The 72,089-nt window shown below is 35.8% G+C and overlaps 1 protein-coding gene and 4 pseudogenes across 1 annotated transcript; 2 read left to right on the top strand and 3 right to left on the bottom strand.

Moving 5' to 3' along the window:
* Positions 1 to 928: 928 nt before the first annotated feature.
* On the bottom strand, positions 929 to 1,855 carry LOC125112796 (olfactory receptor 4A47-like). Its single transcript, XM_047755216.1, has one exon. The coding sequence runs from the start codon at positions 1,853 to 1,855 to the stop codon at positions 929 to 931; it is 927 nt and encodes a 308-aa protein (XP_047611172.1).
* A 13,110-nt stretch (positions 1,856 to 14,965) lies between these two features.
* On the bottom strand, positions 14,966 to 16,970 carry LOC125112952 (olfactory receptor 4A47-like; annotated as a pseudogene).
* Positions 16,971 to 22,223: 5,253 nt separating this feature from the next.
* LOC125112951 (olfactory receptor 4A15-like) lies at positions 22,224 to 22,979 on the top strand (annotated as a pseudogene).
* A 23,937-nt stretch (positions 22,980 to 46,916) lies between these two features.
* LOC125112398 (prothymosin alpha-like) lies at positions 46,917 to 47,241 on the bottom strand (annotated as a pseudogene).
* Positions 47,242 to 47,282: 41 nt separating this feature from the next.
* Positions 47,283 to 62,372, top strand: LOC125112950 (olfactory receptor 4C6-like; annotated as a pseudogene).
* Positions 62,373 to 72,089: the final 9,717 nt, after the last annotated feature.

The raw sequence follows: 72,089 nt of genomic DNA, 5'->3' as shown, positions 1-72,089 counted from the left end.
TACTTATACCAATTGACTAAACAATTCCACTTCTAGGTACTCAAACTTAGAAAATTTCAAAAAGATTTACTTGCAGAATTTTTTTCTCATAGAAAATGACTGAGGACAACATGAAGATGACTGGATACACCAATTTTAATATGTCTTTGTAGAAGAGCTAAACAGATGATGGGACAGAAAAAGTTAGATCTATGTAGACCAGCATGTAAAGATTTTCAGGAGGCTGAAGAGTAAAATGCAAAAAATAGACAGGGTCATAAAGGCAAACACATATATGCAAGTGTACTTATTTTTGCAAAAATGATTACTTGAAGAATTTTAGCAACAGACTAGAGTGACTGACTCTGAAATAAGTGGGAGACTCTGGTAGGGGATAGGTAAGAGGTTTATTTTACAATATTGCATTTTGCATAAATTCAATTTTAACTGCCCTATTACCCATTATGCTTTCAACACATTATTTAAAAAATTAAATATAATAGCCACAATATAAAATCTAATGCAAATGGAACTGAACAAAAATTATTACGTGTATAATATTAAATATTTTAAAAATTATGATAGAGTGAAAGAAGCTAAAATAATAGAATATGCCTAAAATAAAACAGAATTAGAAAGTATTAAAAGGAAATAAGTAATTAAGCAAAAATGAGTGTGACTGTACAAAAATTTAATAAATTATATATTATTTATTGACTTCCTGTTTAAATGAATTTCATTTTTCTAGATGCAGTGATAAACAAAACACTATAAACTTTAAAAATGGAAACCATTAGTAGCATAAACCCATAGCTTTTTTTAGGTTATAATCATCACAAATCCTGTAGTGAAAAGAAAAGTTTGCATCAAAGTTGTGAAAATTTTTACATTCTAAGAAGACCGACCCTGTTTCTAAATTATTCTGTTTTTATTTGTATAGTGCACTTATTTACCACTTAATATAATGTGATTTTCTCCAGAGCTTCTTCATAGCATTAGTCAACTCAGAATTTCTTAGACTGTAAATTAATGGGTTCAGCATGGGGGATATGACTGTATAAAATATGCTCAATGATTTGTCAATGGGGAAGGTCTTAGCAGGTCTTGCATTTATGAAAATACAGGGAACAAAGAAGCAGACAACCACAGTGATGTGGGAACCACAGGTCTGGATGGCTTTCTGTCTCCCTGCCTGACTCAGGTTCTTTAGAGAGTGCAAGATGACTCCATAGGAGATGAGTAAGAGCAGAAACAAAATAATGCACATCAATCCTCCATTAGCCACCACTAAGATGCCAGTGACATAGGTATCAGTGCAGACAAGTTTCAATAAGGGGAACATGTCACAAATAAAGTGATCAATGACATTGGGGCCACAGAATGGGAGCCCATAAATAGTGCTCAGTTGAATAATTGAATGCAGAAAACCTCCAATACAGGACAGCACAAGTAGCACAACACATACTCTTTGCCTCATGATAACCAAATAATGCAAGGGCTTGCAGATGGCCACATAGCGGTCATAGGCCATCACCAACAGAAGGGAGATCTCTGACCCAGCAAAAAAGTGCTCAGTAAAGAGCTGGGTCATGCAAGATTCAAAGGATATGGTATTGTCCCTGAATAACAAGTCTAAAATCAATCTAGGGGTAATAGATGAAGAGTAAATTAGATCAATAAATGATAAGCTAGCAAGAAAAAAGTACATAGGTGAGTTCAGGGTCTTACTGACAGTTATAGTCACAATAATCAGCAGGTTGCCCACCACAGTCAAAATATAAAAGAGCAAGAATATAAAAAAAAGGACTTTTTGCTCCTTTGGATTCTGCGTGAGGCCCAGGAGGATAAAGAAAGTCACATTGTTCCTTGGTTCCATCTAGTCTGTACGGAAGCTCACTTCACCTATTAGAAGAAGTTTACCTACAAACAGTGGAACGAATTTTTTAATATGTTTTAAGTTTCACCTTTTACTTATTCATTCAATTATAAGAATATGCATGAAATATCTTCTAATGTCAATATGTCATAGACATTGTGATTACCAAGATGAATAAGCATAGTACCTCTGTTCTCAGTGATATGATACAAGACAAGGGATCAGACAATTCCAGGCCCATGTAGTAAGTGTGCTGTGAGAATATTCATGCGATACTAGATTCACAGTGTAGTAACATATCAATCAAAATGGAATCAAAGAAAATGTTCCAAGGAAGCTTTTTTGTGGAGTTTTAAAGGAAAGTGATAATCAAGAGAGATGAGAAGGTAATTCCATGAAAAGTTGCACCATGGTATAAAGTCAAAAAGTGTAATAATGAAGACACATATGAGCAAATTCCATATTCAGTGTGAGTGCAATGAAACTATGAATAGAACATTACTGTTGTGGATTGTCTGAAACCACAATGAGACTTCTTTCCTAGGGTCTTGTATTGGATATACCTCCCTTTCCCAAACAATACATGCTGAAGCACTTTCACTTTCTACCTCAGCCCCTGTCTTTCCATTTATTTTCATTCTTACCGAGGCAACATTTCCAACTCAATATCAATTTAGTATATATAAAAACAAAATTTAAATTTTCCACAATAAAAAGGGAGTTCCACATCTCAGTCAGACAAAAAGGAAAGAAAATCACAAATTTTTCTTCACTCCTAATTGTTCTCACATTAGTTATTGATGTCTTTATGGCAACCTCTTGCCTTTTATTTATTTATTTATTTATGTATTTGTTTATTTTATTACTGAATGAATTTATTACATTTATAGTTATACAATCATCATCACAATCCAATTTTATACTTTCAATATATATCCCAAATTTGACCACCCCCCTGGTCCTACATTTCCATCCTGGCCCAAGGCAATAGCCTCCTGCCATGTCTCTCTACTTTTATTCTGGGCTCCAACAATGTGCCCTCCTGAAGCAGCCCAGACGATTTTCAGAATGTTTTACATTCTCTGATTTATCACTAGACTTCTCAAAATTCCTACAGCAGATTCCAACTATACACACATGATTTAATATATGACCTTGATATTTACACTAACAAGAAATTAAATCCCCATTTCATAGTTGAAGAAAATTAATGCACAGAATATCTCAATTTTCCAAAGTCACACTTTTTTATGTGGTAAAAGTAGAATTAAATCTAAATTCTATTTATTTAAAGTAGTTTAATTTCTTGCAAGGTTAAGTCACACAACTCTGTAGCATTATTCCCATTATCAATCTTACCTGTGGAAGCTTAATCATAATCTGAAGTATGAGTTTTTAACCCACTCACAGGAGTGTGGAATTATTCTTTCATTCAGTTTGACCACATAAGGGAAAGGTCTGTACTATTACATGAGGAAATAGTTTATTTTATTTGCATATCTGCTCATTTTCTCCACTGATTTTTCTGATTACTCAGAAGATTGTTTTTACTTGCACCATATCTTCTTTAAAAGAAATTTCATGGTGCACACAAAAAGAGAGGCAAAAAATACTATGTTATAGGATAATTTAACAAAAAGACATGCAAGTCCTATGTTTGTACAGAAAGATCGTAACCCATCATTTCCCAAGGAAATGTGTTTCTAGTACCTTATTGTCCTACTAACTTCAAAATAGAAAAATTCCTTTCAACAGTGCAGTCTTTCTCATTCTACCTTGTTGGTAGGTCCAGCATAGTTGACTTGAGATATTGAAATAAATTCTTATGCTTTTATTTTCCTCATGCTATATGTTAAACCTAACAAAGGACATCCTGAAAGTTTTATACCAGTTCTGAAAAGGATATCATCTTTTTTTCCTGACATTGGCAAAGATCACTGAACATTTTATTCCTTGAAACCATATTTATCATTGAGTCTTATATTTGGAATATGTCCAAGATGCATGATTAATTAAATTCACTGGGACTTTCTAGAAAAATTCAAATGTACACATGTTAAAACACTACTCAGATATATCACATAATTAGGATGAGAAAGAGGTAACATGGAGAAAAAAATTGCTTTAGAACCATGATGAGATCATTGTCAGTCAAGAATAAACTATCAGCTCAGTCATTTGGTTCCAGTTATATTAAATAACCAGAGATTCCAAACTTGCCACAACGAGTGTTTTTCCTTTTATTTGATACTAAGTTTATTCTACCTTCAAGTTTGTTTAGATATACAAAAATTTTATCACCAATTTAGATGTAATAACTAATTTTTTATCTATTAATTATGATTTTTTAAAACTTAAGGTACATATTCAATGGCAGAAACTGTGTTTTGAGTGAGATAACAACAATAAATAAAATGGAGGTTGGTGTGGAATCATGTAAAAGTTCCTTCCTGAGTGGATCTCATATTCTTATAACAAAGTGAAACAGTAAGTCAAAATATTAATAAGGTAAGTATAGAATTATTCACTGTTTATAATATAACAAATAGAGTAATGTTACAGATATTAGAGGGAGAATCCTACTACGGATAATTTTTTTTTAAGGCCTTTTTGAAATATGATTAGGCTGAGATCCAAAGGATAGGAAATGGGGAGTTCCTGTCATAGTTCAGAAGTAAGTAACCTGACTAGCATCCATGAAGGTGGGGGTTTGATCCCTAGCCTTACTCACTGGGTTAAGGCCTTGGCATTGCCATGATCTGGGGTGTGAGTCACAGAAGCAGCTCAGGATCCTGAGTTACTGTGGCTGTGCTGTAGGCCAGAAGCTGTAGCTCAGATCCAACACTTATCCTGGGAAACTTTCATATGCCAAGGGTGCACCCCTAAAAAGACACACACACACACACACACAACCACTTGAAGCACTCTTACAGAGAGTAAAATAGAGTAAAACTTATTTAAATAAAATCATCTCACTTTAGAGATAAGTATATTTATACTAGTAAATTAGTAAAATATACGTATAGTAGTAAATCCTAAAAATTTAGGAGTTCCCACCATGGCCCAATGGAAAATTAATCTGACAATTACCAGTGAGAATGCAGGTTCGATCCTTGGCCTTGTTCAGTGGGTTAAGTGAGCTATGGTGTGAGTCTCATATGTGGCTTGGATCTGGTGTTGCTGTGGCTGTGGTGTAGACCAGCAGCTACATATCTGATTCAACCCCTAGCCTGGGAACTTCCACATGCAAATAAAGACAAAAAAAAAAATAAAATCAGAGAAATTATTTAGTAATGTGTTTACAAAAAAAGTAGTGAGAATTCCTGATTTTTAGCATGAAAGATTTCAGCACTTCTATATTGAATCCAATCTGAGCTGTGAAACTATCATATAAGGTCTTTATAATGTTCAGGTGCATTCCTTCTATATAGTCTTTTGGACATTATTTTATGATTAAAGAATAAAAAAATTCTATAACATAAATAAAAATTCAAAGAGGAAATTAAGAAAAAATCCATTTATAATAGTATCAAATAAAATAGAGAATTCCTGTTGTGGCTCAGTGGTAACAAATCCAACTAGTACCTATGAGGATGTGGGTTCAATCAATCCCTGGCCTTGCTCAGTAGGTTAAGGATCCAGCCTTGATGTGGGCTGTGCTCCAGATCATAGATATGGCTTGTATCACGTGTTGCTGTGGCTGTGGCATAAGTTGGCAGCTACAGTTTTGATTAGACCCATAGCCTTGGACCTTCCATATGCCATTGTTTGGGCCCTAAAAGACAAAAAATAATAATTAATTTAAAAGAATGAATTATCACACCATTGTAAATCAACTATACTTTAATTAAAATTTTTAAGGAATAAAATATTTAAGGATAAATATAGGCAAGAGGCAAAATCCTCTACAACCGAACCTAAAAGATATCACTGATAGATGTTACAGAAACATACATAAAAAGACATTCATGAGCTGATATAATTAATACTATTAAGATGTCAACACTAGCTAAGATGATCTATGTATTCAACCAATCCCTATTGAAATCACAAAATGCTTTTTGTGCAGAAATAGAAATATCCATCCTAAAATTCATATGAAATCTCAAGGGAACTCAAACAGCCAAGTGGTCTTTAAAAAGAACAAATTCTAGGGTTTCTTGTTCCTGATTCTAAAACATACTTCATAACTATGGGAATAATCTCAACAGTATGGTTTAGATATAAAGGCAGACATATAAGAAGCAGTGGTCAACATGGCAGAGTAGGAAGACCCTAGCTCACTTCCTCACATAGGAACACCAAAATACAGAGCAGCTACTGAGGAGTATGACCTGAAGACTAGTAAAAATTTTCCCCACAACAAAAGTATAAAGAAGGAAATAGGTAGGAGGAGACAGAGTATAGAAAAATGCCAAACTCCCAAGTGGGTGACCCACCAAAAAAAAAAAAAAAAGGATAAGTAAAATTGCAGAGATTCTCTACAAAATGGGAGGGGTCTGAGCCCCACATTGAGATCCCTAGCCAAGGAATCCTTGCACCAGGAACATGAGGACTCAGAAAATTTTGCATTGAAGGCCAGTGGGGTGACTTCTGGAAGAGCCAGAAGATGGCTATGGGAAGAGGGCTGAAGCAGTCATTTGAAAAGGGCTTGGGTCAGACTCACATGCTAATATTACAGAGCCTCCCAGAGAAGCAGAGAACAATTTAGACTCACTCTGGGGGTGTAGATGCATGCAGAAGCCCTCTGTGGAACTATATTAGGATGACACTGGTGCTGGCAAGCTTCATTTTGGAACCCCCCTTCAACTTTTGTAATAAGACCCAGCCCTGCCCACCAGCCAGTGTGCACCCTCCCTAGGAAACCCTAGTCCAGGCAGCTATCTTGGCACCATATCTGGGGTCCCTTGGTCCCTGGCCCCACCTATGTATGGGCAGACCAAGACAATACTCTGGACCTACTGGCCTTGCTAGTAGAGATTTACCCAGTTTTTGGATAAGAATTTGCGTTTCTCTAAACATACAAATTCTTTCTCAGTAAAATATTCAAATACTCACTGGATCCATCCATGTCACTGCAAATTGCATTATTTTGTTCTTTTTATGACTGAGTTCTATTCCATTGTGTATATATATGACATGTTCTTAATCCATTCCTCTGTTGATGGACATTTAGATTGTTTCCATGTCTTGGATATTGTGAGTAGTGATGCAATGTATATCACAGGGAACAATATCTATCCACTTGTAATAGAACATGATGAAAGATAATGTGAGAAAAATAATATATGTGTATATATGTATGATGGGGTCACTTTGCTTATAGTAGAAATTGACACAACATTGTAAATCAACTACAATGGAAAGAATTAAAATCTAAAAAAATAAAAACACAAAATACTCACTACTTGCAGTTTTTATCAATACTAGCTTATTGAAATTTAATTTTAAAACATACATATGCAAGAATAGTAATAGTCCTGATAAGGAATAGTAATGAAATTGCCCTAGGCTTATGAGATATCAAAGTTTATTTTAAATCAAATGAAATGCTATCTTGTGTTAAATGTCACATGAGTAAAGAGATCCATGGAAGATGATACAGGCCTGAAATGGCTCCAAACATATGCCATACATTAGAACACAAAGTTGGGGTATCAAAGCCATGAGGAAAAATAATCATGCAATTATAAAATGGCAATCTAGAAAAATAATGAAAGTGTAATCCATACTTTCTCCTTGATCAAAATGAAGTGTAGTTGCTTTAAAGTTTTTAAGTATAAAATATAAAGAAACAAAAAACATTAAAGTTAAATGTTGAAAACATGTGGAAGAATATTTTGGTAACATTGAAATGGGGAAACTCTAAGCAAGATGTCAAAGCCATAAAATATTTATTGATTTAATTATATAACTGTAAAAATAATTCTTCGTGGCCCAAAATATTAAGCACATTATAAAAAATAAGGAAAACAAATCACAATCTAGAAAACTAACAATTATACACACAAGGTCAATGAGATAATTCATTTATTAAATAATTAAATCATAAAAATCTGTATAGAAAAAGATCAATGATTAAATGTATAAATAAATTTTTAATAGATAATTCATGAAAAAGGAATACATATCATTTTAAACATGTAGGTAGATGGCAAAGTTCAACTATATTTTTTATTTGTAGTTAAAATAACATATGAAATATTTTTTTAATTAAAACTTCATAAATCATAAAAATTCATCAATCATGTGTTGTTCAGAATGTAGTCAAAAACTGTTTGGACTCTTCAGACGTAGGGGAGTAGTAAGTTTGGCCAGGCTGATGAGTGGCAATTTGGCAATGCTATGAACATGGACAATTTCAATATGTACACCAATTGACTCAACAATTCCACTTCTAGCAACTCACACTGAGAAATTTTCCAGATTTCCTTGCAGAATTATTTCTCATAGAAATAGACTGAGGACAACATGAAGAAGATTTAATACATCAATTTTAATATATTTTTGTTGAAAAGTTAAGCAATATGAGAAAACAGAACGAGTTAGGTCTATATAGCCTGGCACATAAAGATGTTCAGGAGGCTGAGAAGTAAAATGCAAAAAATGAAGTCATAAAGGCAAATATCTCCATGAAAGTATACTTATTATTGAAAAGGTTATTACTTAAAAAAAATTTGGAAGCAAACTAGAGTGACTGCCTCCAGAAGAAATGGGAGAGCCTGGTAGGAGATGGGTAGGATATTTATTCTACAATATTGCAGTTTGCATAAGTTCAATTATACTTTCAACATTTTATTTTAAAAACTAAATATTATAGTCAAAATATCATATCTAATGCAAGTAAAAGTGAACAAAATATATAATCTACATAGTATTAAATATATTAACTGTTACAATAAAATGAATGAAGATAAAACATAAGAACATGCCTAAAATAAAATAAATTTAGAGGCGTTCCCATCGGCTCAGCAGTAACAAAACTGACTAGGTATCCATTAGGACTGGTGTTCAACCCCTGGCCTTGCTCAGTGTGTTAAGAATCCAGTGTTGCCTGAGCTGCCATGTAGGTCACAGATATTCCTCAGATCTCACATTGCTGTGGCTGCGGAATAGCCCAGCAGCTACAGCTCCAATTCAAACCATAGCCTGGGAGTTTCAATATACCATGGGTCTGGCCCTAAAAAGACAAATAAAAAATAACAAACATGAGTTCCCATCATGGCTCAGTGGTTATTGAATCTGACTAGGAACCATGAGGTTGCAGGTTCAATCGCTGGCCTTGTTCAGTGGGTTAACGATCTGGCATTTCCATGAGGTGTCATGTAGGTTGCAGATGTGGCTCAGATCCTGTATTGCTGTGGCTCTGGCATAGGCTGGTGGCTACAGCTCTGATTGGACCCCTAGCCTGGGAAACTCTATATGCCTTGGGAGTGGCCCTAGAAAAGGCTAAAATACAAAAAAAAAAAAATCAGAAATAGAAAGTATTAAAAGGAAATCAGAATTGAGTAAAAATTAGTGATTAGTGTAACTCTGTAAAAATTTCATCAACTAATAAATTACATGTTATCTATTGACTCCCTAATTTAAATGCATATCATTAAAAAAGGTGTAGTGAGGAGTTCCTGGTGAGGTACAAAGGGATCCACACATCTTGGGAGCACTGGACATAGGTTCAGTCCCTGGCCTAACACAGTGTATTATGGATCCAGCTTTCTGTCATGTGTATCTTAGGTGGCAACAGTGTTTGTATCTGATCCCTGGCTCCAGAACTCCATATGTCACAGAGCAGCAAGAACAAAACAAAAAGGTGCAGTGATAAACCAGACATTATAAATTGTACATTATAACAGGGAAATTACTATTAGTAGCACAAACCTATAATTCTTTTTAAATTGTAATTATCACAAATATTTTAAAGAAAAGGAAGTCTTACCTCATATTTGTAAAGACTTTTACAGTCCAAGATTTACTGAATATCTAATTTACTATCTTCATAATGGATAATGTACTTACTTACTACCTGATAGGATATGTTTTTCTACAGAGCTTCTTCATAGTGTGGAAAGTAACCTAATGTCTTTTTCTATCAAAGGAAATCTTGGTAACTCCATTTTGTTCCAGTTTCAGCTGAAACGCCTTCCTGTGACCCCCCTCCTCTTTCCCTCTTCTCCCATCAACAATTTGTCTTGAATTAGCCAACAAAAAATGTAGACCCTGACCTGACAAGTGGGAAGGGGACAGGTACATCACCTGCATTAGGGACAAATAGAGAGGGTCTTTTCTTCATTGTGTGCACTGAGTACCTGTGCTGTTCTGCAGAAGTAAAGAGACTTGTCAAGATCTTGTGTTCATGTGTCTCATTTTCCAACGCTGACAATCCAAGCCATGTCCCCCCCCCAAAATTTGGGGGCTCATCTGGAATTTGGGGGCTCATCCAGGATTTGGCGTCTACTGAAGTGCAGATTCTGGAGGAGGGGAGATGCATCCCATGGCCTGTTATAGTGGCCCTAAATTGAGAAGTCCATGCCTGTGAACTTCAAACCTGTGGAGGATTCTTTACAATACAGGACAACCAGGCAATTTCTGTTAACGGATCAAGGTAGGGAATGTTGAGAGTGTGATCATGTACCTCCTTGATGGTAGGGCATGGAGGTCAGTAAGTCTCAAAGGTTCTTGGGTGTGACTGGCAGTTTCAGGTGAGACCAGTGATTTTGGGTGTAATCATAAAATCAGAGCATGACCATCAGAAGGTCTCAGGTGAGACCAGCGATTTTGGGCGAAATCAGAGGATCAGAACACGATCATGGGAAATGGGAAGTAAGAGACCAAATTCCTCCAGACAGTTCTCTGGAATTGATATTAAAATATTGGGGCAACAATTCATGGACAAAGGACAAAAAGAAGGGAAGAATTATTAAATATTGTTGTTCTATCTTGACACAGACACCTAACCTCCCTCCATCCATCTTCTGGCCAAAATTTGGATGGAATGAGGATTGGATCTGTCAGCTGCTCATTCAGCTTGTCCAGGACAAGTTACTGGGGCCTCAGGAGGGAACTTAATATGCTCTCCATTGGTGGCAGGGACCAGTGGTCTTATTTTCCCTCAGAGCATGGGACCAAAAGGGAAATGAGGAGGAAACCCAAGAATATTCTGGGACCTCCTCCCCTCCATAGGACCCCCTTCACTCAGCCACCACCTTAAAATCCCCAAAATGGTGCCGGACCCCTCCAGCCACAACCACTACAGCTGTCACTTCCAGGGGAGCATGGGAGGTGGAGGGATGGAGAGCCCACCACCCAGGTGCAAGGACACTGCCTCTGCCTGCAGAGTTAATACAGGATTGGTGGGAGCATGGGAGGTGGAGGGGTGCAGAGCCCCACACTGATGCCAGTGCACTGCCTCTGCTGGCAGAGTTAGAATGGGAGGGTTAGGCCAGAGGCTTAAGTGCACTGCCCTGGCCCATGGGATCAAATCCCACTGCCTCAACAAAACCAAAGGACATATATGGCAGGGCCTTATTCCAGATTTATGCGAGAGTTAAAATAATGTCAGGAGTTCCCATTGTGGTGCAGTGCAAATGAATCTGACTAGAAACCATGAGGTTGCAGGTTTGATCTCTGGCCTCACTCAGTGGGTTAAGAATCCTGGCTTGCCATGAACTGTGGTTTATGTCACAGACACGGCTCATCTGGCATTGCTGTGGCTGTGGTGGAGGCCAGTGGCTACAGTTCTGATTAGAACCCTAGCGTGGGAACCTCCATATGCCATGGATGCAGCCCTCAAAAGACAAAATAATAAGGAAATAAATAAATAAATAAATAAATAAATAAATAAATAAATAAAGGATTGGAAAGATAAACCATCAGAGGACTTACTAAGAGAGACATAGAAGTTATATGTGAGAAGGAATGAGGAAAGGAATTCTATTTCATCAAGGGAAAAGAAGAGTAAGTCTGTCTTCTAGTTTGTTTTAAATGGAAAATAGGAGATAAACTAATGGATACAGAAAGTGCTGGAAGATATGGAAAGTAGACATTGAGAGAAGGTTTATACATTATCAGGACTAAGTTCAAAATAAGTTTAATTGAGCAAATTAATTTTAAAATAAGCTGGTACAAACCTTGAACTTGGGTTTTCTTTGTTGAGAAAACAAATTTTCCTTGGAATGCTGCTTTAGTAACAGATTATATAATTTTTGTTTGTTTGTTTGTTTTGTTTTGTCTTTTTGCCTTTTCTAGGGCTGCTCTTGTGGCACATGGAGGTTCCCAGGCTAGGGGTCGAATCGGAGCTGTAGCCAATGGCCTACACCACAGCCACAGCAACGTGGGATCTGAGCCACGTCTTCGACCTACACCACAGCTCATGGCAACACCGGATTCTTTAACCCGCTGAGCAAGGCCAGGGACCGAACCCGCAACCTCATGGTTCCTAGTCGGATTCATTAACCACTGAGCCACGACGGGAACTCCTATATAATGTTCTTTTAAGTGATCTACTGTATTTGCTTTTGAGGTCTCTTATAACTTTTGTTAAGACAAAAGTATTATCCACAGCGACTTATGATTCTATCTGACCAAATTAAAAAAAATTTATAACACTTTCAAATTCTAATTAAAGTGCTTTTAACTCAGCTAACTTCAGAATGCTTCATGGGATACTTGAGGCATTCGAAAAATATTAAATTAACTAAAATTATTTGAAATGTTAAAATACATAGAGAGCATTATCAAATGAGTGATAAGCCTCAGATTATATAGAGGAATAGATTTTTTAAATATAAATATTCTAGAACTTTTACAGTTTCTGATATTTGTATATAAACTGGTACTATGTTATAATTCTTTTTTTTTTCTAGTTAGTTCAAATTGTTATATGTCCCAACAGTTACCAAGATTCATTGCCAATTTGCATAATGATCAGGTTTAAAATGTGCCTTAAATCTTTTATCACTGGTAGTAATTGGCTTTACTCTGATACCTTTGCAAAAATGTTTCCTTTTCCAGAAGATCTATGTAAAGAACTTAAGAAAATACAAGTTTCTGACTTCCAGACCTTAATAATGAGCTGAGTAAAAATATTTTAAAAATTTCTAAATATTTATGATTTCATAAACAGTTAAACAAAAAGCATTGGTTACATTGGACTGTATGAACTGGTGACTATTGTTATAATTTTATGGTTCCTGTTTAAAATAATACTGACTTTTAATCTGTGTTTTCCAGGTATAAAAAAAAAATTCTCCCCAACAAACAATTTGGTAAAGTATACCTTTGTAAGTAGAACTTAAACATTTCTCTCTTCTCTAACTTACCCTCAGAGAATGGAAACTCTCAGGTTCCCAAGAGCTTTATCAGATAATTAGGAAGGCTACCTTGTACATAGCCTGTTAAAACCTCAGGGTATCTGCGTTTTTAAAAGGGAAGGAATTCACTGAGATCTTTAAGATAAAAATCTTTAAGACAAATACTTGGCATGACTTTCCTAGCTCTGAGGTGCCTTTTAAAAGCTTAGTCTATGATTGCTCATAAAGTTCTAACAAAGCCAATTAAAACAACACTATATGATCAATTTTATTCATGTAAATCATCAGGCCAAGGTTGTTGACACCAAACTTAATTGGCAAATACATTAGTCTTTGTTTGGTTAATATTTGATAAAAATGAGAGTAATTTTAGAGAGAAAGAGATGTTCCTTTGAAAACCTGCTGCATCTGTTAATCTCATTCTTTTAATTGTGGTCAGTATCACTAAGACTTACTTCCTAGATAGTTCTTTGATACTATGTTATATTGCTGTAAAGTTTAACTGAGCTTCTAAAAGAACATTCTAAGCTTGTTTCTAAAGTTTATCTCAGTAATCTATTTTTGGATAAAAATCAGATGCCCTAAAACCTACAACAAGGGGACTAAAAAGGGCATAATATAAAAGGACTATTTCCAAGCTTGTAGAGGAAGACCCTGATCACTTACCATGGAGCCAGGAGGAGGTACAACAATTTAGGGATTTAAGAGAGGCAATGACATGTGCCCCTCTTCTGGCTCTACCATCCTTTTTAAAAACCTTTTCAATTATTTGTAATGGGCTGGGGAATGGCTCTAGGGGTCCTCACACAGAAGCATGGGGGAAGCCACCAGCTGGTGGCCTTCCTTTCCTGCCTCCTGGACCCTGTCACCAGAGGATGGCTGAGTACATACAGTTGGTAGCCACCACTGCCCTATTAACTGAAGGAAACAGAAAACTCACCTTTGGAGGAAGGCTGACTATGAGTATAAAAATAGCAAATAGGGACACAAATGCCGGGTTGAAATAGATAAAATATTCTGTGGACACACTACACAAAGGCAGCTGTTATGCTTGTGCCACAGGGAGACAGAGGCCCAAGTGGTTCCCTTTCCTCTGGGATGGACGTCAGACCCACAGGGTCTTGAGTGTGTGATGGCCCTCTTTCAGGACAAAATGGCTGGAAATAGTGAGTCCAGTTGGACTTTGTCACTGCTATTCCCTGAGGTCAAAAGTTCTGCCAGTCAGCCCCTGAGAACTGTTCAGCGGCCGAATGAAAACATCAACTTCTCCTCATGTCTAAAATAACAAGAGGCAAAGGTGACTTTCTGAGGAAACCTGACCAGGTACAGCAAAAGCTGGTCCTACATCACCCCTGCAATAAATCCTAGTTCCAAGTGCCCAGGGCAGCTGTCTGGTGGCATTGTGGGAGTCCACTAATGGGCATCCTTGTGGAAAATCAAAGTGACACCTGTACTTTGGTGCAATTGGCCATCCCTTTCACCCTGGAATTTAGGCCCCAACCTCAAACTCAGCCAATCCCGAGGAAATGAGACATCTCCCCACCCCGGGGGGTGGGGGTTCTTTGACCTCCAGGTCTATATTGACTCAATAGCTGTTCCAAACAAATTTAAGGTAAGAAATAAGGTGGCTGCTGGTTTTGAATCTGCTCTCGTTTGGTGGTAAACCATAAAAAAATGTTGATTAGATAAACTGCATCTATTACAATCAACAAAGATTCATTAATTACACTAAAGATGCCATTTAAAAATAGCTAAACAGCTAAGACCTACTAGTCAAATGGCATGGGAAAATATACTTGCTTTAGACATGATGCTGGCAGCAAAGGGTGGAGTCTGTGTAATTATTGATATCCAGGGCTGTACTTTCATTCCCAACAACACTGCCCCCAGACAGCACCATCACTAAGGCCCTACACTGATTAACAACCTTAGCATATGAGTTTTCAGAGAATTCTGATATTAATGACCACTTCACAGAACTTTTAGAAAATTGGTAAGAAAAAAAAAAATGGAAGGGACTAATAGCTTCTATCTTTAACCCTCTAATTGCTGTAGTTAGTGTCTGTGTCTTAGTTGCATATTGTATAATTCCTTGTGCCAGGAGACTTATTCAAAAATTAATAGAATCTGCCCTAACAAAGCAACTGGACCCCCCCCTCCACCAAGAAAATATACTCCTGATGGGCACAATAGAATATGAGAGCCAAAACCATGCTCAAAAATTTGAAGAAAAGAACATTTGATTAAAAAATGAAAGGGGAAATTGTATAAAGTTAACATAATGTCTTTTCTATCAAAGGAAATCTTGGTTACTCCATTTTGCTCTAGTTTCAGTTGAAATGCCTTCCTGCAACCCCCCCCCCCATCTTTCCCTCTTCTCCCAGCAACAATTTGTCTCAAATTAGCCAACTGAGAAGAATGGGCACCCTGACCTGACCAATGGGAAGGGGACAGGTATATCATCTGCATTAGGGATAAACAGGGAGGGTCTTTTCTTCTTTGTGTGTGCTTTTTGAGTACACATGCCCTTCTGAAAAAGTAAAGAGCCTTGTCAAGATCTCCCAGTGTTCATGTGCCTCATTTTCTGACACTGATGATCTGAGCCATGTCCCCAAAAATAACATTAGTCAACCCAGAATATCTTTTTTTTTTTTATTGTCTTTTGTGCCATTTTCTTGGGCTGCTCCCATGGCATATGGAGGTTCCCAGGCTAGGGATAAAATCAGAGCTGTAGCTGCCAGCCTATGCCAGAGCCACAGCAATGTGGGATCTGAGACACATCTATGACCTAAAACACAGCTCATGGCAATGCTGAATCCTTAACCCACTGAGCAAGGCCAGGGATCAAACACACAACCTCATGGTTCCTAGTCGGATTTGTTTACCACTGACCATGATGGGAACTCCCAACTCAGAATTTCTTAGACTGTAAATTAATGGGTTCACCAAGGGTGGAAGGATTGTATAAAACACACACAATGATTTGTCAATGGGGAAGGGTTTTGCATACATGAAAATACGTGTAACAAAGAAGAAGACACACAATGACTTATCAATGGGGAAGGGATTTGCATACATGAAAATACATGTAACAAAGAGGAAGAGAGTGTGATGTGGGAACCACAGGTCTGGAGGGCTTTCAGCCTGCCTGCCTGACTCAGTTTTGCAGAGAGTGAAAGATAATTCCATAAGAAATGAGTAAGTGCAGAAACAACACAATTCACATCAGTCTTCCATTGGCCACCACTAGGATGCCAAAGACATGTGTGTCAGTACAAATGAGGTTTTTTTTTTTTGGCCTTTTTTGTCTTTTTCAGGGCCGCATATGGAGGTTCCAAGGCTAGGGGTCTAGTTGGAGCTGTAGCTGCTGGCCTAAGCCAGAGCCACAGCAACTCCAGATCCAAGCCACATCTGTGACCTACACCACAGCTCACAGCAATGCTGCATCTTTAACTGAGCAAGGTCAGGGATAGAATCTGCAACCTCATAGTTCCTAGTCAAATTCATTAACCACTGAGCCATGAAGGGAACTCGCAGATAAATTTAATAAAGGGAATGTGTTACACATAAAGTGATCACTGGAATTGGGGCCACAATGTCTAAGCCCATGAATAGTTCTCAGTTGAATAATTGAGTGCAGAAAACCTCCCATATAGGACAGCAGCAGTAATACAACACATACCATTTTTCTCATGATAACCAAATAATGCAAGGGCTTACAAATTGCAACATAGTGGTCATGCCATCACCAACAGGAGGGAGATCTCTGATCCACAAAAATGTTGCTCTGTAGCAAATGGGGTCATGCAAGAATCAAAAGATATATTATTGGGATTTTCTGTTGTGGCTCAGTGGTTAACGATTCCAACTAGGAACCATGAGGTTGCGGGTTTGATCCCTGGCCTTGCTCAGTGGGTTAAGGATCTGGTATTGCTGTGAGCTGTGGTGTAGGTTGCAGATGAGTCTTGGATCCCACGTTGCTGTGGCTGTGGCTTAGGCCAGCAGCTACAGCTCTGATTTGACTTCTAGCCTGGGAACATCCATATGCCAGAGGTGTGGCCCTAGAAAAACAAAAAAAAATAAAAAAAATATATATTATTGTCCCCAGAGATTAGGTCTGAAATCAATCTAGAGGTAATAGAAGATTATATTGGATCTATAAATGATAAGCTAGCAAGAAAGAAGTACATAGGACTTTAATCTTGGTTCAGGTGCTATTATACATTGCATTATACATTAATATTTAGTAAATATTATTAATTAGTAATTTAGTAATATTAAAAGTAAGTAATAATTTTAATTACTTTAGACATTTAAATTTGTGATTTTAAAATTGCATATGTAATGTGTGTTAAAACATAAAATGTTATATGTCTGTTCTATTCTGGCAAATTGATATGGACATTTTGCATAAATCTTTTAATATTATCAAAGCAACAATGTTTGTATATTGATAAAAAATTCATGTTCAATGAAGTACCTTGCTTACTGTTATTTAAGGAGACATAAATCTGTAATTGTAAAGAACAATAGTACTTTTATATTCTAATGTATCTTTTAAAAAAGCCATATTGTTAGGAAATTGTTAATATATATTTTTAAAAATAGGGATATGTTAACTTAGTTTTTTAAGTTGAAAGCCTAGCAGTGTTATCAGATTTCATACTATCACATTTTTGATGATTTAAATTATGGAAAATGATAATACACCTAATTTCTACATACAAATATATAACGGTATAATAGATTTATCCTGCTGAATTTAAACATTGATGGTTAATATGTGTAAGGATACAAGAGGCTGTAGAAAGTAAGGAGTGAAAAAATATTGTATACAGACTATGTTATGCCCCTCTGTTCTCCAAGAGGTTTGCCTAATCAGTCTATAGCTTCACCAATTATAGAACTCCCAAATTTAATGGGAGAAGTTATGTGAATGAGTCATGTTGAATATTTATTACAGCTAGCTTTTAAAGAAAGCATGAATTTTTTTCTGCACAGTTCCCACTCCACCAAATATATTTGGATGGAACTGACTAGTCTGCATTTGAGGTTTGGTGATTTTGTAATTTTCTTGAGCAGTGAATAACCCCCAAATTTGGGTTTATCAATAGGTGTATGGTTGTCTATTGCATAATTTTTTCCTTACCATTAGACGTAGGATCTCTGTGGAATCAAAGCTTTTTTTTCCTTTTTGAATTTTCTTTTCTTTACTAAGATGTGGTCTGTGCTTATTTGTTATGATATCTGAGGAAGCCTCCTGAGAAACCCATGGAACTCTAATGGGATTAGGCTTCCAGTACTTCCTCTCTAAAAAAATATTCTGAAGATTTTTAAAAAATGAATATAACCTTAATTATAACATTAATATTCTTATGAGTTGTGAGTATCCATTTCCTAAATAGAGTTTTTCTTCCTGATGTGAGTCTTCTTTTTTATATCCTATTTTTTCTCTATGATTCTACTTGTTTTTAGTCAGAATATATTATATCACATCTAAATATTATACTAGTATATAATAGTAAATTTAATTCCTAAGGCTTACAATCTTATCCTATGCCCAATAGGGGTTTGTGAGTTATAAGCATAATGTTCCCTTAATCCTGGACTTTGTCTATAATTCTTATCAAATTGAAAAAATCCATATGATTTGTTCTAATGCAATGCTCACATTAGGAATCCTTATCCTTTATTAAGCTATTATAAGTGCTAGGGAGAGGTCCAGATATTTTACCTACAATAAGAGAACAACCCTAAATGGAAGGCATTATTTATATCCTCATTCTAAACATGAGATGTGGTTTATTAAGTTGCTCAAGGTCACCTAGATAGTAAGTGATGAGGGTGGAATTTCCAACACAGGCAGTGCAGCTCCAGATCCCACATGATTCAGCAATGAACTCTACTCTCTTTCCAAGGATGTTTGGGATTTTAAATTGGAATACCCTAAATGAGAACCTTTTAGCCATTATTTGTTTTCTGTATTTAACAATCCCTTTAACACTTGCTAGATTTTTTCAAGTACTAATGAAAAATGTGAAAAGTTTTATTTAATTAGAAAAAATATGGATAGAGAATAAAGTGTTATCAGAATGTAATAAGCTGGAACTGCATAAAAAATCACAGTTAGACTGAAAAGTATTCTACCTTCACCTACTTCAATCTCTTCATTTTTCTAATGAGAGAACTGAGACAGCCTTGCAATTACACTTAGGAAAGAACTCAAGTCCATGCTTTCTTACACTGAGCTTGGCTTTTTCTCTTAATTATGCTGCTATCTGAAATCTGGACACTGAAATCCTATTTTTTTTTGTCTTTTTGCCTTTTCTAGGGCCACTCCCATGGCATATGGAGGTTCCCAGGCTAGCGGTCTAATTGGAGCTCTAGCCACCGGCCTATGCCAGAGCCACAGCAACGCAGGATCTGAGCCTTGTCTGCAACCTACACCACATCTCACAGCAATGCCAGATCCTTAACCCACTGAGCAAGGGCAGGGATTGAACCCTCAAGCTCATGGTTCCTAGTCAGATTTGTTAACCACTGCGCCATGATGGGAATTCCCCGATGTCCTATTTTTGTGCACTCTTAGTGTCTAAGCAGTTTAAATAAAACCATGTTCCATTGTCATTTGCCTCTTTCTTTAGTGTGTATTTTCTCTTCCCTCACTACCTACCTCACCCCAAGAGTTTTGAAAATAAATACTAGCTGCTAATCTGTTAATGTAATAGTTGGTGATAATCATGAGTTAGTTCAATTCAAAAATATATCCTGATGTGTGCTATGTACTTACTGTATGTGTGTTAAGAGTTAAGGAAAAAAAAAAACATCACTAAAAAATAGTTGTTGGACAGGTAAAAATTAAATGAATAGAACTACAACTCCTTAAAAATCTGATAGTCAAAGAGTCAGAACAAGTAATTGCTATAGGAAAGAGTGTGCTAAATAAATTTGTAGTTATTTGATAAAGCTAAAATTTCAATGTCTTGAAATTTAATGAGAAATTCATGAAGACCAAACAGCTTTGAGATATTAAAGACTGAGTATCTAATAGTGGGCTGTCATAGTTTTAATGGAGTTATTCCAGAAGAGATGTTATTTCTGGTGCTACATATGTTCATATTATAAAGGTACTCACTAAATGCTACCAACTTGAAGGACTGATTCTACACCAATTTTGAGTTTATCATCACCATAAGAGTATGCTTCTGGTGGCTTCTCTACCAAGAACTGATATAGTTTCAGTAAGTTTCTAGTAAATGTATGACTTTCTGTTTGCCCTTTGATTATGAGTCTCTATAGAAGATTCACTAAAACATAGAGATATAACCTTTTGCTTGTGGCTCCAATTAAACCACTGGGGGAGAAATAGAGTGGCAAAATCTTTTTTTTTTCAGGGTCACCTCTGTGGCATACAGAAGTTCCCAGATTAAGTAGGCTGGGGGTAAAATTGCAGTTGCTGATGCTGCTAGCCCATGCCACAACCACAACAATGTGGGATCTAAGTTTAGTCTGTGACTTACACCACAGCTCACAGCAATGCCATATCCTTAAACCACTGAATAGGGCCATAGACTGAACCTGCATCCTCATGGATACTACTCAGGTTCATTTCTGCTGCACTGTAAAGGGAATTTCCATCTTGTTCTAAGATCTTTACCTTTATCTTAATCTTAACTAAATTTAGTGAGTATGATTTAAGGGAAATTAGGTATAATATATCATGTGGAAAGGAGGAGACTCAGTGCAAATCATCCCATGGCCAGCCAGTCTCCACAAGTTGAAGAGGTCACAGACACAAGAATTTGGCATTAACAAATCTTGTTTTTAGACTGGTGCTTATCATTAAAGTGTTATGGCACGGAGATAGTGTAAGAAAATATAAACCAATTTAACTAGCTATCACTTAAAAGCTTCTATAACTCATAGCTAGGTGTCTGTTGGTCATGAATAATATATGTTTAACTTCTATGAACCTCATTAAAATCCCAACTCTAAAGTTGACTCTATAACTAGTTAGTAGATAAACACTATGTTTTAATTAAGTTGGATTTAAATAGGGTAAACACCTTCAGGATGAAATTCTTATTATATTATTGTTGTAATTTTGTTAAATCACAAATCACCACAGGAAAATAGGAATGGAAAATAAGAATAATAAGCAAATAATCAGGAACATCTGAGGAAAAAAACTGAATAACAAATAAAACAACAGGAAAGACTAGGTCACCTGGGAAACAATCTATATTCTCTGGTGCAAACATGGAAATTGTTTTCCCAGGAAAGCCCCAATTCTTCCACATCAATATCAAAATGAGAACTGTGTAACCTGAGGCCTACCCTCAGCTTGTACCAAACAAGCAGGCTTCAGTCTGACCAGAAGCCCACCTTCGGCATGCACCATTCAGGCAGGCTTTTATCCTGACCAGAAGCCCACCTTCGGCTTGTACCTTTCAGGTGAGCTCCCTTCCTTGGTTAGGAACCTGCCTTTGGGTTTTTCTGCCATCAGGCAAGGTCCTTTCCTTGAGACCCTGCATCTCCTCAGCTCCCCACAATACATAAAGGTTAAAAATCACATTTTTGTGAGAGATATTCTGGAGAAATCAGCTTTCTTGTCATTTGGTAGATCATCTTACAGACATGCCCACTCACATACACCACCCAGTTAGAATACCAAGGTATCATCATTCTAGTTGAAGCAAGAAATTTGAGAAAATGATGGCCATACTTGTGAAAGTAGATACCAAAATCTCATTTTCTAAAGAGCTACACTGTGTGAGGTCCTGTGGAGTAAACACTGTTGAGTAAGGCATAACATTGTTGACACAAATCTTGCAATCTTTTCAAATTCATTATCAACCCTTTTCCATGTAGCCTCTAACCCCTGATCAACACCTTAAAGCTAACACTTGGAAAATAGGAACAATGTGACTGAGTTTGTCCTCATGGGGCGCACACAATATCCTGAGAAGCAAAAAGTTATATTTGTCACATTCTTGCTCATCTGCATTGTGACCATAGTAGGCAATCTCCTTATTGTTGTGACCATCATGGCCAGCTGATCACTGGGCTCCCCCATATACTTTTATCTGGCCTATTTACCATTTGTAGATACTATTCCACTACCATTGCTCCCAAAATCATCATTGACTTACTTCATGAGAAAAAGATCTTTTCCTTTCAGGCTTGTCTAACTCAATTGTTTATAGATCATTTATTTGCTGGTGCTGAAGTCATTCTCCTGGTGGTGAGGGCCTATGACTAATATGTAGCCATCTTAAATGTCTCCATTATTTGATCACCATGAATTGGTGGGTATGTGTTCTCATGCTGCTGGTGGCCTGGACTGGAGGCTTTCTACTTTCCTAGGTTCAGCTTGTCTTTGTTTATCAGCTCCCTTTCTGTTGGCCCCATATCATTGATAACATTGTCTGTGACATGCTCCCCTTACTGAAACTTGCTAGCACCAATACCCACCTCATTTGACTCTCAAATTTAGCTAATTGTGGGGAAAATTGCACTGTCATCTTCTTCATTCTCCTAATTTCTTATGGGGTCATATTATATTCTCTTAAAACTCATGGTTTGGAAGTGAATCACAAAGCTTCTATAACTGTGCATCTCATGTAACTGTATCATATTATTCTTTATTCCATGCATATTCCTGTATGTCAGGCCTACTTTTACCCTTCCTGTTCATAAATTTCATGACTGTGGTTTTAACTTTCATCACTTCAATGCTAAACCCCTTAAATCTACACCCTGAGATATACAGAAATGAAAAATACCATGAGAAAACTTTGGGAATAGAAACATGACCTTAGGTGGAAAAGGGGTGTATCCTTCATACAAAACATGATATTCACTCTTTCACAGAATCAATGAATAATTTCCCTATAAGTTATGACATTTAAAAATTATTTCTGTTGGTTTATTTATACTTCATATTCCTGAAACACCTATATAAATTATTCTTTATCTAAATGGAATTTTTTGTAGATTTAGAGACCAGGAGAATCATATGGTGTTTATATATGTAATCATACTGCTTTAAGATTCTTTAGTGGATAATGACTTTTGGTTTTACTTAAAGTTATGTTTTGGGATATGGCACCTTCCTGGCAGAGAAAAGCATGACCTTATGGAATGTTCTCCATTTTACTCAGTGAGACTTTAAAATTTAAAATTCTGATGGTTGTAAAATGTTAATCTAATGGTAAAAACAAATGTCTTTGTCAAATTAATTATTTTAAAATTTTGCAGCATATGATCACCACTGAGTACAAATTCATGAGGAACGAACTTTGTTAACTTTTACAAAGTAATGGTAGCATACGCTTGATTTTGTGTATCTTATAATGTTTTTGAGCATGTCACAGACAAAGTTATCAATGATATTGGGCCAACAGAAAGGGAGCTGATAAACAAAGACAAGCTGAACCTAAATTCTTCAATCCCATTCTATTCAACCAGATCAAATGATCAATTCCTCCAATAGTTGAAATACATGTTTAAGTCATTGTATCATACATAGTCCCAGAGTCTGCCTACATTAAATTAAACTATCTAGGTAGGGTTTTTTAAAATGCAGTGAATGTTTAACATTTTGGGAACAGAATATTTTGTTTTACATAATGGATATCTTTCTGATTCTCCATAAACTATATGATCTTGTTAACTTATGAATCAAATGTGTATTTCTGTTTCCAATTGATCTAAGCAATTTGGAGAATGAAATATTGTACACAAAGTTAATTTTTAAGGCTCTACTATAATGTGCTTCTGTTTAGACTCAATCTGCAAAATAGAAACTAAGGCATAAAATATGTTTTCATCCATTTCTCAATTTGTAATTAGAATCACTTAGTGTGCTTAGCAATACTAATGCCTCCACCTATTTGACAAATGTTGAATAAATGCCAGGCACATATTGAATAAAGTTTCATTTATTCTTCAGTGAAGGGAATAAAAAGTACTCTAGATTGTTTTAACTCAGAAGGGAATCTGATATTGTGAATTAAATCTTCAAAATTATCACAATTGAAGAAGCTGGCATCTGCATACTTGAGTGAATGTGGTTGAGATCAAGCATTCACCACCTATGCTGTGATGCAGAGGAGAGGCATCTTGACTCAGGGTGAAAGATGCCTGCATGTACTTCTTGAAATCCTTCCCTGCCCTGAATTTCAAAATTTCTTTAAAGTTTTAAATTTTTTCTATTCACATATCAAACTTTAACCCACATGGGATGTAAATTTTCAGTACAGTGTGAGATGGATGTATTCTTTCCTTTCTTATCATAAGAATATATACTGAATAAACATTCTGTTTCCCAGAACCCTATGATATCATTAGTTTATTTAAAAATTCTGTAGATCTATTATTCTCTCTCTTATCTTTCCATTTTTTTAGTCAATGCACCAATTAGTCAAAACTCAAATGTTTAAATTGCTGCAGATTCAGATACTAGAGACCTCCCTATGACTGAATATCCTCCAGCAAAGGCCCAGAGACCAATCATCAGAAGTTCTTGATGAAGAATTTAAGCATACTTGTAACAATCAGAAATAAACAGTCTCCAAAGTTACTCTTTTTATAAACAGAAAAATTAGCATGTTTCTTCTCTTGCACACCATGAAGGAAAATAACTTATAGAATTAAAATGATTTGGACTTATCTGAAAACCCAAAATATTAATTTCTCACCACCTTGCCATTGATATTGTCTTTACCTGTTAATTCCCCACTTCAGAATTCATCATCAGCATGGAAATGAAGGAAGACAGGATGAATGTGACTAAATTCATTCTAATGAGATTTACACAGAAACTAAGATACAAATAACTCTATTTTTGGCATTACATTTTATTTCTATTTTTACTGTCACTGGAACATGTTCATTGGGGTTATTAAGATCTGCAGCCAGACTTTGGACTCCCCAGTGTATTTCTTCCTGGCCCTCATGCTTTGATAGATGCTGCTATTCCACTTCCATAGTCCCAACTTTCTAGCTGATTTGTCTATTATTCAAAACTGTCTCCTTCATTGGTTGTGTTACACAGCTTTTTACTGAACATTTATTGGGAGCTTCAGAGATTTTCCTCCTTGTGACCATGGCCTGTGACCACTATGTGGCCATCTGTTGACATCTGCACTATGTGACCCTCTTGAACCACCACATACACTGCTTCCCAGTGAGGATGTGTTGGGCAGTGAGTTGTTTCCACTCAAAAGGACAGATCCTGGTCACTTTCTGCCTTCCATTCTGTGGTTCCAATATCATGGATGACTTCATATGTGACATTCTCCCCATGATACAATTGCCTGCACTGACTCTTTCCTTGTTGTTCTCTTGGTTGCTGCCAATGGGGGAATGACACATGTGATCATTTTCATAATGTTATTAGTTATGTGGTCAGCCTGTGCTTCTTGAGGACTCACCACTCTTCAGGGAGGAAAAATCCTTGACTACCTGTAGTTCTGACATCACAGTTGGCTTGATCTTTGTGCCTGTATTTTAATGTATCTGTGACCAGTAGCAACTTATCCCATGAATAAATAGCAGTATTCTAGACTCTTGTCACTTCTATGTTAAACTCTGTCATCTACATAGTGTTATATACAGAGTTTAAAAAATGCCAATAGAATATTATTAAATAAGATATAATTACAGATAGCAATTGGTCTAATATAGAGATTTCATTTCTATTATGGCCTGAATTAATTTTGACTCTATTGAAAAATGTAACCTGTTACCAAAATAGAAAAATGTATGTATGTCACAGATGTATTTGTAGTAAAGATCCAGCCTCCCACTGTTATATGTTTCATTGAAGAAATCAATGGGCTCCACAATATAACAACATTTAGTCAGCATATTCTGGTTATGAAAATGTGATGGAGAGTAAAAACACTAGCTTCAGGATCAGGTAACATGGGTTTTATTTTTCACTATACCGTCATCTTATTCCAACCTTAAACAGATTTCCCTATTTCTACAAGTAGTTTGCTTTAGGTAATTTGGAAAGTGTTTCCAAGTTCTGTGATTCTTCCCATGCCAAAATTTTATTGTCATAAATATTATTATATATTCTTCTATTTCATTCAGAATTAAAATTGGAAGTTATGAGACCATTGCTCACTTCCAAAAACTTTTACATTCCTAGTAATCCACTTAGGGGATGTCCTTATGGGAAAATATGTCTTTGGATTGGACTAGTAAAATATGAAAATTTCTCTTCAGTGCTTTATTACTCCAAGATCACTTTCCTCTACCTATTAAAATGCATGAAGCAGAGTTCCCGTTGTGGTGCAGTGGTTAAGGAATCCGACTAAGAGCCATGAGGTTGCAGGTTCAATCCCTGGCCTTGCTCAGTGGGTTAATGATCCAGCATTGCCATGAGCTGTGATGTGGGCCATAGAGGCGGCTCGGATCCTGTGTTGCTGTGGCTCTGGCATAGGCCAGTGGCTACAGCTCTGATTTGACCCCTAGCCTGGGAACCTCCATATGCCGCAGGAACAGCCGAAGAAGTGTCAAAAAGACAAAAAAACAAAACAAAAAAAAAAAGTGGAAACTACAGAAGAATAAAAATCTTAGGGCCTAAAAAAAAATGCATGAAGCTGCCCATAAGAACATTTCAGCAGGTATCTGGTTTTTGTGAAATTGGTCCCTGAATATATCAGATGTCAAACAATATTTCAAATTTTTTCTGATTAGCTGTGAGGTGATCCATAAATAATTTCTTCTGCTTCAATTCAGGTTTACCCTTCAAGTTTGAACATCTGTATTGCTGTTTCTCCAACATTTTAGACCACTTTTTATTTTGGGGAGAGATTTTCCTTGTAGAGCTCTAGGAACTCCTATAAAAAATATTGAAAAAAATTTTCTTGGACAATGTTAATGTATTTAGACCTGACTCTGTTCTATTTCCATTTTGTGCTACTCTAGGGTTTTGGGAACAGGACAAGAGAGACACGGTGGTTTTAAAGCAGTCTCTCCACACAGCACTGTAGCTATTTATATAAACCTGAAAGAACACTCAATTGGCCATTATGAATGGATTGCAGTCTTTTATGAGGTTGGGAATGATGACTTTGTCAACCCTCTGATCTGAATCTGTCTTTCATTCCAGAGTTTAGAGACAAGTTCAAGACATTTTTGTGATGACACTTCAGTAAAATATAGATATTTAGATAGTTTCAAATCCTTTTTCACACTGTCTTTGGCATCTGCCATCACTAGTGTTATTACAGCACTATAATATTGACATGCCTAGTCAAACTTGGTTTAGTTATATGGTTTCAGTTTCCTTAAACTCTTTTTCCTTCATGACATATGTTGCTCACAGTGACCACATTCTCTGGAGCTAATCCTGAGTTTTGCATAGTTTATTTTCTTCTTATTCAAGCAAGCACATTTGAACATGGTGAGTGAGTATGGTTCTATATGGGGACACTAACAAATTTAATTGAATTAAATTTATTAAACATAATTTCAAATATTGGTATTTATTTCTTTTAGTAAATAATTATAATATGCCACACATTTGGTGGGAACATACATGTGTAATCCCACTTTAGTTGTAAAACAGTAACTTAAAGATATGGTTCCTATCCAAAATCTAGGGGATGGTGTTCTTATTTTACCTTGGCAAATGGTATTTTGAGACTCTATTATATTTCCTTGTTATAAGCTGTGGATATTGATGCTTATTTTTTTCTATTCCATATGGATATTATGAAATTAAATTTAAATGGCTGAAATGAAGGCTTTTACCAACTCTTAATATAAATGAAGAATAGAATTTTTTTTGTCTTTTTGCTATTTCTTTTGGGCCGCTTCAGCGGCGTATGGAGGTTCCCAGGCTAGGGGTCTAAGTAGAGCTCTAGCTTCTGGCCTATGCCAGGGCCACAGCAACACGGGATACGAGCCACATCTGCAACCTACACCACAGCTCACGGCAATGCCAGATCATTAACCCACTGAGCAAGGGCAGGGACCGAACCCGCAACCTCATGGTTCCTAGTCGGATTCGTTAACCACTGCGCCACGACGGGAACTCCTAGAATCATTTTTTAAATTTATTTTTTATTATTTCCCCCAACACAATTTTTCCACACTTCATCATTATCATATTAACCTAAGTCCAGAATTGGCATAGGAAAAAACTACTTTGTCAAAGTACTGTAAATTTTATCTGGTGTTAAGTTCCACTATTATAATAAGGTTCATATTTATCACTTAATGTACATCTGAAAGTAATACTTAAAAATTATGATTACCATGGATGGTAGATCAAATTAAAAATGAAATATTATAATAACTATTTAAAAGTAAGAGAGTTATCTAAGTGTTTAATTTATACAATACCAAATATTTTACTCCCTATTTACACTCACTATCAAAAATCCAATTTTATATGTGGTCATTTTTTCATCTTCTCATGGGGTTTTGTTTTCATATTGACTTAAAGATGAAGTTCAAAATTATAAAAGATTGCTATAAAAATCCTCCTCTCATGTTCAGTTACCTTGAGATAATAGAGTTGTTGGCAAGATCTCTATTAATTTTGCTGAAATACCCCTGAGGCCCAATTAGCTAAAGCTGAGTAACTTCATAATTTGTGGACAAATGGGATACATGGTAACACTCTTAAGATTCCAGAGAAAGGACTTATCCAAATGTACCATTTTATATCTCAACAAAGAAAATTGTTGTAGCTGAGCTAGATGGCATTTTTAATCTTAAAACTTTACTTATCTCTTGGTGGATTGGTGGACTAGCAACTGCCTGAGGCCCTGGCCATGGAGCTATATCAACCAAGTTCATATGTGAGATTTTTTTTCTAGGAAATCATAAATCATAGACAACTAGGTTTAAATGGATCTTACAAATCACATAATTACCCTTCACTCCCACCAATATAAAACTTAAATGTCCTTTCAGCATGTCAAGCTTCAAGAAAGAGATAGTAAACTTCAATAATTTAGGAATAAAAATATTTTGAAGTATTTTTCTTAGTGATATATATTTAGCAACACTGTTAAAAACTCACATTATTCAAAAAGATAAACTACATCTTAATGACCCATTTCTCCAATGAACATTCTGTGTAGTTTCTAAATTTTCCCCAGCTCTTAATAATTGTGCTGAACATATTCGAACATACTGATTTTTCCCTTTTAAAAATATTTTCTTTTAGGATTTCTTCCTAGAAAGAGCATTGTGTACTCAAAAAAAAAAAAAGAACAAAGTTATTTCCATGTTCATAGTTATTTCTAAATGACATTTATTAATTATCTCTGATTCTTACTTTATGTATACTGTACTCTTTTCTGATCTGTTGGGGAACTCCACCTCAGCATAACAGAATGCAATGAAGCTACTGTATTTTGTTTCCATATATATATAGAATTTTCATCTTGTATAATTAAAAAATAAAACTCTTATTCACTTATTTTTTAAAAGAATAGTTTTTGCAGTATGTATTTTATTATATTTATGTTTTCTCTTCTTTGGGAGATATGTATACCCCCAAATTTCCTCATTCAATTAGAAATGTAGTAGTCTGTCACCAGAAATGATGGATGATGGATCTGTAGTAAGAAGGGAGAAGAAGGCATGAGAATGCATATAGCATAAATATAAAGGAATGGATGATCATTCACATCATGGATAGAGGGGTCACTGTTATTTGGTAATAAAATATCAGGGGAATAATACTAAAGACATTTAATAGGGACACTTTTATATGAAATTATGTGAACAAACATGTATTACTTAACATATACAGTCAGTGTTCAATAAATATTTTTTCAAAGAATGAACTTGTAATAGTATTTACATTAAATAATAAATTTTATATGTGTTTGTGTATGTAAGTATAATACTTTGCTTATCTTACCCAGCAGATTATTTCTGTTCTCCACATTAAATTTCTATTTTTTAATCTTTGAAAATAAGGACATCCTTGGCTTGATAGATTCTATTGTATTGAACACCTATTGAAGACTTTCTTTAACCAAATCTATGGACACTATAAGTTTAATAAATATGGCTATGTTAAATTGAATATAGAAGAGAATTTTGAAGTATAAAAATGTTAAATAACAAATACTATAATTATTTTGAAAGTCAAATGACCCAGTATTACTCTTTCCTATAGGCAATTAACATTTGTCTATTTACCCTGTAAGGTGTGTCAGAAATTATTAAACTGAAAGTCAGCTTCCTTTCAAGTGTTTATTTATGTTTTCCACAAATAGAGAATAATAATAAGCAGAGCAGCAGCAGGAGAATATTTGAATTCATCCTCAGTTTATGGTCTAGAAAGTAGTCTTATTCTTACTCATGGAGAAGGGCAATTCACTAAGCATTTACTCATCACCTAATAGGTTTCAGGCACTGCAGACATCAGGCCAGGCACTACAGCAAGTGAGGAAACAAAGTCAAATAGCATATGTGTTCAGGTGAGCACAAGGGAGGGGGAGTTGCCACTGACTTATATACATTTCCCTAAACTGCTCATCTATGATATTTATTGATGGTATCTTTCTTTCTGCAGTAAGAGCTGAGTGTTCAAATGTAAATTTTCATGGTAGAGTGAGTAACTTTTACCTGCATATGGCAACTCTCAGCTTACAAGATACATCTGATATTTACAATGTATAAGCTCACAGACACAGAAGAGTACTCAGAAATGTGGGACTCTGAGATGACATAATAGGGTCATTTGGTGTTGGCACCAGGAGAAAAATTCATATCTCACTTAGATAACCCATTGTTTTCTCAGTAAATTATACATACAATTTTACCCTGCAGGGTTTTACAGGTAACAGGTACTAAGTATTTGGAGAGATGTAAATCATCATGGAGAAAAAAGGAAGGGACTGAAATAAATACTGAAGCAAAAGTGCAAAATACATGCTTCATAGTTATAGTCACTACTCTATTTTTGATCTAAGAAATTCAGACAACAATCCTTTCCTGATTAATGAGCATCATTCTTTACTCCTTTGTAGATACTTCAGGCCCCAGGAAGGTATTCCTTACTGAATAGAGCTCAGACTCCCAACAATGTGACTGAATTTGTTCTCATGGGACTCACACAGATTCTACACCTGCAGAAAATACTTTTCTTTGTGTTTTTGTTTATTTTCCTATTTACCTTGCTGGCCAATTTGTTCATTGTCATCACCATCTCACTCAGCCCCACACTCAGGGCTCACATGTAATTTTCTTACTTACCTGTCCTTCATATATGCCTCTTACACATCTGTCACCACCCCCAAAATAATCAATGACCTGCTGTATCAGAGGAGAACTTTAGGTGGCTTCTTGACTCAGCTCTTTGTGGAATATTACCTGGGAGGATCAGAAATCATCATCTTTATCATCATGGCCTATGACCACTATGTTGTCATCTGTAAACCTCTGTACTACATGACCATAATGTAACATTGGCTCTGCCAGCTCCTAGAGGTGGTATCCTGGACTGGGGGGATCCAGTCCTGCCACTGTGCAGATTCTTTTCATGGTCAGCTTGCCCTTCTGTGGTCCTAAATCATTGACCACTTCATGTGGTCATCTCTTTGCTCTGTTGAAACTTGCCAGCAGCAACACCTACAGGATTAGAATTGTGGTGGCAGCCAACAGTGTGGCCACATGCTTGCTTATTTTCTTTATGATACTCATCTCCAAAAAGTCATCTTGAGCTCCTTGAAATCCCATGGCTCTGAAGAACATTGCAAACTCTTTCTACATGTGTATCCCAGTTTACAGTAGTGGTACTATTATTTTTGTGCCTTGTGTATTCAGCTACATGCATCCTATGGCCACATACACTGTGGACAAGTTGGTGACTTTTCCCTCCAATCATCATTCCCATGTTAAATCCTATCATTTATACAATGAGAAACATGGGGGTGAAAAATGCCATGAAGAGCTTATTGAAGAGGAGAGTAAATCAGGCTGTATATGAAGCCTAAAAAATGATGAATTATACACACAATGAGGAATGTATATATCATAAAAATATCAAAGGAAATTAATAAATCCTGCAGAATTTCAACAGAATAAAAGGCTTGTAAACTAGCATTTTTTGAGTAGTCAGTGTTGAGGATGATAAATTTTAATATAATTTAAGAAGGCTTCAACATTCATGTGCATAGATTCAGGATATACAATGGAAAGAACACCTATAAATCCCTAGTTTGATGATTGTAGAATGTTTTTCTCCTGTCTCACTGTTGCTTTGGTAAGTTCTTAATATATATGTTTCTTGAATGAAATTGGCTTTTCCATAGGACCTTGATTTCCTAACTTCTTTTATTTTTTCTTAGCCTGTGGTAAAGCAAGAAATATGATAGAAATTCATATACATGGGGAAGAAAGATTTGTGGAGTGAAAGAATTACTGCTGAATTTCATTTTTGGCAAGATGAATTTACCAAAATCAGAAAGTAAGATACCCATAAAAGGAGGAAAGAAGAACTCACAGCCTATTTCTAATTCATTTTGTGGCACAAAATGTAAGGCAGAAACTTAAAAATTATTCTTCATTTGGTCTTATTCTCTTAGACATCCTATGGCTTGTTATTTTTTCTTGAATTTCTTGAGAAATCTCTCACCTTTTTGTTATTAAAGCTTGAGGAAATATTTGAAACAAGATAGGTAAACATTCTTTTATCAAATTTCAGTATAAAGTCATAGTTAAGAGCTACAAAATTTGATTTCAGGTTTTACAAAATTCAATGCTGCGTTATTTCAAATAAAACATAGTTGTCTTTGCTACATTTATGTCTTTAGATAAGACATGTATCCATAGGATTAATGGTGCAATTTGTCCTTCAAAAAGACAGTGTCATTTTTGTTGTAGCCTTGTCTCCTCTGTAGCAATATATTTCAGCAATACAGGATTCACCTTTTCTCCAAAAGTTGATCCACTTTGCTTTATGAAAGATTTACATTTGGGCCTGTTTTCCCTAATGGAAAGAATTCTGGAAAGGATTTTTGCTTTTATGAAAAAGGTCATTCTTGTGCTAAGGTTAAGCTGTTTTGTAAAAGTAAACTTATACAAAAGTTTGAATAATACAAACTTTAGGAAATTAGGTGATACCCATGATGTTCCTCAAAGCATGTGGAGAATACCAGGTCATTATATATTATTAAATCACTCTTTATAAGTCAAAGCTTCTCTGACTACAACACTCCAACCTGTGATACTACAAATAAATGGTCAAACACACTGGTCATCTGGTGACATTTCTTCCATAATTTGACCATATAATTATGCTAGAGCACTGTACACCTGTCCTTTGGGGTGACTGTTTATTCAGCTTACACATATGGTCTCAATGCAACATAAATAGAAACTTTCCCACACACTGTCCAGCCTTGGAAGATAGTATAATTATCACTTAATCTATTAGATTATCAAGTTTGCAGTTTATGGTTAGAGTCCAACATTGCAACAGTATCTAGACTGATATATAGCTCATTTTGCCTTATGACTTTTCAGTAGGAGTTGGAGTAATCCAGGGATACAGATAAGAAATATATTAAGTAAATTCCATTTTTATTCTAATATAAAAAGAAGATTTGAAGAGGGAAACTAAAGCCAAAAGTTGAGTTTTAGGGATTATAATAAAGGCTCAGTGGAGGAGTGAGGAGATTAATGATGTACAAACTATAAATTGTCAAAAGCAAATTTTCAGGGCATGAGAACTGCAGAAGGAAATGTAAAGCAGTTTGGCATTCCCAGGGGATGGATTTTGTTTGATTGTGAATAATTTAAAGTAATGTTAAGATATTCCTTTGCATTCATAGTCAGGTATTTCCCGAGGACCAGTTGCCACCTAATCATTTGTGATTCTCAAAAAAAGGAAACCTATCTGTCATAAAAATTAATGAGATAAATAATGTTTGTACCTCTTGTATAAAGATATTTTGGTTTAATCAAGATTTTTAATTCAGTGAAAATATTAGGCATAAGTGAGTTATATGAGATAGCACTTGAAGTCCAACTGTGAGGCATAGATTTTTTTTTAAATTTTTATTGTTATTTCCCCAATATATTTTTTTCTACTGTACAGCATGGTGACCAAGTTACACATACATGTATACACTTTTGCATAGATTTTGATACATTATTTTCATACCTTAACTCTTTTTAATGTAGGAGCAATCAGATAGATATTTTACTCAATTAAATAGGAAGACAATGAGATTCAAAAAGCTAAGCAACAACATCAAGTCTCTTAAACTCTTCTTACCTCTACTTCACCCATTTCACAATATTCCTTATATCATGATGTGAAAAGTATCAAAAGACAGATCTGATCATTGGCACAGTGTGGATATTGTCATTGAAGCATTCTTCTCTTATTATTATTTATTTGATGAGTGTGGGGTTTTCCTCTTCAACTGTCCATTAACCTCCATATTACTTGCAGTCTCTTGATTCCTCTTGTATCATGGAAAGGTCATCTAATGATCTCATTTCAGCAGGTGTAATACCCTTCATGGGCATGATGAAAAGTGAAATGTAATGGGCTCAAGAAGTAAAATTCAAATGGTTAAATTTCAAAGAATGTGACACAGATGAAAGAGATATTTGGAGAAAAATAAGCAACTCAATCTCAGGAGATTGATACTCTGTTTTGGCATGAGTTTAGTATCCTGAAAAGCTAAGTAGATCCTATTTCCATAGGACGTTTCCTTTTATTATCCCAGAGTGATAACATTTATTACTGGAAGAATGCCTTAATGGTCAGTTCAGTCTAGGAAATTTTGACTTATTTACTTTATCCAAAAGAAACTTTGTGAGACGGGATTAAGATGGCGGAATAGAAGGACTGGAGCTCAACTTCTCTCCTAAAAACAACAAAATTCACAACTAAAGACTGAGCACACTTCACCAAAATTGACCAGAAACCTTAAAAAAGATACCCTACTCAAGAAGAAAAAGAGGAGGCCACATCAAGAGGTAGGAGGGGCGATTTTGTGATATAAACAACCCCACACCTCCTGGGTGGGAAACTCCACAGACTGGAAACTAACTGGTTCACAGAGACTCACCTACAGGAGTGAGAGTTCTGAGCCACACATCAAACTCTCAAGTGTGGGGTTCTGGCACGGGGAGAAAAAGCCCCAGAGCATCTGGCATTGAAGGCCAGTGGGGCTTGTGTGCAGGAGCTCCACAGGACTGGGGGAAATGGAGACCCCATTCTTAAAAGGTACACACAGACTTTCACATGCACTGAGTCCCAGGGCAAAGCAAAGTCTCCAAGGGAATCTGAGTCAAACCTGACTGCCATTCTTGGAGGTCATCCTGGGAAAACAGGGGTGAATGTGGCTTATTGTGAGGGAAGGATATTGGAAGCAAAGCTCTCGGAAATATTCAGCAGCATGCCTTTCTTTGGAGGGGGCATTTTGGGAAAATATGGCCCCACCCATCAGCCAGCCACTGAGAAGCCCCAGGGCAAACCCAGGTGGGATCACAGCCCCACCCCTCAGTAAACAGGCTACCTAAAGACTCCTCAGGCACACAGCTGCCTCTAATCCCATCCAGAGACTAAGCCCCACCCAGCAGAGGGATTAGAATCAGCTTCTCCTATCAGAGGGCAGGCATCAGCCCCTCCCATCAGGAAGCCTACACCAAGCCCTCATACTGACTTCAGCTGCAGGGGGGCAAACATCAGAAGTAAGAGAGGCTACAACTCTATTATCTGTAAGAAGGTCAGCACACCAAAAACCTATAAAAATGATAAGACAGAGAACTATAACATAGATGAGGGAGAAAGAAAAAACCCCAGAAAAACAGCTAAGCCATGAGGAGATTCTCAGCCTCCAGGAAAAAGACTTTAGACTGTTGATGCTGAAGATGATGCAAGACATTGGAAAGAAACTGAAGGCAAAGATGGATAACTTACAGGAAACACTGAGCAAAGTGATACAAGATATAAAACTTAAACAAGAAGAGATGCAAAATACAATAACTGAAATAAAAAATTCACTAGAAGCAGCTAACAGCAGACAATAGGAGGCAGAAGAACGAATAAGTGAGGTGGAGGACAGATTACTGGAAATTACGGTTGCAGAGCAGAAAAGAGAAAAAAGAATGAAAACAAATGAAGAGAGTCTCAGAGAACTCTGGGACCACGTAAAATGCACCAACATCCATATTATAAGGGTGCCAGAAGGAGAAGAGAGAGAGAAGGTGACAGAAAAAAATGTTCCAAGAGATAATATCCAAAAACTTCCCTAACATGGGGAAGGAGTCACTCACTCAAATCTGGGAAGCACAACAAGTACCATATAAAATAAACCCAAGGAGGAACACCCCAAGACACATACTAATCAAACTGACCAAAATTAAAGACAAAGAGAAAATCTTGAAAGCAGCTAGGGAAAAGAAACAAATAACATACAAGGTAACCCTGATAAGGTTATCAGCAGATATTTGAAGAGAAACTCTGCAGGCCAGAAGTGAGTGGCATGATATACTTAATGTGATGAAAGGAAGAAACCTCCAACCAAGATGACTCTACCCAGCAAGGCTCTTGTTCAGATTTGAAGGAGAAATCAAAACCTTGTCAGATAAGCAAAAGCTGAGAGAATTCAGCAACACTAAACCAGCCTTACAACAAATACTAAAGGAACATCTAGAGGCAGAAAAGAACAAGAAAAGAAGGAAAGAAAAAAGAGCAACAAAAACAAATCCAAAGTAATTAATAAAAACGCAATAAGAACATACATCTCAATAATTACCTTAAATGTGAATGGACTAAGTGCCCCAACCAAAAGACATAGACTGGTTGAATGGATACAAAAACAAGACCCATATATATATGCTGTCTTCAAGAGACCCACTTCACTTCTAGGGACACGTACAAATTGAAAGTGAGAGGATGGAAAAAAATATTTCATGCAAACGAGGATCAAAAGAAAGCTGGAGTAGCAATACTAATATCAGACAAAATAGACTTTAAAATGAAGAATATTTTCAGGGACAAAGAAGGACATTACATAATGATCAAAGGATCAATCCAAAAAGAAGATATAACAATTTTAAATATCTATGCACCCAACATAGGTTCACCACAATATATAAGGCAACTGCTAACAACCATAAATGGACAAATTTACAATAACACAATCATAGTGGGGGACTTTAACACCCCACTTACAGCAATGGGCAGATCAACCAGACAGAAAATCAATAAGGAAACAAAGGCGCTGAATGAAGCATTAAACCAGATGGACTTAATAGGTATTTATAGGACATTCCATCCAAAGGCAACAGAATACACATTCTTCTCAAGTGCACATGGAACACTCTCTAAGATTGATCATATCCTGGGCTACAAATCCAACCTTGGTAACTTTAAGAAAATTGAAATCATATCAAGCATCTTTTCTGAACACAATGCTATGTGACTGGAAATCAACAAAAAGAAAAAAACTGCAAAAACACAAACACGTGGATACCAAACACCATGCTACTAAACAACCAATGGATCACTGAAGATATGAAAGAGGAAATTAAAAAATACCTAGCAGCAAATGACAACGAAGATATGACACTCCAAAACCTATGGGATGCAGCAAAAGCCATTCTAAGAGGAAAGTTTATAGCAATACAAGCCCACCTCAGGAAACAAGAAAAAGCCCAAATAAACTAGCTAACATTACAGCTAAAGCAACTTGAGCGAGAAGAACAGACAAGGCCTAAAGTTAGTAGAAGGAAAGAAATCATAAAGATCAGAGCAAAAATCAATGAAATAGAAACAAAGAAAACCATAGAAAAGATCAATGAAATGAAAAGCTGGTTCTTCGAAAAGATCAACAAAATTGCTAAACCCCTAGCCAGACTTATCAAGCAAAAAAGAGAGAGGACTCTAGTCAATAAAATTAGAAATGAAAAAGGAGAAGTAACAACAGACATCACAGAAATACAAAGGATCATAAGAGACTACTATATGCAAATATATGCCAATAAGACAGAAAACATAAAAGAAATGGACAAATTCTTAGAAAAGTACAATCTTCCAAGACTAAACCAAGATGAAATAGACAAGATGAATGGACCCATCACAACTGAAATTGAAACTGTGATTAAAAAACTTCCAACCAAAAAAAAGTCCAGGACAAGATGGCTTCACAGGCAAATTCTATCAAGCATTTAGAGAAGAGCTAACACCTCTCCTTCTGAAACTATTTCAAAAAATTGCAGATGAAGGGATACTCCCAAACTCATTCTATGAGGCCACCATCACCCTGATACCAAAACCAAAGATACCACAACAAAAGAAAACTACAGGCCAATATCACTGATGAACATTGATGCAAAAATCCTCAACAAAATACTATCAAACCGCATCCAACAATACATTAAAAGGATTTTACATCATGATCAAGTGGGATTTATCCCAGGGATGCAAGAGTTCTTCAATATCTGTAAATCCATCAGTGTGATATACCACATTAACAAACTGAAGAATAAAAATCATATGATCCTCTCAATAGACGCAGAAAAAGCCTTTGACAAAATCCAACACCTATTTCTGATAAAAACCCTTCAGGAAGTGGGCATAACGGGAACCTACCTCAACATGATAAAGGCTATATATGTCAAACCCACAGCAAACATCATTCTCAATGGCGAAAAGCTGAAAGAATTCCCACTGAGATCAGGAACAAGACAAGGATGTCCGCTCCTGCCACTACTCTTCAACATAGTTCTGGAAGTCCTAGCCACAGCAACCAGAGAAGTAAAAGAAATAAAAGGAATCCAAATGGGAAAGGAAGAAGTAAAACTATTGCTATTTGCAGATGACATGATAATATACCTAGAGAATCCCAAAGACTCTACCAGAAAACTGTTAGAGCTTATCCACGAATTTGGCAAAGTCACAGGATACAAAATCAATACACAGAAATTGATAGCATTTCTATATACTAACAATGAAAAAGCAGAAAAGGAAATTAGGGAAGCAATCCCGTTTACCATCTCATCCAAAAGAATAAAATACCTAGGAGTAAACCTACCTAAAGAAACAAAAGGCCTGTACTCTGAAAACTACAAGCCACTGATGAAAGAAATCAAAGATGACACAAGTAAATGGAAAGATATACCATGCTCATGGATTGGAAGAGTTAATATTATCAAAATGACTACACTACCCAAGGCAATCTACAGATTCAATGCAATCCCTATTGAATTACCAAGGTCATTTTTCACAGAACTTGAACAGAATATTTTAAAGTTTGTTTGGAAGTACAAAAGACCCAGAATAGCCAAAGACATCCTGATAAAGAAAAATGAAGCTGGAGGAATCAGGCTCCCGGACTTCAGACTATACTACAAAGCAACAGTCGTCAAAACTGTATGGTACTGGCACAAAGACAGACATATAGATCAGTGGAACAGGATAGAAAGCCCAGAATTAAACCCATGCACCACAGCCAACTCATCTATGACAAAGGAAGCAAGACTATACAATGGAGAAAGGACAGCTTGTTCAATAAGTGGTGCTGGGAAAACTGGACAACCACATGGAAAAGAATGAAATGAGAACACTCCCTAACACCATACACAAAAATAAACTCCAAATGGATTAAAGGCCTAGATAGAAGACCAGACACTATCAAACTCCTAGAGGAAAACATAGGCCAAACACTCTCTGACATAACTGATAGCAACATCTTCTCAGATCCACCTATCAGAGTGTTGACAATAAAAAGAAAAATGAATAAATGGGACCTACTCAAACTTCGAAGTTTCTGTACAGCAAAGGAAACCCTAAACAACACAAAAAGACAACCCACAGAATGGGAGAAAATCTGCAAGTGAATCCACTGACAAGGGATTAATCTCCGCAATTTATAAAGAAGTTTTGCAGCTCCATACCAAAAAAAACAAACAACTGCATACAAAAATGGGCAGAAGATCTAAACAGACAATTCTCCAAAGAAGACATACAGATGGCTGAGAAACACATGAAAAGACGTTCACCGTCACTCATTCTTAGAGAAATGCAAATCCAAACCACTATGAGGTACCACCTTACACCAGCCAGAATGGCCATCATCCAAAAGTCTACAAACAATAACTGCTGGAGAGGGTGTGGAGAAAAAGGAACCCTAGTACACTGTTGGTGGGATCGTAAATTGGTGAAACCACTGTGGAATGCAGTATGGAGATGCCTCAGAAAACTAAACATAGAACTACCATTTGATCCAGCAATCCCACTCCTGGGCATCTATACATAGAAAACTATGACTCGCAAAGACACATGTACTCCAGTGTTCATTGCAGCACTATTTGCAACAGCCAAGACATGGAAACAAACCAAATGTCCATCGACAGAGGAGTGGATCCAGCAGAAGTGGTACATATACACAATGGAATATTACTCAGCCATTAAAAAGAACGAAATACCGGCATTTTTAGCCACATGGATGGACCTAGAAACTATCATGCTAAGTGAAGACACCAACATCCAATGCTTTCACTGACATGTGGAATCTGAAAAAAGGACAGACGGAACTTCTTTGCAGAACAGATGCTGACTCACAGACATTGAAAATTTTATGGTCTCTGGAGGAGACATTTTTGGGGGTGGGGGGCTGTGCTTGGGCTATGGGATGGAAGTCCTGTGAAATCAGATTGTTAGGATCATTATACAACTACAGATGTGATAAATTCATTTGAGTAATAAAAAAATGAAGGAAAAAATAAATAAATAAAAAACAAAACAAAGCAAAACAAAACAAAACAAAAAAAAGAAACTTTGTAGGGCCTACAGTTGTCCAGAGAGTTGTGGGAACAAAATGCTCAACTCTGAATGAAAATGACACAAATTTAATTCTAATGGAATTAACTAGAACTTAACTAAAAAGTAGTGGGTTATAGGTGGATAATAAAGAAATAATCAAATAAAAATATAATTTTTTTAGCAACGGGTCTGATGGAAAACACCTTAAAAGAGGTTGCTCAGGAGAGAATTATATACAGATGTGTGTAGTTGTTTGAAGCACAGCAAGAATTTCAGTTAGGGCTGAGTTTAATTAACTATATTATGCCACCTTCCCTTTTTAACAAATAAGTAGGTTGCTCTAGCACATGTATTTGAAATGAGAACAGGAGTTTTCATCCTGGCTCAGAGGAAATGAATCCAACTAGAAGCCATGAGGTTGAAGGTTTGATCCCTGGCCTCATTCAGTGGGTTAAGGATCCAGCATTGCCATGAGCTATGGTGTAGCAGACATGGCTTGGATCTGGCATTGCTGTGGTTCTGGCATAGGCTGGCAGCAACAGCTCCAACTTGACCCCTAGCCTGGGAACATCCATATGCCATTGGTGTGGCCCTAAAAAGACAAAAGATAAAAAAAAATAATGGGCACATATTTCCCCAAGTAGGAAAATTGGTTTTTCAGAATATCAAAATAAATATCTGTTTTTATATATAAACCATAGATATACACAAGTCACATAATCAGGCAGTATATTTCTGGTATCAATATTTTAAGGGGCAAGAATAAAGTGTCCGAGTGTCTAAAAAATCACCAGATGTGGGCAATAGTGCAAAGAAGATTGAGGAATACTGCCCTAACTCATGTATGAATGGTTAGAAAAGAACATGGAATGAATGGACTGTTAGTAAAGGTAATCTAAGCACAGAGGTCAGCCCATCACCTGGGAATATCACATTCAATAAAACTGAGAGACACTGGCTTCTCAGGAGACTTCCCTGAATGTATGCTCAACTATGTTTATGAACCAGTTGTAAACCATGATGTGTGTGAGAATTGCAGAACATTGATATTTCTAACTATCAAAAATTGAAAAAGATTGGAATTTATGATCTAAAATATTTCTAAATCAAAAACATGTCATTTGAGAATACTGTTATGCAGTGAGAAAAAAAAATTGTCCTTTTTTTTCTGCCTGAGGAACATTTAAAAATCCTTTCTAATGACAGTTATCCTGCAGTTAGAGCTGCTATTATTTTAACAACAGTCTTAAAAAAGGTAGAGAGCACCAGATTAAGTGATAGAAAATTTCAGTCTGGTGCTGGGTGGTTGGCCAAGAACAGGTCCTCTTGACTTTTCTTCATCTGTATTTTCATACAGATGAGTCATTGTGTGATCATTCTAACAAAGAAGAAAGATTAATTTTTGAACAATAATTGAATGGTTGGGGATCCAGCATTGTCACATCCGCAGCATGGATTCAATCCCTGGCTAGAAAAATATCACATGCCCTGGGTGCCATGGGGAAAAAAAGAAGAAATGAATGATTAATACTATGATATGGTTTTGTGTTTGTTGAGCCTCAATTTGGCCTGAATCCAGTGAATTTCTTCTCCTGGGAAAAGTGGATCATTGCAGAGCTGGATGTTAATTCAGTGGTAAGGTGGTTAGAGCCTCAGTCAGTAGAGACACAGCCTCAAAGAGATGCAAATGAAATGATGCAAGTCTACACATTTTGAAGTCCTGTGTTATTTTAAAATGACTCTCTGCCCTATTTGAGTCCAGGTCTGTTGCCAAAAGGAGTACATTTTTGTAATGGTGTTTATTCTAAGATGTTGATTTGAAAATTTTTACAAATTAAACTCAAATACAGCTAAAAGACAGGCACAGTTACCCAAATGATTTTATAAGCAGCTTATCTGGCTGCCTTTTTTCTCTTCCTTTTTTCCCTTTTTATTTTCCTTTATCTCTTTATTTATTTTTTTGGCAAGTTTTCTTATGTAGATGAACCTTGAATCCCTCTGCCATCTGCAAGTATTGTTTTCTATATAAGTCCTTGTACAATTAAGACATCTGTTTTAAATCTTTCTTTAAAATCATTAGAAACTCTAGTATATCAAAATAACTCCCCATTGTGATTAGATAATTTTAATCCAAGTGAAGGTCCTGATTTTCTTGCCTCCATGCTTAGATTTGCTAAGTTGAAAATCTAATGTGTCATGGTTCTTAGCTCTTTTACAGATAAAAGTTTCTGTAAGTACGTCCTGGGTGGAGCCCAAACTTTGCATATCCTGACACATCTCTGCCTTATATTTAGAGGGACTGTCAGATAACTTTCTTTTAGAGGTCACAGAGGTGGCATGAGACTGAGTTTTGGAGATGATTTCAACAACTTTTTGAGTATTAAACATGGTCTTATTAATTCGAACTACTATTTTGAAATCATTGAAATAACTGAATACATGAATGCACAATTATATTGGCAATGTGTCGGTAGTTCATCTGTTTGGTCTGTATAAACAAATCGTAACCTTAGGATGGAGAGCATTGAGCTATCTAGTATTTTTAGCTTAATTTACTTTGATCTCTTTTGACAAATTATCAATACTTAAGTGTCTACATTTTTTCTCTATTCAGATCATGAGGTTAATGAGTAAAAGAATATGTTTATGTTTCAGAGATGTGTCTTAGAACTTGAGGAAAAGGAGTTGCTGATATAAGCGTAGTTTTAAACTTGTTTTCCCCTTTTTGGGTTTGTAGGGGCACACCTACAGCATATGGAAGTTCCCATGCTAGAGGTCAAATCCAGGCTGCAACTGTCAGCCTATGCCATAGCCACAGCAATGCCAGGCCTGAGCTGTATCTGTGACCTATGCCATAGGTCATGGCAGTGCCAGATCCTTAACCCACTGAATTAAGCCAGGGATCAAACCCACATCTTCATAGATCCTAGTTGGTTTGTTACCCACTGAGCCACAATGGGATCTTCCTAGTCTTAGACAATCTTAAGTTTTCCTTCTTGTATGCCATTTTCTGTGTGCATGTGTGTGATTGTGTGTAGTATAATCATGTATATATATATATATATATATATATATATATTTCTGCTTTCTTCTTGTACCACTTTCCTTAAATTTTATTTTTGTACTAATCACCTTTAAGAAAGACTTTACATCATGATTTTCTTTCTATTTTAATCAGCCAATGATTCTAACTTTTCAAAGATGATTAAAAGTTGGCTTTAAAAAGATATCTCTCTCTCTCTATGCAAAAACACAATTTATTTGTGAGATGCTCTGCTCACAGGTATTGCTGTTGGTGCTGAAGTGATGCTGATTATTTGCTCAAGGATGGGGTGGTGAAACCAAGAAAGCTGTTCAGGGTATAAGCCTCCTCCATCTGGAAACATTCAAAGAATGCATAGACTTTTTTATATACAATGGCATAATAATTTCCATTCTAAAAATGTGCTACTCTCCCACTCATTTTCAAGGAAATAAGAGTGAGTTAAGAAGACTAATGAACAGAAATAACACTTTAAAAGCCCTTCATTAGAGACATAGTCTGTTGATGATGCATGGGCCCTGGGCATATGTCTTCTGAGAAGGCATTGTTGCTCCTTAAAAATGTCAAGCCCAAGGCTCTATCTGAAGACATGACTCCCACTTTACTGTTATTCAGGATTTTATTGACTAAATCAGAAAATCAAATACAAGAAAAACATGTCAGATCTAGAGTTGGCTTCTTAGATTCATATCCAAGCTTTATTAATTAGTAACTGTATAGTCTTAAGCAAATTACTTATTAGAAAAATAAAGCAGTTATCTCAATGATAAAGTATGTTTTATCACAACTAGATATTAGGAGTAAGTGGGAAAACATGTATAATTATTAACAAAATATTTGGCACATAATACATACTGAATGATGTATTATTATTAGTTTGATTTGTATATGTGTATAGTTTATATATCTCTATATAGACATTACATTGAGTTTAACTTTATCTTGAAACCCATGATACATTAATTTATGTCATTAGTGAAATTCTATTAATGAATAATTGAATGACGTCAAGTTAACATGAGATGTTGGTTCACATTACTGTTTGGTTAACATATTCAAGAATGATAATATTTAATATTGGTAAGGCTGTGTGGAAAATTACTCTTTAATACACCATGGCAATGAAATGTGCTTCAGAATTTCAAGAGATAATTTACAAAATGTTAAAATATACATATTTTTGATTTCATGATGCCATATATTTCCTTGTCTTATGTGTAGTAAGTGACTTGATCGCAGTGAAAAGCAAGTTTTCACAGCTTTGAACCCATGGCCTTTCCCACTCTACAAAAGAGACTGAAGTGTGTCCTGGTAGTAAGTGGTGGGCCTGACTAAAGTGAGAGGGAATCATAGAAAAATATAAGGATGACACTTACGTGGGACTGTCTTGAATCTCTGACTGGGAAATTGAGATATGAACCAGCAGTCAAGAGATATTTGCAGTGAACTCATAGATTTTAAGATGAAAATGGCAGTGTTATATATTCTGGGGTACTTTGTTTTGAAATAGTTTAAGTCATGAAAGGGCACAAAGGAGATCTTACTTGGAAATGTGAACATTTAATGGAGATAAAAGCTGAGCTGCTGTCTTTATGAAGGATAGGGTCCCTAACATGTCTCCTTTGAAATCCTAGTTTTTCTACTCATCAACCACAACTGCCTTGTTCTCCAGATGAAGGAACTGAGATCCAGAGTGGTGAACAATGTAAAACACACAATCCAGGAGTTAGAAAGACAACATGGAATAAGACACAACTGTCCTGATTTCCAAGAATATTGTCCTTCCTACTTCACTTAGATTGTTCAAGACATTTTTTTATTTTTATTTTTTATTTATTTTTTATTTTTAGTTTCTTGGGCTGGATATGGGAAATGTTGCAGTTAATCCATATTGTAAATTTGCAAAAATTGTCCTGGAAGTTGGATGCTTTGCTTAGTAAGAGGGATGATTCAAAGAATGAGTTTGTGGGTATTTAAGGAGGGTTTAGAGAATGCATAGTTTACCTCTCTATTTAAAGCAATGGTCTCTACATATTCCCATCAAGGGACAGGCAGCCTCTGTTTAAGTATTCCTGGAAGAGGAGAGTTTGCTATTAAAGTGGTTATTTTACCGTATCATTTGACTATAGTAAAACATTATATTTAGCAAATAGGGGCCACTGATCACTTCCTCAGTGGTATAGTCCAAGAGTCAGGAATTTGTGTTTCTTTCTTTTCTTTTTTTCTTTTTTCTTTTTTTTTTTTTTTGTTAGAACAACACAGCAAAACAAAACTCTGGTTTTTTATTGGACAACATTGTTTCACACACACATCAAACAGGCCAAAATATAAATAAAGAGCAACTTCATAGACAAAAAAATGAAAAAAGAAATATTTTATTTTTGGCCTTTTTAAAGCATCTCATCTTATGGTACAGCTAAGTACATACACAAAAAAAGTTATTGGGATATCAGAATAAGATTGTTTTGTTGTGGTTTTGTTTGGGTTTTTTTTACATTTTTTTTCTCCTTTGAGATTATAAGGAACATGATCACACCACAAGTAAAGTCAGAAGTAGTACAGAGAATGCTCCAAAATCTGATCTCGTCATCTGAGATCATTAAAAATGGCTGACCCCTAAATATGTACAAAAATATGAAATGTAAATAAAAACATCAACAAATTTTCCTTACTAAAGTAGTTTAAGAAGAAAAAGGAGGGCCCTGGAAGTTTGGATACATTTTTCTTCCCCCATTGCAAATTCATGTTGTGGTTTTGGTTGTGGTGGAGAGATCTTGTCATCTGCTGGTAGGGCAGCCCCCAGCTGGCAGGCAGGCAGTTGAGGCTCTCTCCTAGAAGGTAACCATGTTTAGGATTCTTCTGAGAAGGGAAGCGCAGGGTGAATAGGTCAGGGTGGCCTTTTTAATTAAGTTTAACTTTTCCTTTTTTAACTGTCTAGTCATCCTCATCAGTCTTCTGCTTCTTGGTTTCAACATAATCATCCTCATCATCTTCAGCTGCCCATTTGCCTGTAGTTGCCTCAAGCTCCTCATCTTCATTTCCATCCACTTCATCAGCATCACCTTCCTCCTCCTCCTCTTCCTCCCTACCTTCTTCCTCCATTTCCTCTCCCTCATTGTCAGCATCCAGCTCCCTAATTTTCTCATTAGCTTTCCCATTAGCATGTGCCCCACTTCCATTCTCCAATTCTTCCCCAATTTCCTTCTTTTAAGACTTTCATGGTGATCTTGGAGCTGTTGTCCACAGCTATATCCAACATGATGGGCAACCCAGTGATCCAATGCCCTGGATTTAAAAAAAATGTGGAAGTCTAAGGACTCTGATCATAAGAGAAACAAGATAGCTTGCTATAGGTAATGGTTTGATTCAGAAAAACCTGTATTTCCAATGTTTACTAGCCATGACAACTTGGTGTCATTCTTTTTTTAACACTTCTAGACATTAGTGTCATATCTAAAATGAAGAAAATATCTCTTAGAATACTCCATTGGCTGAAATGTAGTAGATATTCATTGACTAGTCACGGTGTGTGATAACAATCCAATTTGAGAGGAAGAAATGTAGATGGAAAGAGCGTAGTGTTTTTTGTGTGTGTGCTTTTTTTTGGTCTTTTCTGGGGCCATACACATGGCATATGGAGGTTGCAAGGATAGGGGTCTAATTGTAGATGCAGCTACAGGCTTACAGCAGAGCCACAGCAACAGGATATGAGCTGTGTCTGTGACCTACACCACAGTTTACAGCAACACCAGATCCTTAACCAACTGTGGGAGGCCAGGGATCAAACCCACAACCTCATGGATCCTAGTTGTATTGTTAACCACTGAACCATGATAGCAACTCCAAAGAGTATAGTTTTTAATAAGCAGAGAGTCATTGGAATATAACCTATCTGCCTTTTAGATGCTTCAACTAGCACAGCCTAAGGGCTCAATAAATAGATGGAAAAAATAGATGAGAAATTATATGAAATGTTATGAGTTCTTTGTTATTAGATCTATGTAGTGATAAATTAAAGTGATCTTCCCAGCTTGATGTTCCTAAAAGACAGCAGCTGAGGGAAGGGCTTTTGTTTAGGTAGTTTATTTTGAAACACAAGAGAGGCAATAAATGAGAGAATGAAAAAAGGAAGGAAAAAAGTGAACCTAAGTTTGTGTTAAGCTGGATAGCATTCATCCACTGGCTCCTATTTATTATTCCTTAATTTATGTTAACTATTTCATATTATCATTTTGAGTGATGAAATAATGTCTTCTAAGTGTCTATAGCAGCAAGGTTCAGGAAATTAAGCAAGAGACACACTGGTGGAAGATGGTGTTGTTGGGGGGATTAGCAGGATCAAGCTGTTGTCAGGGAATAATCATTAGCAGTTAGTTGCTCTACTGATGGCCAGAGGAAAAGTTATTTCAAGAGTATGTGAGACAGAATGCAAAAAAAATGTCCAAAATACTCAATGATTACTAATTAAAAATAATATTATTTTGTAGGTTTTCCAGCTCAGAGAGAGACCCTTACATCAACCACAGTAAAGAGAAGCCAAACAATGTGACAGAATTCATCCTTTGGGGCATTACAAAGAATCCAGAGCTAAGGGAAATGCTCTCTGCTGTGTTTCTAATCATGTATGTGTCCACCATCTTGGGAAACCTTCTCATTGTGGTAACCATGGTCGCAAGTCAGAGTCTGAGATCTCCTATGTGTTCTTTCCTTACCTTTTGTCCTTCATCAATGTTACCTACTCTTCTGTCATTGCCCACAAGAAGATTGTGGACTCCTTCTGTGAGAGCACTGCTATTTCACTGTAAGGTTGTACAGGCCAGCACTTCACTGAGCACTTATTTGATGGGGTGGGGCTCATTCTTTCATTGTGATGGCCTATGACAGCTCTGCAGCCATCTCTAAGCCCCTGCACTCCATGACAATCATGAGGCCTCAGGTGTGCTGCCTGTTGCTGGGAGGATCCTGGGTGGGGGTATCCATACATGCAACAATACACCTTCTCTTCATGTATCAAATACTCTTCTGTGGCCCTAATGTCATTGATAACTTTATGTGTGATTTTCTTCCACTATTAAAACTGGCCTGCATGGACACACACCTCCTGGGCCTCTTAGTCATCCTCAACAGTGGGGTGATGTGTGTGGCCATCTTCCTTATCTGCATCACCTCTCATATGGTCATCCTCTGCTCTCTCATGTCTTAGAGCTCTGAAGGGCAGCATAAAGAAAGCCCTCTCCACCTGTGGCTCCCACCTCATTGTGGTTGTCTTGTTCTTTGTGCCATGTATTTTCTTGTATGTTATGCCTGTTGCCACTTATCCTATAGACAAGGCAATGGCTGTGTCCTTTACCATTGTTGCACCCATGTTGAACCCCTTGATCTATACTTTGATGAATTCAGAGGTGAAAAATGCCATGAGGAAACTGTGGATGAAAGAAAGACCATGTGTTATCATTAACTTACATGCTAAGAGCAAATCTTTCCTAAAGGACAATGAGAGCTCACCATCCCCATTCATTCTAATCCACTGGGACACAGCAACCAATAACACAAATCTGATTAAGACTGCAAATCAAGTTAAGACAGTAAAATCAGGTTACTGCCTACTTCTTAATACATTTTATATTTCATTCCTTTTCTAGAGGCTTCTGTCTTTCTCACTTTTCTCTCCCTCCTTCCATTTTTAACCTGTCTTTTGTATAATTTAAGTCTTTCTCATTTCAGGGATTTTATTTTTCTTATTCTGCTCATTGCTGGAATTTCTTTTCCAGAGTTTTGGCTTGGCTGGCTCTATCTCATTTCTTCCACTTTCAGATGAACTCTCAACTCTTTAGACAAGTTTCCCTGATGACTTTCCCTAGACATTTCCCTCAGTCATACTCTAACCCTTCATCTGGTTAAACCCTTAGCATCAATTATCACAAGCTAGACTTTAAAAAATATATCTTAATTTTTATTTTCTCTGTTTTCCCTTGACAAGCTTGTAGTCCTTATAAGGGCAGGGATTATTTTTATTTTCTCTTGCTGTTCCAGTCACTCAGAAGTTGCTAAATACATATTATTGAATGAATAGAAGTCTAATATAAAGTTTTTTTAAAATATTTACAAATTCACAAATTGGGTTAAAGTTAGGATAGAAAAATAAACTGTTTAGGAAATAGAATTTTTCCAGTTTTCATGCTGCCAAATATTCTTTTTGAAAGCTTTGGAAGAAAATACAATTTCAATTTAGTGGTTCACTATTTAATATGGTAGACAACATTGCCAAAATTCTCTACTAATTTTTTCCTACCTTTAGAGAAGCAGAATAAGAATCACTCATGTCAACGCACTTTAGAATTTGATGTCTATATCCTGAAGTTATATATCTTTTCTGAGAAAAGAGCAACTCTCCCTATCTATATGTAGATATAGATACAGATGATATAGATATAGATAGATATAACATTTGATACACTTACAGGATTAAGGTAGACAGAGATGAATTAGACAATACTTTTCACTTTCATCTTGGAGCTGCTTTCTAATGGAGAAGACTATATATATACACAGAGAGAGAGACTATATATATGTAGTCTTTTTATGGCCAGCAGCATATGGAGATTCCCAGGCTAGGGGTCAGATCAGAGCTCTACCTGCCAGCCTATGCCAGAGCCACAGCAACACAGGATCTGAGCTGTGTCTGTGACCTACACCACAGTTTATAGCAATGCCAAATCCTTAACCCACTGTGGGAGGCCAGGGATCAAACCTTCATCCTCATGGATTTTGTCAGATTTGTTTCCACTGAGTCATGTTGGGAACTCCTATATTGTTTTCAACTATGGGATAAATGATTCTTTTTGTTATATCCTAGATTAGAGTTTCTAAATCCAATATATGTTTATTTTCTTCCCCTTCTTGCTTTCACTAGAGAGACATTAATGCTTTTTAGACCTGTGTCCCTTAACTAGGTATATGGGAATACTAAGGATTTATGCTAATTTTGTATTTGTTATGATTTTCTTATTTAAAATTATATAATATTACTGTATCAGTTACAGTATTTGAAACAGGCATAACATTTCAAACACTAATTTTATTTTTACATATAAGGCATGTGTGCAATAGGAAATTCACATTAATTATCATCGATTGTTTTCCCTTTTTCTTTAGTTTTTCTTTTTTTGATTTTTTATTATAGTTGGTTTACTTCAACAACTATGAGGTATATTGATTTTTTGAAGACTATTTGCTGATTTTTATGAAGAATTGGATACTCTTACAGGATTAAGGTATAAATATATGAATTAGATTATACTTTTCACTTTTGTCATGGAGCTGCTTTCTAATGGAGGAGACAATATATAAAAAGGAAGCTGAGGTCATAGAGTGATAACTGATATCCAGAAAATTGTAGTGCAGTGGTGTGTGTGTGACTAGCTCTACTTAGGATGATAAGGAGGCTACACCGAGACCTGAAAGATGAGATAGAACCATCATTAAGCACATCCATAGGAAGAGCATAGAAGGCAAGAGAAGGAGTTCCCATTGTGGCTCAGTGGGTTAAGAACCCAATTAGTATCTGTGAGGATTCATGTTTGATCCCCAGTCTTTTTAAGTGGATTATGGATCTTGTGTTACTGCAAGCTGTGGTTATGTCATAGATGGGGCTCGGAAGTGGCATTACTGCGGCTGTGGCATAAGCCTATGGCTGTAGTTCCAACTCAGCCCCAAGCCTGGGAACTTCCATATGCTGTGGGTACAGCTCTAAAATAAAGGGGGAAAAAAAGGGAAAAAAAAGCTCGTATAGAAACACAAGAGTAGGACCCAGCCTGCAGTGGAAAAGGACAAGCTAATCAGTGCAAATTGGACAAGAGGGAAGCTTTTAGAGTGTGAGAGGGAAGCTGGTAGGATGAGAACAGGGATCTGATAAAGGAATGCTATTATTTTTTTAACTCTAGTCTTCACAATCTATACTGACATCAACATAACTTCATTAGAATAATAACTAAAAACCAAATCATTCATGAGCTTATAGATGACAGAGAAAATTGCTGTCAAACATCTTTGCACATAGCTTCCATTTAACTTTTGCTATGTGAATAGCAGAGCATAACGTTTACAGCCTGCTCATAATATCTAAAAATTGAATTTCTGGATTCACATTACAACACTTCACCCTGCCTCACGGCAAAAAAGAAGAAAAAGCCCATGACAGTGTAATAACTTTGATGTCTATAAGAACCTTATGATGACAATTTTTTCTATTTTAAATATTAAATTAAAGAACTGGGAGAATCATCATGAGATCCCTAAACTTAAGTATTTTTTTATTAGAGTATAGTTGATTTACAAGGTTGTGTGAATTTCTGCTGTACAGTATAGTGACCCAGGAACATATATATATTTTTTTCTCAGATTATTTTCCATTATGTTTTACTCCAAGAGATTGGATATAGTTTCCTGTGCTGTAGAGTAGGACCACATTGCTTATCTATTGTAAGTATAATAGTTTACCAACCTCAATCTCCCTATTCATCCTACTTCCTCCCCCCTCCCTCCTGGCAACCCCAACTTTGCTCTCCATGTCCACGACTTATTTCTGTTTTGTACATAATCATTTGTGCCATATTTTAGGTATTACATATAAGTGGTGTCATATGGTATTTATGTTTCTCTTTCTGATTTACTTCATTTAGTATTAGGCATCTAGTTGCATCCATGTTGCTATAAATGACATTATTTTGTCAACTTTATTGTTGAATAATATTCCATTGTGCATATGTACCACATCTCCTTAATCTGTTGATGGAAATTTAGCTTGTTTCCATGTTTTGGCTATTGTGAATAGTGCTGCAATGTACATACGTAGGTTTGTCTAGGTATATGCTCAGGAGTAGGACTGATAAATCATATGGCAGTTCCATATTTAGTTTTCTGAGGAATCTCCATACTGTTTTCCACAGTAGTTGTACTAATTTTTAATATTTTGGTAATTTTCCATCATTAAAATTAGATACAAATTTTGTCTTTTAATAATTAGGTAAGAGCTGTTCTGGCTATTCATGCAGAAATTATTACCTGTCAGCTAGATTCCATAATTTTTTTCTCTGATCTCTTTTATAGGTTTCCCTAATTACTGCAAATGAAATAGATCTACTCATTAAACATATTATTTAGCAATTCAATGCCTGCTTTTTTTTTTTTCATCTCTAACACAGACTTGAAATAAATCTTGGTCTTAGTGGCTTTTTATAGGAACTTGCTGTTGCCAATATCAGATTGTAAATCATAAGATTTATATATCAAAATTGAAAAAATAAATACTATTTATAATCTAAAGACATTTCTAGAAATGCAGAAATCCAGTGGTGATTTAATTTGAAGGAGAGTGTTTGTCAAAAAAAAAAATTGCTGCAAATATCAAACTTATTGGGAAACATTACGTGAACTTGCTTCCAGTTTCACTCAGAAAATTTATGTCACCAGAAGACTTCCTCAGATTTTTACAACCCTATGAATTTGGCAGCACCCAATCAATTATATGCTACCTTCTTGAATCTTATAAATGTGTTTTCTGTGCTACTATCCAAACCTCAAAACCAACCTTACAGACACTAACCTCATCTGCTAATATTTTACACTGGTAAAAAATCTTTTCTATGGATTGAATAAGTGATGAGGTCCTACTGTACAGCATAGGGAACTATATCCAACCTCTTGATAGAACATGATGGAAAATAGTAGGAGAAACAGAATGTGTGGGGGGTGTGTGTGTGAGTGTGTGTATGACTGCATCAGTATGCTGCACAATACCATAAATCAACAATGCTATAATAAAAGAGAGAGAGAAAAACATACCATATAAAAAACCCTCTCTGAAGTTCCTGTCGTGGCTCAGTGGTTGATGAATCTGACTAGGAACCATGAGGTTGCAGGTTTGATCCTTGGCCTTGCTCATTGGGGTAAAGATCTGGCATTGCTGTGAGCTGTGGTATAGGTTGTGGATGTGGCTCAGATCCTGCATTGCTGTGGCTGTGGTGTAGGCTGGCAGCTACAGCTCTGATTCAACCCCTAGCCTGGGAACCTCCATATGCCATGGGAGCAGCCCAAGAAATAGCAAAAGACAAAAAAGAAAAAAAAAAACCTCTCTGTAGCTTTTTTTTTTCTTTTTTTCATTACCTCAATGGCATATGGATTTTCTCAGGCTAGAGAGAAAATCTGAGCCACAGCTGTGACTTATGTAGCTTGTCAACACCAGAGGCTTAACCCAATGTGTCAGGCTGGGGATAAAATTGGTGCCTCCACAGAGACTAGCTGGATCTAGACTAGGATGTAGGATGCCTGCCTATACTTAAGCCCACTGTGCCACAAGGGAAACTCTCTCTTCCATATATTTTATTTCATCTACATTTCCATTGTTCTCAATAATTTTATATCAACAAAGTGATATGTTATCTCATGCATCTTTAAAATAAAATTTTCTCTAGATTCCATTTCACTTTTCATTTATGAATTCATTTTATTCTCTCCCTTTTGTAACAAAAATAAAGAGATTCTATAATAACCACTCCCCCAATGATAAAGTGTATTTTCCTTCAAATTGATAAATCAGTTCTAAAATGTATGTGATAAGTGTCTGTGTTGGGATATGAAAATACAGATAGATGACTAGATATACTATATGTCACAAAATATCATAAAGCCTTTGTAAAGATCTTTATATTGTCTTTTTTTGTGGCTGCACCTGAAAAATATGAAAGTTCCTGGGCCAGTGGTTAAATTAGACCTCCAACTGTCATCTACTCCAGATCCTTAACCTACTGAGTGAGGCCAGAGATCCAATTTGCATCCTCCCCAGGATGGCAACTTTTATATCTGATCAAAGGCAACTCCAGGTCCTTAACCCACTCAGCCATGATATGAATTCCTATAAATATTTTTCTATGCACTCAGCAAAAAAAAAAAAAAAAAAAAAGGAATTGTAATTGGCCTCAAATTGAGCTATCTATATTTGGAGACAGTATACATTTTATAATCTAATCAATGATGAAGGTTTAATATTAATCTTTTGGAAAGAATGACTGCTGGATAAATTCCAGAAGGGCAAATTGTTTTTTATCTCCCCTCTGCCTCATCTTCTTATTTCACAAAATCTTTGCACTTGTCTCTATCTCTATCATTCTCTCCCTCTCTCTCTGTGTGTGTAATGTTTTTCTGAACTTGATGTATTTTTGCACAAATTATGTTATTATTTTATGCCATCCTTGTACTGGCACTGTCATTTCAGTTTCCTCCCACTCACTTCCTCTAATGGAAGGAAATAATAAAGGATTAAGCAAAGCAGGGCATGGAATGAAATAGAAATTACCAGGTGTTGTTCAAAGTAGTAATCAGGATTCCAGGATTAATTGCTAGGATCCTGCTGTTGAGTCATAATTTTGAAATATCATCCCCTCCGGGAGGGAGTGTGGTCTGTGTCAGATGGTTATTCTGTGACAGGAAAAATATTTAAATTTCAATTAAAATAAAATAACACTTATTCCATAACATCATAATTAAATAAAATCTAGGAATTTATGGGCTTTCTATTTTCTGATGAATCACTTTAATACTGCTTCCTTCCACGGGATGTGAATACACAGAAACACAGTTAGGATATAAGATGATATACAGTGGCAAACTCATTGGAATAGACTCTCCTTGCAGCACCTGAGCTAAACCTGGATTTTCCTCCAAACTTCAATTTAATGCTATATTCCATTAGAGTAAACAGACCTCTTCTCCCTTCATAAAAAAAAGAAAGGAAGAGATAAATTCCTTTAATCTCCAAAATTGTGCTTTTATGCATGATATGTCAAGACATTACATGATAAGGATCTGAGAGGGGAAAAAAGAGCATTTTGAATTAATCTATACATTTTGTACATTTATACATAAAAGTTGTCCTTTAATAAGCATGGACTGATACTCTGCTTCTTAAATAATACACATCTTTATGGACAGATATGGTGCCTTATCCCAGAAATCATCTTTTGCATTTAAAAAGTAGAGAGGCATTTCACCCTAATTATTCAAGAGACATTATATTTCATCCATGTTTACAGTTTTCTATTTCTGAATATGAAGAGAAATGAAAGCATCTTCAAGTAGAAACTGAAAATATTTAAAAAGAGGGAAAAGAAAAACCCTTGAATTGGTTGAGGACATGAGAGTTTTGGAAACACTTGAGCAAGTCAAACCACAGATAACTGTGTCATGAAAAATCATATGGAAATTTCCAAGCCCTAAGGGAAACTGAGAGGCAATTCTACAGGTTCATGACCTCTCACAGAAACCTCTTTAAATTCTATTTGGAAGACAAGGAGGAAATTCTCCTGATTTTTTTTAAGACTATGTTGAAGACAGTGCTTGAGAAGAAGTAGGGAAAATTCTCTACCAGAGGTGCCCTTCCTCTCTCTCTTAGACATAGAAGTAAGACATGGAATCCTAATTCACATTTTGGCAAGTTATTGAATTGACTTTTCTCCATAGAAAATAGGAGTTTGTCATTACCAGAAATTTCAAGGATCTGTCACATGGTGAAATTTATAATTCACATTTCTGTATTTTCACAATTCAATTTTAAATTATAATGGAGTACTTAAAAGCATGGATATGGTGGTCTAGGCTACCAATTTTAAGGCAACTTAGTGTCTATCACTTAACTGTGTACCCTTGAGCTAGTTATGTAACCATCTTTGGCCACAGAATCTTTGTTTCTAAAGAGGGATATATATTAAACTCAAAATAATAATGTGAATTGGACTGAACAGCACTTAGCACATATTAGGTCCTCAATAAATGGCCACTATTTGAATGGAAACATATTTTGGAGGACTAGGCATACATAATTTCTTCAAGTCTAATGAGATTAGACCTATCTTAAGGTTTTCTTCTTCATGTTAAATCCAAATAACTGAAATGCAACAAGTGAATATTTTTGTCATAGCTACTCAATAGCATTTTATTTATCCTCTCAATATATTCCTATTTATTGTTCATTCTCTAATGCTGTCCCTCATCCTGGTGTTTTAGATTAAAAAGTGGATTTTTTGAGTGATATGATTCACTTAGGAACATGGTAATTCAAGTCCTATTTACCATTTATGTTGTTATTGATTTATCATATAGAACTTAATATTCCCACAGAAAGAAAATGCTAAGGGATGGGCCAGGGAAGGACAGGATGGGTAAGAAGGAGTTTCTTACTCAAGCCACAGAGCAGAGCCTTCTGAGTTTACATTTGCCCAGTTAGTTTTCCCTAAGTTCACTTGATGTCATAAATAGCATTATACTTCTGCCAGAATTGTCCAACAATATTTAAATGGGTGAAGATGCGAACATCCTTCATGCTAGTTGTGGTTTTATTTCTCTGTTAAAATGAGCTAAATTTCTAAGAAAACAGAAGGAAAGAAGAATAAGACATCCATCAGGAAAGACACAGGTGGGAATATTGTTTATTTATTTTTTCATAATTTCAGAAACAGTACCTGTGGAAAGAGTTGAGACATTTAGGGAAATCAGCAGAGAAATACTGAGGGGAGAGAAAGAGTGAAATCTGAAAAGGACATATTTCTCAGGTTGTCAAAGGAAGGAATATACTTAACTAGACAGAAAAAGAGTCCAAAGAATCAATCTTTTATTGCTGAAGTAAATAATAATCTTGGATGAAAAATACAGTGAATTTAAGGAATTTAAGAGAGAGAGCAATTCAATCAGGATTTTAATCTCATAAAATATTAATATATAATTATAAAATGCTAGTTATACCAACAAACTATTACTTTCTTATATAGTTTTGAATATTATATATATATTTCAAAGTTGAAGCAGGAATTTATATTATTTTCCTAATGACTAGAATAATATTGTTGCCATAATGAATGGAAAGGAAGTGTGGGAAATGGAAATAGTGGAGAGGAAAAATTTCTAATGTCACAGCCCCAGAAGATGGCACAGAGCCCACAGTTCATGTTTTGAGGGGCCTTGAACAATATCTGATGTTTCTCCAGCATTTAAAGAACATGACTATAAAAAAGACCTGGAGTTCCCAGTTGGCAAAGTAGGTTAAGGATCTGTCATTGTCACTACTGAGGCTCTGGTAACTGCTGAGGCTCAGATTTGGTCCTCTGATCCAGAACTTCTGCATGCCATGGGTGTTGGCACATAAAAAATAAATAAATTATAAAAGTAAGGGAGAAAAAAGAAAAGGAAGAACAAGAAATCTTCTAGGAGAAATAAGAACAGAATAAGATGTCTCCTATAGGATTATATGCAGTTAAAAATGACATCAGAGTGAGTATAGAGGATAGGGAGGGCTGGCCCCATAATTCAGCTATATCTGGATGATTTAGCATAGTTAAATATATTTTTTAAAAAAATTATTGCAATGTAGTTGATTTACAATTTTGAGGTAGTTTCAAGTTTACAACAAAGTGATTCAGTTACACACACACACACACACACACACACACACACATTCTTTTGTTAACATTCTCCTCCATTATAGGTTATTACAAAATATTGAGTACAGTTCCCTCGGCAATATAGTAGGTCCTTGTTGGTTGCATATTTTGTACATATTAGTGTGCATATGTTTTATTTTATTTTTTTAAATTCTATTTTGATTAGCATATAGTTGATTTACAGTATTGTGTCAATTTCTGTTGTACAGTATAGTGACCCAGTCATATATATTTATATCTATATATCTATATATATCTATATATTATTTTTCTCATATTATCTTACATCATATTTTATCCCAAGAGACTGTATATAATTCCCTGTGTTGTACTATATGACCTCATTGCTTATTTATTCTAAATGTAATAGTTTTCATCTATTAAACCTGACCTCCCCACCCATCCCACTTCCTCCCTTCTCCCCCTTGGCAACCACAAGTCTGTTCTCTATACTTTAGCTTGTTTGTTCCACATTTGAAAATTAACTATACTGAATAGATAATAAAATTAAACTTAAATCCTATCTTCTTTTACTGAACTGTTAAATGATGGAGAAAATTGTGTTGCAGGGTTTTAAACTTGATTTTTGATGTTATAAATTCTTATAATTACATCACATAGATATTAAAAATAAAAACTCTACTATTTTAATATGTTTTCTTCTTGATTTTAAAATTATATTAAAATGGGAGTTCCTGTTGTGGTGCAGTTGGAACAAATCTGACTAGGAACCATGAGGTTTCAGGTTTGATCCCTGGCCTTGCTCAGTGGGTTAATGATTTGGCATTGCCATGAGCTATGGTGTAGGTTGCAGACATGGCTCAGATCCTGTGTAAATGTGGCTGTGGTGTATGCTGGCAGCTGTATCTCCAATTCAACCCCTAGCCTAGAAACTTCCATATGCTCCAAGTGCAGTCCTAAAAAGCAACATATTAAATATATTAAATGTCTGCAATATGAGCAGTAAAATATTCTTTTTTTTATTTAACATGTAATATTGTTTCACCCTCTATATCCTTTCTTTATTAATTAACATTTTATTTTTAAAATACTGTGCTATATTAACTTACAGTGGCTTGATTTATATAATCATCTTAATATTGCACATTTTGGATATTTCTAAATTTTCACTAGAGCAAATGACATGGTGTCATCTTCCATTATAAAACTTACACCACCTCATTTTACTTTTAGAAAAATTTTCAGGGATGGTTTCAGTAGTATAGGGAATACAAATGTGTTTATGATTCTAAAATATTTGCCATTAGTTTTCCTGATAATTTTCACCTAATATCACCAGGAGTATTTGTCAAACCTTGGAAATTAACATTTTTATATTGTTCTTAATGAAGCACCATATTTTATTTGCATTTCACTATTTTCACACTAAAGTCCATTTTCAATTCTATGATTTAATCAAGTACAACATGCTGCATTTAGGACAACCGTGATGATACTGTTCTCTCAACTGTCACAGTTTTCACACTAATTTTAGAATTCCTCTTCACCAATAAAAAGATGGTGGTACTTTGTTTATGTTTAATGAGTATTTCAGTTCTAAAATACTACTTATCTTAGAAGCTCCACAAATAAGGGAAATAAAAAGCCTAAGAATTATTTAATTTTTAGATTAATATAAACTCCTGTTCTTTCTCTCCACCATTTTCCCTATTTGATTTTCATTGTGTACCAAAGCTACCTGAAAAAGAAGTGGGCAAATGTGGGCCTGGAGGCCACAATAATTTACTCAGGGATTATCAGAGTCATTTAAAAATGTTCCACATTTAAACAAGACCATATCTACACTGTGACCAACATGAAAATTTTATATTTGTGAATAAGTAGAAGAATAAATAACAATATTTACCAGCCTTGGTCATGGGAAATCAGACATCAGGAGTAAAAACATTGTCATTTCTGTTTGGTGCCAGTGGTTCTGAGAACTTGTTTTTACCATTTATTGTGGTTTTCTCCTGTGTAAATGTTTTTCTTTTAATCAGTATTGCCTTATCTGATTCTCACAAGAGCCTTATCAATAGGCATTGTCATTACACTGTCATCAAGTTATAATCCAAGTCTGAGAATTTTAAGTAAATTTCCCATCACATAATACAACTAAGTAGGAGAGCATGGTTTTGACTTTAGTTCTAGTTTTTATTCTTAGTAACAGCCTGTAGCTTGTTATGGAGTTTGCAATGCAGACATTGTTTGGAAACATAATAGAAATAGTTATTTGGAGTAAGCAAAAGCAAATATTAGTTAACATGCAACTGTATATGCATTAGTCTTACTAAGACTGTAAATTGGTTTTAACTGTGACATTCACAAAAATCAGCTTATTTTTAATTCTCACAGTAACTTTTATTTTTCTTTCCTTCTATTTGTAAACATAGATTTTATGTATTCATACACTCACATGCCATTTGAATGACAAATTTATGATACACACACACACACACACACACACACATATAGGTGAGGACACAATAATTCTTCAAAACTGTGACTTGCTATGGAAGATGAAGTCAAAAGTTGGAATAATCTGGATGGCCCATGGAAAAAATTTCTGTGGGTAAGATGTCTTTCTTTTTAAGTGAGAGAAGAGTAACTAAAATTGGTAAGGACATTTTATCATCAGCAACTTTTTCATATTTTCTTATTTGACCATTATTATAATCCTGTGAGTGGGGAGGTTATATACAAATATCCTACATTACTATAAAGTCATATATACATTTGAAACATATATCCTTGTTACATGATCAGATTGGGCCACATTATATAAACCATTAGAAAATAATTAGTAAATCATCAAGCCTCTGGCTATATTGAACATTGAACATTCTGTTTTCTTCCTTATTGGTGTGGTTGTTGACAATTTGTACCTGTAACTGGTCTGTTACCTTCTGATTCTACATCATTTGTTGTGTCCTTCTTCAAGAGACATCATTCAAATATGAACAAAGGAATCAGAAGATTTTAGCCTCTATGGGTAGATAGAGATTGTAGAAAGGCCACCCCTGCTCTCAAGTTCTTGCTAGAAAATTTTTCACTTCAGTCCCTATAGACCCAGTGGTAAGGACATGGATGCAGAATCCAGTATTTGGGGGCTAAAATTCCAGATCCAGGAGTTCCCTTTGTGGCTCAGCAGTTAATGAACACAACTAGGATCTGTGAGGATGTGGATTTGATCCCTGGCCTCTCTCAGTTGATTGAAGATCTGGCATCACCATGAGCTGTGGTGTAGTTGTAGACAAGGCTTGGATCTGGCATTGCTGTGGTTGTGGTATAGGCCCGCAGCTGTACCTCAGAGTAGTCCCCTAGCCTGAGAACTTTCATACCCAGCCCTAAAAAGCAAAAAAAAGAAAAATCCAGATCCAGCATCTCTAATTTGTTATATTTTATCCCTTAAGCATGTTTTCCTACCTAGAGGATATTAAGCTCTAACATGGATAGTTTCATATCCATGAGGCCCTGAATAGACTGACTTAACTCAATCATTAATAGGTATTATTATTCTTTTATAAACTTCTCTTCTTGCTTTCCAATGGTGAATTAAGAAAGAAAATTCACCACATGCATATTTATTATGTTAGTCTATAGCCAGGTGCTCTCCCAATGAGACTTCTCTTTTATAATAAATGAGTTATTAAAATTAAAGGCTCAATTCATTTCAGACTTTTAAAGAAATAATTGGGAGAGGGAGGAACCATGGGTTTCAAGTACCTCTTAAACTCTGTTTTGTTTCTTCTTCTCTTTGTAGGTAAGAAAGTCTCTTGGTCAGGAATGGCCTGTAAGTCACCCTTGCTCCCATTCCATGCACATGGCAGGCATGACTAATAAACTACAGTCATTTCCTCAGAACTTGTATGTGACTTCAGAATCATTTTCACAGTTCTGATAGTAGGAAAACACTACTAAGTGATCAGAGCTGACAATTAAGATTAAAAAATAATGTTTCACATCCCTACCACATGTGGATATCTACTGCATGTGGATACATACATTTTGCCTATAATTATTTTCTGGTTATCTTAGCAAGAACTTACATGTACTTCATTTCTTTCTGACATCCCACTGTCACCTTCAACAATTTTCTCATTGTGTATTCACAAAGGACAGAGAAGCATAAGCATATAAGGTAGTTTTTCATGTATATGCACCAACTTGTTGGCTATGACAATAATACAAACTGCGATGAGACAGATTTATCTTTCTCATGGTTATAGATTCTACTTGCTCATCATGGTAGCATTCACTATCTCCTTGGCAAAATGCAAATCCAAAGTTTTTAACTGAGTTTGTCCTCCTAGGCCTTTTAAAGAATCCAAGTGTTCAGAATGATTTGTTGCATTTTTGTTTATTTGGATTACAACTGTTGGGAGCAACTTGCTGATTGTGGCAACCCTTCTGGGGTCCATGTACTTCTTGGTTTTTCAGTCCTTACTGGATATAAACTTCTTTCTCCATCATTGCCCCAAAAATGACAGTGGACTCTATATGAGAGGGAAACCATTTCCTCTGAAGCCTGAATGACCTGGCTATCTGCTGAACACTTCTTTGATGAGGTAGAGGTGATTGTCCTCACTTCAATGGTCTGTGACCACTATGTGGCAATCTACAAACACTTGCACTACTCATCTGCCGTGAACCAAAGACTGTGGCATTCTAATGGGGGTGGCCTGGGCAAGGGCTTTCTACATTCCACTATAAATATTCTCTTCACTTTCCAACTGCCCTTCTGTGGCCCCAATGTCATTGACCACTTCATATGTGACTTGTCCCTGTTACTGGAGCTTGCCTGCACTGACACCCACATTTTTGGCCTCTTGGGGGTCAACAGTGGGTTTATCTGCATCCTAATATTCTCCTTGTTGCTTGTCTCCTATGGCATCATCTTGCTGTCTTTGAGAACCCACAATACTGTGGGGCAGTGGAAAGCCCCCTCCACCTGTGGAGCTCTTGTTTCCATTGTGGTTTCATTCTTTGCCCTGTCCATATTTGTGTAAGCACAACCTCTATCTGCTTTATCTTTTGACAAGATGGAAGCTATATTTTAAGCCATTCTGATTCCCTTGCTCAATCCTTTGAGTCACATTTTCAGGAATAAGGAAGTGAAAAAATTCAATGAAGAATATGTGCCACAGAATAATGCTGGTTTCTAATGAGAAATACAATGTTACAAATTGAAAAAAATTAAGAGGATAAAATGTCAAATTTTCTTAGAGAAAAACTTTCCATGGATGGACCTTGTTTGACCAATGGTGACATACTGCAACAGCATTAACATGGGGCCCTGCAAATAATGCTTTCAACTTTAGATCACATATGCACTCTGATTTGGCAACTCAGCATTTTCTCAGTATTTTATATCTAAGTTAAAGGTTTGAATTTTATGCTTACTTAGAATCTGAAAATTTCTTAAAAAGAGACGTTATTAAATCCCTTGCTACTTATTCAATGATTTGACAAAACTTTGTGGAAGTAAGAAATTAGAAACAGGAGCTTACTCAAACTGTTACACATGAAAATAAGTTTATATTTAGGATGCTGATTTCAGTGACCAATGAAAAAGGCAATCAGGACTCAGGAATGGATGAGGTCAGAGTATTCACCTAACTTCCTCTGTAGGTGTTCCAGTATCATATGCTGATAAATAGAAAATCACACTTTAGATTTCGAGAAAAAATTCACCATCTACTCTTTATTTTTAGAGAACGCATAACTTTCTTATGCACTATATAATTTATTTTTTATTATTGTCATCAACATTATTATTGCTAATATTTTTGTCTTTTTTTACAAAGACTGTATGCTATGAGACAGGGAATTTTTTTTTCTTTTGTTTGATGTGTCATTAGTATCTAGAAAAGCCTAATGTAGAAAATCAGTAAATATCTGTTGAATAAGTGAGATATCTTCTCATTTCAAATTTAGACCTATCTATCCCATTAACACAGTAAAATGTCAATTGGTAAAGGAATGTAATTATTATAGCTGATATTAATCTTAGACCTTGACTATAACTGTAATGCATGCTTTGACAAAACACAGTGCAGCATATTTTAGAGACTATATTCTAGTTTATTTTCTCATATCTAAGTCTAATTATAATGTATAGAAATTCAAAGAGAATATAAAGTTGATTCTATATCTGCTCTTCTTTTTTCTTTTTCCAACTCTTTATTCTCCATCCCTATTTCTGTTCTTCACAAAATTAAATATGAGTTTTGTTCTGAAAGTATTTCTGATCCCAATAAAATAATATATAGCCTCAAATTGGAATTAAACTAGCGGATTTAATCTGGCCAGAGTTTCCAAATTATTCACTGGAAACCATACTGAAGTGAGAGAATACCATAAATAAACAGTTTAAATTAGGGCTGCAATTCATCACATGAGACAGAGATTGACAAACACAAAATAGTACAAAACTCAGTGTCACCAATCCCATTTCCAATTTCCATGATAAAATGATCATAATCAACTTCATTCAGTAGAACCCTGGCCTTGAACTGACAGAACTTGGTTTCCAGTTGAGTGATCTGATCATTCAATCTACAGTGAATTTTAATTCACACAGTTAGTTCACTCAGAGATATAAGGGACTTCTGGAGATCATTGACTCAGCTTGCCTTTTGTCATTTAAATGGTCAGTCTCCTTTGAAAATGCCTTTTGCAAAAATTATCACTGGAACTGGAAAACTTAACCATTCACTCAAAGGTAGGGAGTTAATTTAGGGCTCTGTGACTGGGATGTTTAATATGTTTAATGCAGGGACTCATTTATTGGCTGTTCTTTTTATTTCCAGTCAAGGAAATCTTATAATGCTACTACACATTTCATATTAAAATTAAAGTGATTTAGTCTTGAAAAATTTAGATTCTAGGCTCAGTTCTTTTGCTAATTAAGCTGTGTGACATTTGTAGTTTATTATGCTTTCCTCAATTCCTCATATTTAAGGAAGATTAATAAAATTTTATTATTTCTTCTGCACTGTTTCTAAGGAGGAGAAAGGGATTCTTTCTTTTCATGTGTTCTATATATTTTCGTATTTACAGAAAAAAAATTTGGCAGTAGGTCTTCATATTCCCATTCAATTGATGGGAAGACTGAGGCTCAAAGACTTTAAGTGACACACCACCAGCCTCCCTCTGAATTTGTCCAGTCCATTTGTATCAAAAATGGCAGGTCTCATGATGTGATTTTTCTTTATAATGTTTCTCTGAGAAATTAGGCTTAGCTGGTGTCCAATAGACCCTTTAGCAAAAGTGCAGAGCATGTTGCAATCTATTTGTGACATTCTCTCATTGAAATTTCTGCCTTCACCTCTTTCCTTTCATCTCTACCCTCGACATCTCACTTCATCTTCATTGAAGGTACCTCATTGAATCATGCATTATGGGCAATTCTTACTCTACAGTGCTGGTTGTAACATGGTCTCCCTGGTATGAAAGTAACATTGTAACATAATCTATCCCATCATAAATACCTTACAACCATTTGAAAGCAAAGGTCTCTTTCCTGTAAGCAGAAGGATATGTATTGTTAGACAGAAACAATAAACTCTGATATGAGAATTCAAGAATTTCTTTCCTGTACTCCTCCCTAAATTGATTTAAAAACATAGATAGGATTAGAAATGTAAGACCTTAGGGTTAACAATGTTAAATTAAATAAATATGGATTATTGAGCTCCATTTTATTTTATTTTTTCATGTTCTTATTCTTTTTTTTTTGTTATTTCTCCAATACAATTTTTTCTACTGTGCATAATGGTGACCCAGTTACACATATATGTATACATTCTTTTTCCTTACAGTATCATGCTCCATCATAAGTGACTAGACATACTTACCAGTTCTACACAGCAGTACTTTATCACTAATCCTTTCCAAAGGCAATAGTTTGCATCTATTAGCCCCAAGGTCCCAATCCACCCCACTCCCTCCCCATACCCCTTGGCAACCACAAGTCTATTCACCAAGTGCATAATTTTCTTTTCTGTGTAAAGATTCATTTGTGCTATATATTAGATTCCAGATATAAGTGATATCATATGATATTTTTCTTTATGCAAATAAAAAAAACACAATATATCCCCTCACATCAGTCAGAATGGCCATCATTAAGAAGTCCACAAATAACAAATGCTGGAGAGAGTGTGGAGAAAAGGGAACCCTTCTGCACTTTTGGTGGGAATGTAAACTGGTACAACCACTATGGACAACAGTATGGAGGTACCTTAGAAATCTATACATATAAGTACCATATGACCCAGCAATCCCACTCTTGGGCATATATCTGGACAAAACTTTCTTTGAAAATGACACATGCATCTGCATGTTCATTGCAGCACTCTTCACTATAGCCAAGACACAGAAACAACCCAAATGTCCATGGACAGATGATTGCATTAGGAAGATGTGTTATATTTACACAAGGGAATACTACTCAGCCATAAAAAGAACAAAATAATGCCATTTGCAGCAACATGGATGGAACTAGAGACTCTCATACTGAGTGAAGTATGTGAGAAAGAGTTCCATTTTATAAAAAGAAAAAAATGTAATTCAAGAGTTTGGGATACTTGTGTCAATTCACAAGTTAATTCAGAAGTTACAGTGGTGGCTCAGCAGTAATGAACCTGACTAGTATCCATGAGGATGTAGGTTTGATTCCTAGCCTTGCTCAATGGTTTAATTATCTGGTGTTGCAGACATGGCTCAGATCTCATGTTGCTGTTGCCATGGCATAGGCCAGCAGCTATAGCTCTGATGTGACCCCTAGCCTGGGAGTGGACATTGAGTATATCTCTGAGAATAAATATAATCAAGACTCTTTCCCATAGATCTGAGGACTGTACCCTAGAGTGTGGCAGATGAATCAACATCATGCCATTTTGAGATGCTTAGCCTATGCACGCCTCCTTGACAATAACTTCACTGATGGACTTTCAGACACTGATAGTAAAAGTTTGGAAGATGTGACTATATTCCTTTTTGTAGCAACTCCACACAGTGACAGATGGTAACTGGTATTATCATGGTGATCATTTATAGGATTCTTTGCAATGCTGTTTTCTGTGTCTCAATTATTCTTCCTCTGAATATGTTCATGATTCACCCCATGGTTTCCTTTGATTTATTATTAAAATGTTTCTGTTCTGTGAGTTACTTCACAGAGTTGCAATTCCTACCCACTAACATTCAGTATTTCCTACTCCTCCACTTCTGCTTATTTTTGTCTTTAGCTCTCATTCTATAATATATCATACTTATTAGTTATTCATTTTATTTTGTGACATATATACTAGAATAAAATTTATACAACATAAGTATTTCTATCTTTTGAAAAGAAGTTACTGTTAAATACTCAGGGCCTAGAATTGCACCTGGCATATAGTAAGTGGTCAAAAATATTTGTTGAATGAATAAATAAATGATTATACAACTCTATAAATGGATTTATGCTTCTGGATAAGATTCAGTAACCTGTGATCCCAACTGCTATTGTTACAATGAGGAAAAGCAGATCCAATGGAGGAATGATGTATATGAGGTACCAGTGATTTTTTGAGGTCACTGAAACTGAAAGGGATGAGACTCTGGAGTGAAAAGACTTTCAGCAAAGTGAGCTGTATTCTGTGGCTACTCTGATTCTGGGAACTGGGATAAATTCTGCGGCTGGAGTGAGAACAGACAGCAGCCCAGCTTTTGTAGGACATTTTTGGAGAGCCTAAAACATGCAGTATTTTCTCCCTCAGGACATGGCCTCAACTCTATAGGCTGTATAGGGTTTTCTATGGGTTGAACTCTATGCCCCCGTGAGCTGATGTCATCCTAACCCTCAGTGGCTGTGAATGTGAATATATTCAGAATGAGGTCTTTGCACATGATCAAGTTAAGAGTAGGTCATTAGAGTGGACCTAATCAACTGTAATGGTGTCCTTAAGAAAAGGAATGTTTGGACACAGGACAGACATGCACACAGGGAGACAGACTTGCATCTCATCTTCATGTAGGATGGCCATGTGATGCTGATGGCAGAGATTAGTGCAAGACATTTATAATCTACAGAATTCCAGTGATTATGGGTAGATCACCAGAAGCTAGGGAGAGGCAGGGAATAGACTGGCCCTCTTATCCATGTGAGGAATTATATAACACAACAACAAAATAAAGAATAGAAGGCAAAGAAATACAATATAAATGTGAAAACAAACAAAGATAGAATCTGGTTCTTTGAATAGAAGTATGCTACCTTTATACAATGGGATATTACTCACCCATAAAAAAGAATGAAACAATGCCATTTGTCTCCTCATGGATGGACTTAGAGATTATTATACCAAGTGAAATAAATGAGATAGAGAAAAACATCATATGATGTGGAATCTAAAAAAAAGGATACAAATGAACTTATATACAAAACAGAAACAGTTTTACAGATTTAATAAACAAATTTATGGTTATCAAAGGGGACAGGTTGGCAGGGAGGGATATATTGGGGTTCACACAATTGTGTATGGAATGGATGTTCAATGGGAAATATAGCATAGGGAACTCTACCTAACATTCTAGGATAACCTATAAGGGAAAAGAATCAAAAAAAAATAACGCTTATGTGCATGAAAATATTTGAATAACTTTGTTGTACAGCAGACATTATCACAACCTTGTAAATCAATTATACTTCCATAAAATCTTTAAAAATGTAAAAAATATAAGTATAAAATTGATAAACTCCTATCATGTGCTATTAGTTACATGAGTGTATACATTTGTAAATGTCATCCACTGCATGTTTTAAAATGGTGTTTTGTCTTATATGTAAATTATGCCATAGGAAGTTGATTTTCTAAAATACATAGAAGCATTTTTCTTTCCATCTTCTATCTTCTCCCTTCCTTTAAAGACCTAGTGACTGACTTCAACATGCTTTAGAAATTATAGAAATTTAAGTTAGCAGTATCCATTGTTATTATTCATATTATACTCTACAATATCATTGGGATTTACAATAATTGTTATATTTAACAGTAATGTTTTCTAGAATATGCTAATAAGACAGCTTAGGAAACTAGTCTAAATCACAAGAACAGAAATTATGAAGCTTGAAATAAATTAGATCACATCAATTTGAACCATTACCTGGGCTCAGAGCTTTGTCTGCCTTTAGAAAAGATTTGACTTAAAGGACAGAGATTTGGGTAAATTTTGGTATTCCATACCTCAATGTGACTTTGAAAGTGTGTTTTTCCTTGGAGTAGGGTTCCTGGTTGGAGCCTTTGGTAATTGAAATGGGAGGTATCTGCCCCATAGGAGTGAAGAGAAGGGGAGGAGGGATATGTTCATAGATCTGGCTATTGACAGTCTTGTCTGGGACTAATTAGCCCCATGTTTGCTGGGATTATGGGTTAACTCATTTAGCAAATCTTTCAGGGTTGCATGGGAAGGGTAAAGTCCTTGCCCTTCAAGGGATTAACAATCATGAAATTTTAAGAAATTCCTACAAATATCTCATGAAGGAAGAAAAAAATGTTTAATTTACACATTATTCCAAGGAAGGTTTTAAGGTAATAGGGCTCTCTTTGTGGATGTTTACATTACAGACTAGGGTAAATATTTCTTCTTTATTCTAGAAATTTCTAGGAGCATAAGTGAGAAATTTTCTTCCAGTATCACAGACCCTTTTGAACAGTCTAATTCAGGCTTTCTAGAAAGGGTTTCTGCCTGTGGAGTATCTTGTAGCAGAAAGCAGAGTGGATCTATCTGAAGTACAATTTACATGCTGAAAACATTGCACAGGATTCATCATCAAAGTAAATCTGAATGGAAAGAATAAAGCTATGCATTCCCTGGTGCTCCAGTATTGCACTCTCTCTCTCTTTCTCTCTTTTAATATGAAAATAAAGGTAAATATTTGAGCCCAACTGAAATATTTCATTTTTCTTGCCTCTCATTCTGGATCAGATTTTTAGGCAGTTGTCTTTATCCAGTTCTGCCTCCTCAGAAAAAATAGTTTCAGGAACATATTTACCTCAGTGATGAGAATATTCTGAAGTTTCAGGGTTCCCCATCTTTCACTAGCCTCTGTTTGATGCAGCACTGACTTAGGCCCAATTCTTATTAAAAAGGGGTTATACTGAAGGGAGCATATCTCTTTTTCATTTTTTCTGAATAGTCACTATGATGATGTTTAAAGTGGTTTTCTGAAGATCATGCAGTTAAGCAAGTAATGAAGCTGGGATTTGAACTCAAAACATTCAACCCCAGCAACTGTAATACTCACCTTGAAATATAATTATTTTTTGCTAGGTTAATATCCATTCTAGATAAAACATCAATACTGTAAAATATTGGGATTCCTTTTGTGGCTCAATAGGATAAGAACCTGACATAGTGTCCTTAAGGATATAGGTTTGAACCTGGCCTCACCCAGTGGGTTAAGTGTCTGACATTCCCACAAGCTATGATGTAGGTTTCAGATGTGACTTGGATCTGAAGTTTCTGTGGCTGTGGCTTAGGCTTGCAGCTGCAGATCTGATTCAACCCCTAGCCCAGGAACTTCCACATGCAGTGGTATGGCTATAAATTTTTTTAAAAAAAAATACTGCATATTATGAGCTCACAAAAGATAAAAGATTCTCAGAAGGGAGCAGTATTTTTGTAAAAATGTAGTAAAATATAAAATTTTGTTGGTAATAAAATTTGTATATATGTAATAAAAATGCAGCTTAAAAAATTATCCAACTGAGGAGTTCCTATAGCAGAGCAGTGGTTAACAAATCTGACTGGCATCCTTGAGGATGTGTCTTTGATCACTGGCCTCATTCAGTGGGTTAAGGATCTGGTGTTGCCATGAGCTGTGGTGTACCACTCCTTGGGTGAAGCACAACTTAGTTAAATATGCACAGTCTCTTAGCATTTTTTGAAGACAAGCAAATCAGCAAAATTTGAAGGAGCTGGGCTTTGACTACTCTTTGATTTGATTGCCACCTTGTGGGAAGATAGCACAATGGACAAGTTAATCAAAAGGTGTAGAAACCATGAAAATGATCACTAACTGATTGCCTAATCAGTGCAGGGATAGCGTTATGTGGTTTGTCCCCTTGTCTGGGAAATCATCTTGGGAACTGGTCTTTACCTGTACATTTATCATAGCACTACCTTAGCATATTTTTCCAAACACATGACAAATTTGCCACTTTAAAAACTGTATTATCAGATCTCTTTAGTAACAAGAAAATTAATGAAGACTCCAAAACTAACTAAAGTCCACTCTTATCTGAGAGTACATTTCAATATGGACTTCTCTGACCTTATTAGAAGAGGGGACACTAATTCCATGTTCTCAGTAACCTAGGTCCCCACAAAATATTGCCCAGGGAGCTGATTCCAGATGACCACTCATGGTGAGTTAACAACTATACACCAATAATGAATTAGATTTACCATATGCCACTGATGAGATAACTTAACTATACATCACAGATGAGTTAATGATACACCATTGATAATTTCACCACTGATTAGTTAGTTTTACTACACACCACTGATATTACAGTGACCTCCCTACATACTCAGATGTGCCAACACCCTTCTCTGATATGCA

The sequence above is a fragment of the Phacochoerus africanus genome, chromosome 12 (genome assembly GCF_016906955.1).
Source record: "Phacochoerus africanus isolate WHEZ1 chromosome 12, ROS_Pafr_v1, whole genome shotgun sequence".
Taxonomy (NCBI): Eukaryota; Metazoa; Chordata; class Mammalia; order Artiodactyla; family Suidae; genus Phacochoerus; species Phacochoerus africanus.
The sequence above is the reverse complement of the archived record's forward strand: the minus strand, read 5'-3'. Positions and strand labels throughout refer to the sequence as shown.

What these genes read in the sequence shown, in the direction of transcription:
- LOC125112796 (XM_047755216.1), bottom strand. Translation starts at nt 1,855, where the DNA reads ATGGAACCAAGGAACAATGTGACTTTCTTTATCCTCCTGGGCCTCACG.